Below are 72,089 nucleotides of genomic sequence, written 5' to 3' on the forward strand. Positions count from 1 at the left end.
GTTACTGTTTAACATGCTTATTTTTCCCCATTTTTTGAGCCATTAAAATGTGATTTGGGTAGTGGAAGTCATCTCACATTAGAAGAACCTCTTCAGCAAAGATTTCAACCACCCAATTCCATCTCAGACTAGTGTAAGAGAAACAATAAAATCTAATACAAAAATATACCTAAGGAAGTAGGTATATAGACAGAAAGGTGGTGTATAAATTGAATTAATATATAAAAGATATGTTAATATAATATAGATAGTGCCTTCTTGATATAAATAGTGCCACACAAAAATCACAATACCAGAAATAATAAGTCTTCCTATGTTGATTGGTTGTTATGTGTCATAATAAGAATTCAGTTAGAAACAATAGTGCTTGTATTCATTTCACATTCATATCCTATACTCTCTGGAAAGCAATTTAAAATATATGTGTTGTTTGTATGTATGTATATGTGTGTATACATAGTAATAAACAATTTTTGTGTCTTTTAGTGCTCTTCCTGTTATATTGATTTCAATCATTTTTCCCTGTTAACTACATTTAGCTTCAATAAATGATTGCAAAGTTTTTGCACTTGCCCAACTATTTAATAAACAGCGAACCATCCTTGTTTTTATTGTTATGAATCCATGTCTTCTTATTTTTTTGGTATTGACATTTTGCTTTTTTTAAAACAAAAGTTCTCAGAAAAATTTCAGGCAAAATTTAACAGAGGTTCTTCACAGAGGAAATCTACCTATAGTGAACTGAATACTTACAAACTACCAAGAGACAGACAGGCTGCCTCACATGAGAACAAAGGGAAGTTTGCCCTGTTGCTATGATTACTGTCAAAATAGTTAAATGTTGGAAATATGCGGTGGCTCAGTAGGTTAGGACGCTGAGCTTGTCGATCAGAAGGTTGGCAGTTTGGCGGGTCGAATCCTGAGTGCTGCGTAACAGAGTGAGCGCCTGTTACTCATCCCAGCTTCTGCCAACCTAGCAGTTCGAAAGCACGTGAAAAATGCAAGTAGAAAAATAGGGACCACTACGGTGGGAAGGTAACAGCGTTCCGTGCGCCTTTGGCGTCTAGTCATGCCGGCCACATGACCACGGAGACGTCCCCGGACAAGCGCTGGCTCTTCGGCTTTGAAACGGAGATGAGCACCGGCCCCTAGAGTCGGAAACGACTAGCACGCACGTGCGGGGGAACTTTTACCTTTACCTTTAACAACCTATACATATCACCAGATATAGGAACTCAGAGCAGGTATACTAATGCTGTACTTCTGGAACATCTCTAACCTTAAGTCAAGCAAACTAAGCTTTTTGTATCTCTTTTAGCTGCAGCCATGAGCAGGGATTCAGAGATGGATGTTTTTGGGGTGGCTGCCCCTTTCCTACGTAAATCTGAAAAGGAGCGAATAGAGGCCCAGAACCAGCCCTTTGATGCCAAAACTTTCTGCTATGTGGCTGAGCCTAAGGAGGAATATGCCAAAGGGAAAATCAAGAGCTCTGAAGGTGGGAAGACTACTGTAGAGACTTCAGATGGCCGGGTGAGCATCTTCCGTGATTTGGGTGAGGAGGGGGTGGGAAACACTGTTTAATTTTAATTTAAATAACTATTTTAAGAAAATATTTTTTTTTCTGGTACAGTGTGAGATTTCTGAAACTAGAGTCAATCCATAGCTATGTCACATACTGTATATATTGGTGCAAAACACCATCCCATAAATTCCTCCCTCAGTTATTCTAAGGATAAGCGGGGCACGATTGTATGTTTTATTGGGATAAGTTATTGTAAGTACTTCTAGCACGAAGGGGCAAAAGCTATAGTTTTTTCCTCTTTGAAATTTCCTTTGGGTCCCAAAGACAAGCAGACTGTGAAGTGTAATTTGCTGGGCCATTCATTCTTTTGACTATTGTCGCATCTGAAGACTAAGTTAAAGTTTTAAAACCACCTCGAGCTCCAATGCAAGATAACATTCCCTGAAGGCCAGTTTTAAGTGGGAAATGACTGTAATGTTATCAATAGCTTCTCAATAATAACAGAATGATATGCTTGTTCAAAGTATTTAGTCGGGACTGAGTCTTTAATTCTGCCCTACCCTGAGCTATTTCTGGAGCCTTTTCCTCTTGTCCTTTCAGACAATAATTGCCAAGACAGAGGATTTGTATGCAATGAACCCACCAAAGTTTGACAAAATTGAAGACATGGCAATGCTGACGCATTTACATGAGCCAGCCGTTCTGTATAACCTCAAAGAGCGCTACAGCTCTTGGATGATCTACGTAAGTTTTATCCTTACCTGTTACCAGCACTGAAGAGTATCAAATGGGGCAGATTTTTAATCACTATTCTTGGTTTCCATGCAGACCTATTCAGGCCTCTTCTGTGTCACGGTTAATCCATACAAATGGTTGCCTGTGTACAATCCAGAGGTGGTATCTGGTTATCGGGGGAAAAAGCGTACTGAGGTTCCTCCCCACATCTTCTCCATCTCTGACAATGCATATCAGTTCATGCTAACTGGTAAGTCTGCTTCAAAACCTGTAAAGGAATAGGGTTGAATAAAGAAGAGTTCTGGGGTGGCAATGGCATAGGTCTTCACCACCTCTCCCAAATATATCTACTTACATGAAATTAAGTAGAGGTGCCACTTAGCATGACTTGGTATCGCTCTCTGCAGTTTGTAAGCATATTTTTTCGCTTCTTTCTTTGGCAGATCGTGAAAACCAGTCTATTTTGATCACGTAAGTAGACATTTCAGATTTGTCCTGCTTCTTGATTACTTTAGTAACATAGTTCTGATACAGATAATCTTTCTTTACCTGATGATTGATTTTTATTTTTATTTTTTGCTAGCGGAGAATCTGGTGCTGGAAAGACTGTCAACACCAAGCGGGTCATTCAGTATTTTGCAACAATTGCAGCTGGAGAAGGCTCCAAGAAGAAAGAAGAGCCAAAATCAAGCATGAAGGTATGAAAAATACATCTCATTCTAGATGTGCAAATGATGGTTGGCTGATGCCTGAAAATGAAACCCCCCCCCAAACTTTAAGCAAAGGGAGTCTGACTGTTTATATTCTTTCTGTCTGAAATTCCACAGAGGTTGCTTAGGTGGAATTCTTTTCATCAATAACAGTTAAAACCAAAATAACACTGTAACAAAGTGACTATGTATTAAGATTTGTTCAGAAAGGTCTATACTGCCTGGCTCTGTAAACAGTTTTAGTCTATTTTCTTTTAAATGAAAGAAAATTGAATTGTAACAAATAATCATTATACTTAACAGTCCTGAATGATTTTTTCATACCTTCATAATACTTACTTCCAAAAGCAAAAACCTTTGACCTAGGTTCTAGGACATAAACTACAATGATTTGGAGTTATGATTTCAGTTATTTCATCCCAAATGCTGACAGTGTAGAAATGGTTGAAGGGTAGATTATATTAAATCTTAAAAAAAATAGGTGACTGAATCATGAAATCTATATACGAAAGAAAGTGCTTTATAAGTTCTCCAGGAAATGAAGCTCCCTTTCCATTGCCAGTAGCAATTCTAGTTTGCAGAAGCAGATTTTATCATAACATTCTAGGTAAGACTTGTGGAAAATGTATTGTCTTCTCCCCGCCCCCGCCCCCTTTATCCTTTTAATTCACTTCTTCTAGTCTTTCCCTCCATTCTAACAGGTCCTTTTAGGAACCATTTCTGGGGGGGGGAGTGTGAAAGGAGCAAAATGCATTTCCTGCTTTTAGAATCAGTTTCTGATTTTTTTTCTTGAGGAAAATAACTAATTTCTAGTAATGCTGTGCAAAATGTCTTGAATTCTAAGCATTTCAAGTCTGAAAGAACCATTTTGATTTGGGTGAAAATGTTCTGAGCTTTCTGTGCTATTGGTAAAGTTAAAACTCAAAACATTTTGCATATTTCTGAATCTGAGTACGAATAAAAAATGACTTAGATCTTAAGAGGAAAGATTGATGTGTGTTTGGTGCAAAAAAAAAAAAACCAACAACCCAAAACCCTAGTGTATGGAAAGCAAGGACATGTCAGAACTAATTGAAATTCAGTGAAAGTACTCTGGTAATTTAATTCCACGTTTTTCATTCCTTAGGCCTTTGGAAAAAACATTTAAATCCATTCTAAATCCATTCATTGGAAAATCAGTCACATTTACTTTAATTAAGCTCACTTCTGTTCAAGATTCTGCAGTGCTTTTTTTTCCTTGCTTGCTTTTCATCATATATATTCCAATACTTCTGCAGGGGACACTTGAAGATCAAATCATCAGTGCCAACCCTTTATTGGAGGCCTTTGGGAATGCCAAGACTGTGAGGAATGACAACTCCTCCCGTTTTGTAAGTGATGAATCCTTGGCAGGAGATACATTTACTTGCAGCCTCTCCAGACAACCTGTCCTGCTTCTTCTCTTATTCCCCATAGAGCAATTCAAGCTGGCATAAAAAAGTTGCATCTTCAATGGAAGGCTTTTTAAAAACATAATTCAAAACCTAATACAAAGAGGTAATTGGTATGTCGGTATTTCAGCTTGGGTATAAATGTATAACTTCCCTCCCTGCCCAAAATGATTATCTCCAACTGGGCTAGTAGGTTTATTTGGCTCAAACTTCATGCTGTGATATTTTCACAGGTACTGCCCATTCTTATACGGGGGAGTATATTCAAAAATAAAGTAATGAGAAAGAAGCTTTAATCCTCCTACTCTCACATGCCATATCCAGTGGTAACAAAATGGGTTAGTTGCATGTTCTTATATATGGTATGGTAATACATCATTAGATCCTGGACATGACTGTAAGTTATTGTGGGTGCCTGTTATATGTGAATCAGGGGTTATGGGCCCTTCAGATATATAATACCAAAAAATATGTCCTTACAGGAAGTGGTCCTCCAACTAAAGAGAAGGATTGTTTGCTTATTCACTTTCCATCTTCCCAAAGCTTTTTATTTTTTTACCCAATAATCACTATTCATAATATAACATAGCTTCCATTCTTGGAACAATTCTGATATATTGAGAAAATCCTCACTGAACTGGTACAGGAGAGCCATGTTAGTCAATGTTGGCCAAAAATCAAAAGGAATCTGGTGGCACCTTTTCCAATAATAAATTTATTGAAAGGTATATTTATTTGAGCTGCCACTCACTTCATTTTATGTGTGGAGTTGGGCAGTTCAACAGAGAATGGATGATTTACATGTTAGTTTTATATTGCATATTTTAAGGTTTCTGGAATGTTTTGGAACATTAGCTTAATCTTGGCTTCAGTAGCCATCTTCTTCCTTTTAAAATCACTTGTAGGAAGGAGAGGAAGGGATGTGAAAATATACCCCAAAATGGAGTATTTGTGTTAATCCTGCCTATGTAGTAAAACATTCTATACTTATTAAGAAATCCTTGAAAGAAAAAGGTTTCAGCTGAAATAAGGTTTAAAACACACACAACACAAGAACATTTGTTAAAACATGGTGACTTACCTATTTACTCTTCAGCAACAAACAGTTTTTAAAAAAACATTACCACCTTCAAGAGATAAAATGAAACAAAAACCATAACAAAATATTCAGTTGCAAAAATAGCTCTAATCCATATATTAAACATTTCTAGATTTCTAGATTTTTGAAATAACTGTCCTATCTTTCTACCCTGTAGGGAAAATTCATTAGGATTCATTTTGGTGCCACCGGAAAACTGGCTTCGGCAGATATTGAGACCTGTAAGTAGCTGAATTGGAGAATAGTCTACATAATGTCTACAAAATTGGACTCAGAAACATTAATTGGACCTTCTGTTGTAGATCTTCTGGAAAAGTCAAGAGTGACCTTTCAGCTAAAGGCTGAGAGGAGTTACCACATCTTCTACCAGATTCTCTCCAATAAGAAGCCAGAACTAATTGGTAAATAGGATTCCATTTTACCTTTCTGAACCTTTCATCTTACTGATAATGCATGTGATATATATGGTGTGACTTGTCTTTTCCCCTCCACTCTGATGACTCTTTCCTGCATCGGAAAGCTCATATATATTAAGCCCTAGAATTTCAGAAAGGCATCCCCTGTGTCTTTCAGAAATGCTTCTCATTACAACAAATCCTTATGACTATCCGTTCATAAGCCAAGGCGAAATTGCAGTCCAGAGCATTGATGACCAAGAGGAGCTTATAGCTACAGATGTGAGTGAAAATATGATTATGCTGTAGAACAAAGAATGTCATTCCTGTCTGAAAACATAACTATGGCACTTTCCCCCCATTAGACAGCCATAGACATCCTGGGCTTTACCTCTGAGGAGAAAGTTGGCATTTATAAATTGACAGGAGCAGTGATGCATTATGGCAACATGAAATTTAAACAGAAACCCCGAGAAGAGCAGGCAGAACCAGATGGCACAGAAGGTAACAAACTCCATAAGTTAGCCTTCAAACCTTACAGATCAAATGATTCAACTGCATGATTTACAAAAATCCTCTGGAAAAAGCATATTAACATTAGGAAGAAGAATGATAAAGGGCATCTTCTCAGCTTTCAGCAATGAAACATGAGTTTTCTCTCACATTCTTTGAGATTTTTTTATCATACATACCAGCATTAAACTGATTACTTTTGCTTTGGGTGCCTTATTGACTGAGAGGTAGGAATATGAGTGAAAAAAAGAAAGAGTTTTGAAAGAGAGAACGTTTGAAGCTGAGATACTCCTTCTATGGAAGATTTCAAATGGAACACAACTAACTTTTTAAATGTGTTCTGGTTTTTGAGCAATAAAGATTAAATGAGAGTAAGGATTGATTCTTGACAAAGGCTGATTTTCACAACTGTGCTCTGTCCAGAAATGCCAGTATTGCTTTCCTGCTTCCAAGTCAAGCTGCCAATTCACTGGTTGTATTTTGCACAACCCTGATTATTCTACTAAAGTTTCACAAAGACTTGTTTCTTGTGGGTTCTTTACAGAGGCTGACAAGACTGCTTATCTGATGGGCCTAAATTCTTCCGATTTGCTGAAAGCCCTGTGCTTTCCTCGTGTGAAAGTGGGAAATGAGTATGTGACCAAAGGTCAAACTGTAGATCAGGTAAGTACAGGTGACAAATCAAAACCATCTAGTAGTCTATATGTCAAATATATACTTCTTCCTTTCAGGGTGTTCATTAATTTCCTTCGAAGGAAATTTTGTGCCATTCATCCTATTTAGATTGTATCCCTGGAATACCATTTAGTGTGTCTGTGGGGGGGGGGAAAGTTCCACTAACAGGAACTGTAAGGAATATGTAGTGAATTTCAACCAGAAGACATTTCGGTTAGGAACAATTCCAAATGGAAGCAAATGGAATCTGCTTGTCTGCAGCACTGAAGCTGGTTTTTCCTGCTGCCAACTTTAAAAAATTCAATTCAAGATTGCAATGGTCTAGCAGGGAACCAACAGCATTTGCAGGCTCTGATTGGTCACTGTTCTGCTTGCCTTTCCCATCCACATAGACCATGCTGGCTGGCTGGCTGGCCCCTCTGAGGGGCCAATCTATCAATACCTGCTTTCCCTTTGAAGATTGTTCTGTCCCCATTAGCTCCTCTCTTTTTTCACTGTTGGAAAAGATGCTTTTATATCCACTTCCCACATTCTGTCCTTTGATGCTAAACAGATTTTCTCCCCAGCCTGTTATTTTACCTTTATTACTCTGTTGCTACAAAGGGAACAAGTTGGGGTTTTTTTACAAAAAATTCCCACATTTCACTGTAGGGTTTAGGCTGGAAAAGTTCAGTTTTGAAAAAGAGGCATGGGTATGTTTGCAATGGGCTGGAAGTTGGTGGATGGCAACTTTATCTATTCCTGTACTCAAGAAGTGGCAGATGTCCCATATTGGCAATTGGGCAAACAGAACATGAGGATCTGTTTGGAGAGATAATAACAAACATATAATGCCAATTACCATTTCTCAGGGAGAGATATGAAGATCTCTAAAATAGATTACAGTCTAACTTAAGTACATTTTAGAGATCCATACTGTACAAATGCTTTCTAAAATTCTCTACCACTGATTTTTCCAATTCCCTCCTTTAAGAAACAACTGCTCAAAGACAGAAATATCCCTTAGCTGACAGAATAACACAGATGATAGGAGGGATGATTTCTCTTGGTTTTAACTGAAGCCTGGGAAACCAGAAGGCTGCAGACTGCTGGACAGTTCTAAGAGAGGACATTCAAGCTTACCCCTTCATTATTTCATAGCCAAATAAATGCAGCAATGCCAAACTTCATCCAGGAGAAATCCTCTTCCCTTTTGAAATATAGAGTAATTGCTGGCTAATTGAATTGAATGAGATCAGGTAGAAAGAAATGCAGGAAAATATAATTGGCCTGGCACTAATATGTGCATAGAGAGGCAGTATGTTCTAGTGGTGAAGGCATCAGCCTAGAAAGCAAGAGATAATGAGTTCAGGTCCTGCCTTAGTCATAAAAGTAAGCTGGGTGATGCTGGGCCAATCACTCTCTCCCAGCCCAGCTCTCACCTCACAGGGTTGTTGTAATGGGGAAAATAGGATGAAAAAGGAACATTAGATATATTCACCGCCTTGAGTTTTATTTGTAAAAGTAATAAAGCTGGGATATAAATAAATAAATGAATAAACAGTGCTAGTGTTCTGTTTTCCTATCATTAATGTTAACTCTTCATTTGTCCCTAATTGATTATGATTATAGGTGCATCATGCTGTCAATGCACTTTGTAAGTCTGTCTATGAAAAACTCTTCTTCTGGATGGTAGCTCGTATTAATCAACAGCTGGACACCAGGTTGCCCAGACAACATTTCATTGGAGTCTTGGATATTGCAGGTTTTGAAATCTTTGAGGTATGCAGATCTATTACAAACTCTTGTTTCTCTGCCTCCTAAGCTTCATACCAACCCATGGTTGGAACAAGTGCCATCTAGTGTTGAGGATAAGAATAACAACCTAATGTTGTCTAGCAGAAAAGCAGAAAGTTTGAAATTATCCTTTCATTATTAGTATCTTTTGCCCCAAATCCCTGATGAACTAAATTTTCATTTAGCAGAGAATCTATGAGGTCTAAGGAATATCATTAATTGAATATATTTTGTTGTTAGTTTAACAGCTTGGAACAGTTGTGCATCAACTTCACCAATGAGAAACTGCAACAATTTTTCAACCACCACATGTTTGTACTAGAACAAGAAGAATACAAGAAAGAGGGAATTGAGTGGACTTTCATAGATTTTGGAATGGATTTGGCTGCTTGCATTGAGCTTATTGAGAAGGTAAATTGGAATATTATCTTCTAAGTCACCATTCTCTATGGCTTTCCACACCAGTTGGTAAAAAGACACAACTAAAATAAAACTATGGTGTGTTTTTTTTAACATAGCCAATGGGCATATTTTCCATCTTGGAAGAAGAATGTATGTTCCCCAAGGCAACTGATCAGTCTTTCAAGAACAAACTTTATGACCAGCATCTCGGCAAATCAGCCAACTTCCAAAAGCCGAAGCCTGTCAAAGGCAAGCCTGAGGCCCATTTCTCTCTTGTGCACTATGCTGGGATTGTGGACTACAATATTGGTGGCTGGTTAGAGAAGAACAAAGATCCCTTAAATGAAACAGTTGTGGCATTGTATCAGAAATCATCCATTAAGATTTTAGTAAATCTGTATGCAACCTTTGCTGCCCTAGATGAGGGTAAGTTTCAAGAGCCTTTTCCTTTCTCTCTTGATTCGATAATCAAAACTGTCTTGAAACTTTGTCCTATGTTGTATCACAAAAAGGTTGGGTAGAAATGATGTTAACAAGAGAACTAATTACATTTATATCCTGCTTTCTAACAGAAGGTACTACTAAAAAGAAAGGTGCCAAGAAGAAGGGGTCATCTTTCCAAACTGTTTCTGCACTTTTCAGGGTATGTAACTTTGATTTGACTGGGTTGTAAGAAATATTGTGCTTTTTTATACAGTTGTATACAAAAAATGCACAACTCTATTTGTATCTTTTTATAATGATAGTTTGGAACTAATGAGTGTTGGTTCAATTGACAAGAAATCTTAAGAGGCTGCAGGTCATGTTAACTCACACTTCCTATTTTTCTTCTTCCTCCAAAATGTTTAAAATAAAATTGAAAAATTAATAGAATGGCTCTGAGTTTAAAAGGTTCTATGCTTTAATAGCTTTAATATACAATACTTGAATATCTCAAGTTTTTAAAAATTATTTTAAGAAGTACTGATAATATTTTACAATCGTTCTATTCAAAATCACAGGAAAATCTTAACAAATTGATGTCCAATTTGAGAACAACTCATCCACATTTTGTGCGCTGCATTATCCCCAATGAAACTAAAACTCCAGGTAACTTACAGGAATCTCTTGTCTGGATTTCCAGAAAAGCTTCAGGAGAAAGTGAGAAAAAAGCTGCCATTTTTCTTTGCTTTGGTCTTGCACAGGTGCGATGGATCACAAGCTTGTCCTACATCAACTGAGATGCAATGGAGTGCTTGAAGGAATTCGAATCTGCAGGAAGGGATTTCCAAACAGAATCTTATATGGAGATTTTAAGCAAAGGTCTGTCAAATCAAATTCTTGTAAAGATGCCTGTTTGCATACTAGACTCTTCTTAGGTGAATATTATCTGAAAGCAGTAGTGATGCTCTATCCCTCATGCTATATATCAGTGATGGCGAACCTTTTAGAGACCCGAGTGCCCAAACTGCAACCCAAAACCCACTTATTTATCGCTGGGTGCCAGGTGGGCGTGGCCTACTGGGTGGGTGTGGCTGTGGTTGTCATGGAAGATTGGGTGAATGTGGCCAAGGTGGGTGTGGTCACCTCAATGTCACTCGTGGGGAGGGACACCTGTGGGGAGCAGCTGGTTGAAGAGGGACAGTTGCCACCTCTGAGGCATGGCGCAGGTGCCCATAGGAAGGGCTCTGAGTGCTGCCTCTGGCACCCGTGGCATAGGTTCGCCACCACTGCTATATATTATAATTTTGATGCAAATGTATGCAAAGAAAAATATACATTTTTGTGCTGCATTACGTAGCTACTTTTGCCTGTAGAAATTTTCCTAGGGTGAATTTTGCTATCAAAAAAAAAACCACAAACAGAAATCAACAAAAACACACTTCTGTAAAGTAAATTAATTATATCCTGCCACATTTATAGTGCTAAGACAAAATCAGCTTTGATTATTTTTTTTCCTTTTTTCAATGGACAAGGATGTTTGTAAATCATAGTTTCATGCTTGCACATCATGCTCCATGACAAACCAGCTTTATTACTGCTCAATTTTATGTTTGTACCAACTTTCATGAGCAGTTTTCTGAACCATGAGAAGATATTTAAAGATTGCCAGTGATTCAGAGCTTTCCTTTCGCCACCAATTCCAACACTTAAAATGATGCATATCTTTTTATGTTTAATCGGGCAGATATCGTGTCCTGAATGCTAGTGCCATCCCAGAAGGCCAGTTTATGGACAGTAAGAAAGCCTGTGAGAAACTGCTGGGCTCCATCAATATCGATCACACTCAGTACAAATTTGGGCACACCAAAGTAAGCACTTTTATGAGCTGAGGACTTGGGGGACAAACTCTACATACACAAGACAGCTCACCTATTTTTTGCATATATATATTTTTCCCAGGTGTTTTTCAAGGCTGGTTTGCTGGGCCTTCTGGAAGAGATGAGAGATGACCGCCTCGCTTTGCTCATCACCCGCACACAGGCTGTGTGTAGGGGGTATCTCATGAGAGTGGAGTACCAAAAAATGGTTGCAAGAAGGTAGAGTACATTTCTCTTCCACAGGTCTTGTTAATGTAGGCCGAGGCTTTCAGGATACAGGCAGTCCCCAACTTACAACTATTTTTTTGGCGACCATTCAAAGTTACAAGAGGACTGAAAAAAGTTACTGTTTTTTTTCACAGTTACGACCATTGTAGCATCCCCATGGTCACATGATCAAAATTCAGATGCTTGGCAACTGGTTCATATTTATGATGGTGGCAGTGTCCCGGAGTCAGGTGACACCCCCCCTTTTGCTATCTTTTGATAAACAAAGCAATGGAGAATCCAGATTGATTTAACAATTGTGTTACTAACCTAACAACTGCAGTGATTCACTTAATAACTGTGGCAAGAAAGGTTTGTAAAATGGGGCAAAATTCATTTAACAATATTCTCACTTCGTAATGGAAATTTTGGGCTCAATTGTGGTCGTAAGTAGAGGACTGCCTGTAATTAGATACTCATCCATATTTTTGCCAAAGGACCTAAAAAGCTTCTCCAACCCTCTTAGGCCATAGTTTACTCCACATGTCACATCATATAATTGTTAACTATGGTTTCTGTATAAGCCATGATGTCTCAAGTTTACCTAACAAGTAAACCACAGAGCAATATCTGAGGGAGCGGATGTGGAACCATCAAATATATAGCACCAGAAGTTATGTTCTTATAGAAGGTGGCCCCCCAACTTAAAAGAAGGATTTTTTTGTTTATTTAATGTTATATTTTATCCAGTAATAACTATATTATAATATAATATCTACCTGTTACATTCTTGGAACAATTGAGATATACTTGGAAAAGCTTCACTGAATAACACCTATAGTCATCTGTTAATACTAGTCTATGGTGTTAGTCTATGATGCCAAAAATCAAAAGGTATCTAGTGGCACCTTTTCCAATAGTAAATTTTATTAAGAGGCATATTTTTGAGCTGCTACTCACTTTATCAGATGCTTGGAGTCTGACTGAAACTTGACAACTTTATAGTCAGGCAACCTAAAAAGTAATGATTTACATATTAGTTTTACATATTAGTTTTGTACCACAGATTTTATAGCTTTCTGGAGTGTTCTGGAATGTTAGTTTCTTTTAACTTTTAATTTTATCTTTTTTTAAAAAAAATTTTAATCCAGTTTACAATCTTGGGCTTTCCTGATAGTTTTCTATCATGTAATAGCCAGGCTAAATTTCTTTAGCTTTGTAGGCCAGATAAGATTCTCAAGTAAAATTTTTCATCTCTTTCCTGCCTCAACTGCCATTTTCAGGATTTATATTATCGATTTTAGCAATATAGTTAACGATGGGATTGGGAAATCAATGTTGGTGTCATAATGTAACTCCACAGCCTTGTTTAGTAGAACCTATTTTTATTAATCTACAATAAGTAACTTTCTGGAATGGTTTCATTACAGGGAAGCAATTTTCATGATTCAGTACAACATTCGCTCATTCATGAATGTCAAACATTGGCCTTGGATGAAGCTGTTCTTCAAAATTAAGCCACTGTTAAAGAGTGCAGAGGCAGAGAAAGAAATGGCCACCATGAAAGAAGAGTTTCAGAAAACTAAAGAAGAACTTGCTAAATCAGAAGCCAAAAGGAAAGAACTGGAAGAAAAAATGGTGTCTTTGTTGCAAGAGAAAAATGATCTGCAGCTTCAAGTACAATCTGTAAGATTAGCTTGCTATTTTTTTTCATGATTGGCTTTAGGAAATGTATTGTCCTAATTACAGGCAAATTACAGATAATTACAGGCAAAGGCCTATTTGAATTGTTGTTTTTTTTTAAAAAATGTGTTTGTCAGATGGCCAAAAGTCAACCATAATGTTGACAACCCTATTATTTTGTAAGCAGTGTATTTCACAGCATGGACAAAGACATTAAGGAAGCCTGATCTCTGATCACGAACACTTCTCTACCCATCTTGGATAGATAGAAAATTGGGCCTTCCTTTCTAACTGTAGGTAGAGGAATCTCTCCCCCCCCCCGCCCCGTCTCTTACACACACACACACACACACACACACACACACACACACACCTCTTGTTATCTACTGATTATATTCTGGGTCCACACCACTTAGGGCTTTAATTCTTTGAGTTAAAAGAAGTTTCTAGAAGCAAAGGATGCAGGAAAGTGTAATAAAATTGTACTACTGGACACGTGCCCACTAGTTTTTCACTGCAATGTAAATCAACTGCAGCTTCTGCAACTTTTTCAAAAAAATAATCTCAAATTGAGCATCTTCATCAATCTAATTCTGATGGGGTATTCTGAGATACAGTTCATAATTAGTTCTTCTTAAATTAATATTTCAATTACAGCAAACGTATTATGTCTCCTCTTGAATGGCCTTCCTTTCTCTGTAGCTGAGGCTTGTGAGCACCAGAAGCAACATCATTCTTGCTACATGCAAAAGAGAAAACCATTCCAACACCTGCTTGGGAGAATCTCTCTCTACAACAATTTAATTAATTTTATCTTGTATTCACCTAGGGCAGGGGTCGGCAACCTCGGCTCTTTTATGACTCGTGGACTTCAACTCCCAGAATTCCACGAGTCATAAAAGAGCCGAGGTTGCCGACCCCTGACCTAGGGCAATGATTTAGCTAAAAGCAACCCAAATTTAAAATAAATAAATAAATAAAAATGAAATATTTTCATTTCCCCTGATCCCAAATACTTCTTTGTAAATCAAAGAACAAGAAGGATTCAATAGCATACCACTGTAGAAGCCATAGTTATATTGTCCAAGTGTCTCCATTTGCTTCCCACTGCTTTTCTGCTCCATTATTTTCCAGTTTCCATTTATTTTTGTTATTTAATTGCAGCACGGTTTATTCAGTTTGAAACAATGTTCTTGTGCATTTGTTAATGAAAAAAAAAGTGTAGAATTTTGAATGCACGGAGAAAAAATATGTAGTTGTGGTGAACAGCTGGACCAGTGTAATGTGAAGATGAGAACTGGGTTTCAGTATTAAATCTTTGGGATTTACTTCAGAAATGGCAAAAGGCTAAGTATGATGCACTGCTGGGATGTATATGCAGCTGATGGGAGTTGAAGTCCACAAGTCATAAAAGGGCCAAGTTTGAAGATCCCTGTTCTAAGCAATAGTTAATAGTTAATAATGATATATTTTCTTTAATAAGGAAAGTGAAAGTCTGGCAGATGCTGAAGAAAGATGTGACCAATTGATCAAGACTAAAATCCAGCTGGAGGCTAAAATCAAGGAACTGACTGAAAGGGCAGAAGACGAAGAGGAGCTGAACGCAGAACTGACTGCCAAGAAAAGGAAACTGGAGGACGAATGCTCTGAATTGAAAAAGGACATTGATGACCTTGAGCTCACCTTAGCCAAGGTTGAAAAAGAGAAGCATGCCACCGAAAACAAGGTAATGTCATTTAATCTGAATGTCTGTCCATAGTTGTTGGTGAAAACCTGCAGGTGTTTGGGTCAGTACTGTAGTGTATGCCTCTCAGCATACACAATGAACAGCACAGCAGGAGGCTGATGGAGCAGATCAGCAGGGGGGTTGGACAGCTCCAGGCGATAACCGCTCACGCGGGATAAGCCTAATGAGTTAAGCTGTTGACAGCCCCAGGCATGGTCAGCCTGGCGGGAAGCCAGGATTTAAACCCATTGGTCACCTGCACTGGCGGGAAGCCCAGGTTTGAACTGATTGGATGTCATCCACCTGGGCAGGTACAAATAGACACCAGGTTTCCCCTTTTCCCCAGTTCGTTCTGTTCTGAATAAACTCATCGTTACCCAGCTCTGTGTCCGTCTCTCTGTGAAGCACGCGACTTTACAAGTACAGTGGTGAATACTTCCTGCAGTGAAGAGAGGGTATGGTCCTCCTTGAAGGAGATAAAGATAAGATCCCTATATCAGTCAACCCAACAATATTGAGCAATGATCAACAGTCTCCAGTCTCTTGTTTGGAGGGAAGATTGTAGAGAAAAAAGATGGGTTGAAAGTGCATAGAAATTTGGAAGAGTGTGATCTTTTTGAAACAGATTTTAGGTATAATACTGAGATTGCAACAGTGGTGCTTGTGAATGGCTTTTAGTGAAACTGGAGTAAGGAGTGTGATCTTTGTGGTGTTCAGTGTCTCAGCATTAACTCTGAGCATTGGGGAGAGGGAAGCGCCCTGTTGTACTGGAGCGCCTCTTTTCTGGTTCTGATCAGTGTAGTGTTGAGAGAGACAGAGTTCAAAATGCCTCAAGAATTGAATACCAATAAAGATTTTGCAATTTGCTACGAGGTGTAAATGCTTTGAACGCTGCATTTTGTCTGCCAGTTGGCTTCTAGGTGCAATTCAAAATTCTCACTGTCAATTTAATGCCCCGTGTGACTCAAGATCTGAATATCTCAGGCTCTTTTCTCTCCCAATTGTTTTTGAATAGAAGGAACTATTCATCTTACTTCCTCACCAATTTCCACCTTCAGAGGTAGACTTTTTCAACTAGCTTTGAAACAGCCTCTCCTAGGAGATCCAGATAGCTCCTACACTGTTTTAGAATGATAATCGAAAGCTGGCTTTTTCAGCAAGTCTTAGGACTAGAAGAGACGCGGTGGCTCAGTGGGTTAGGACGCTGAGCTTGTCGATCAGAAGGTTGGCAGTTTGGTGGGTCGAATCCTGAGTGCCGCGTAACAGAGTGAGTGCCTGTTATTCGTCCCAGCTTCTGCCAACCTAGCAGTTCGAAAGCACGTAAAAATGCAAGTAGAAAAATAGGGACCACTACGGTGGGAAGGTAACAGCATTCTGTGCGCCTTTGGCATCTAGTCATGCCGGCCACATGACCACGGAGACGTCCTTGGACAAGCGCTGGCTCTTCGGCTTTGAAACGGAGATGAGCACCGGCCTCTAGAGTTGGAAATGACTAGCACGCATGTGTGTGGGAACCTTTACCTTTACCTTTACTTAGGAGTAGAATTTTTGGGAATTGTTCCTTCTTGTAGTGTTGGAGTTTATGAAATGGAATTATTTTGTTTATCTCCTGGGCTCCCCCATATTTTTCATTATATTGTGTTGTTATTAATATTGAATTTTAACCTTATTTATGAAAATGTAAATCAACAGAGCTGGTCCTGATTGAAGCAGTATATGATGCCAGTAAATGAATAGATATTGATTGAAAAGGTAGTTAATGGCTTTATATTGTTGATGAATGAAAGGAATTAGATTTATTGGAAAACCCACAATTCTAGATTAATTAATTTATTGCATATGCAATCATTATCAGGTTTTCATGTGGTTTTCAAGTCACGAACTATGTTTTGCTGTTTTCTGTAGGTAAAGAATCTAACAGAAGAAATGGCAGTTTTGGATGAAACCATTGTGAAACTAACCAAAGAGAAGAAAGCCCTCCAAGAGGCTCATCAGCAAGCTCTTGATGATCTACAGGCTGAGGAAGACAAAGTCAACACCCTCACAAAAGCCAAAGCAAAACTGGAACAACAAGTTGATGATGTGAGAAATTGTTCTTTATTTTTCACTGTGGGTTATCCCAATATAATTAAACATTGAGCCAATGTAATCAAACATTAAGCTTATGCCTCTTGTGGTGTCACACATTCTTCTTCTTCTTCTTTTTTTTTAATTTAGGGAATAAACTCATGTTCAGAATGTTTCATGTTCAGAATAGAATAGAATATTAAAACCTTAAAAAGTCTGACTTACCATGAAATCTAATCATCTGCACAACAATGAGGAGACTCCTTCATATTTCCATGGACTATGTAAGAACAGAGAAGAAGGGTCCTTTTTCTTTACAACCCAATATACAGTGAATATACACTGGGGATATACATTAGGCGGGAGAATACAATAATGAAAACATCCATATCTCTGCTAAAAAAAATGTCCATTCTTTGTAGGGGAGTGCATATCACACAGCATATCACAAGGAAAACATACTGTATAAATTGTCCATATGAGAGTCCAAAACTAACATTAAACTTCTGTTGCAGCTGGAAGGCTCTTTGGAGCAAGAAAAGAAAATCCGCATGGATCTTGAAAGAGCCAAGAGAAAATTAGAAGGGGACTTGAAACTAGCTCAAGAATCTATTATGGATCTAGAAAATGATAAACTGCAGTTAGAAGAAAAACTGAAAAAGTATGTCATGCATACACTGTAGCTAAGCATTAAACTATAATTACAAGATTATTTTAACTGATTTCTCTCTTTGGTACACTTACAGGAAAGACTTTGAATACAGTCAGCTACAAAGCAAAACTGAGGATGAACAAACTATGAGTATACAGCTGCAAAAGAAAATCAAGGAACTACAGGCATGAATTGTTTCCATCATATTTAAATTTTTGTTCCAGGTTATTGCGATTTAGTAACCACAATACACAGAATGTTTGGTTATATTCCATCTTTCTTTAGAAGTGGGGATAATAATAATTACAAGGTTCTTGGGGAGAAATTGATATGTGGGTAAAAGTGCCAGTCCAGTCTAAATATCTGGCTGACTGTGAAACCATAATAATAATAAGAATCAGCAAAAGTCAATTGCAAATGTCAGTTTTACTTAGAACATCTTATACATCCTGTGACAATACGTTTAACAACACCAAACAACATCTACCTAGTGCTCTTCTTTGGAAGTGATAAAAATGCCAAATCCAGTCTAAACATCTGACTGACTGGGTGACAAACCATAATAGTAATTGTCTTCCTTATTTTACTGTAAAACTGAAATTTTACTGAATGAAGGCTTAATACTAAAGTTAAGGAGACTTGTTTGTTCCAGAGGTATATCTTTTCAGCAGACAGCTAATGCTAAAATTAATGCAATACAATCACTTTTAAATAGAAAAAAATTGCAATTACATTGGGTGGACGGCAAAACGACTGAGGACTAGGGTGCATGAACACAAACTCGCTATTAGAAGACAAGAGCAACATTCACAGGTGTGGGCACACATGGCTACACACAACCATGTCTTTTATCTAACAGGGACCAAGGCAATTGCCAGTGACAACTCTAAAGGTGGCCGCTTGTTTAAGGAAGCTTGGTTTTCAAACCACTCCTCTATCAACCGGCACATAGCCCCCCCCCCTGCATACCAGGCACTAAGGAATTGGGAAGAGGAACGATGTGCGCGATATGAAGGCAAACAGCGCAAGCATTCACAGAGCGCCTCATTGTATCAAAATCAAGATTGCACAAACACACAACCACCCTGCATTGTAGAACACAGGGAAGAAGAGCAACAACTATCTAGAACCTCTGGTATAAGAACACGGGCAATGACTAGAGCTATGGCTACAACACATGGAACTATCAGCAATCCACTTTTGACAACAGACACTCAGAGACAACTACATCCCCCCAAAACAGATGCGCAACAACTCAAAGAAATACAGCCAGCCTCAACAAACAGATCGGTGACATGCTCCATGAGCAGAGTGCAGACACCAACAGTATAAATGCGATCTCCCCACCCCAGCGTTTCCATCCTGATGACGTTGGCAGTTAGCCAATGAAAGCTTGATCTTTTAGCAATAAAAACTGTTTTAGTTTTTCTTATTTCATCCCAGTGTTCGCTTAGTTTGCTAATTTTAATATGCCTGGGATTCGCATTTTTAATCTTATCAAGGTATACATACATATATATATATATACACACACACACACCCCATTAAATGTTCTTTCCATGTTTTCCATTATATCATTCACCTTCTGATGTCAAACAGCCAACCGTTTTTCCCCACAATTATAGATGTTACCTTTACTTTTCTCATTCCAATTCTTTTACCGCAAGGCAGGATGTCTGAAAAAAACCACTGAGACATATCTTGACTTCTGGTGTCAAATACCTCTGACTTTCTTCAAAAAGTCTTAGTTGAACTGTTTAATTAAGTATTAATTAATTTAGGTTGGGAGCTGCTTAATGTCACTGCCCTTTTTGCTTATAAAACTCTTGAATAGTTTTCTTCATTGATGATTCTGCACTGACTTACCAGCACCACCACCCCTCCCCCAGTTGCTACTCTTAACTAGCAGAACCTTTCTCTCCACAGGCTCGTATTGAGGAACTGGAAGAAGAGATTGAGTCTGAAAGAGCAACTCGAGCAAAGGCAGAGAAGCAGAGGGCTGATATGTCACGCGAACTGGAGGAAATCAGTGAGAGGCTTGAAGAAGCCGGAGGGGCCACCTTTGCCCAGATTGAACTCAATAAAAAACGGGAAGCGGAGTTCCAAAAAATGAGGCGGGATCTGGAGGAATCTGCCCTGCAGCATGAAGCCACTGTTGCAGCTCTTCGCAAAAAGCATGCAGACAGCACAGCTGAGCTTGGGGAACAAATTGATAATCTTCAACGTGTCAAGCAAAAGTTGGAGAAGGAGAAGAGTGAGCTTAAAATGGAAATTGATGACCTGGCCAGTAACCTGGAGTCCGTTTCCAAGTCTAAGGTATTTAAAAATAAAATCAATTAGTAATCCCAGAATGCAGATTCTTGGTTATACCCAGCTGTGTAAACACAAAGACATATATGTATAAGAAATCATCTTAATTCTGTCTATTACAGGCAAATCTAGAGAAAATGTGCCGCACATTAGAGGACCAGCTTAGTGAATTAAAAGTCAAATCTGAGGAAAACCAGAGATCAGTCAATGATCTGACCACACAAAAAGCCCGTCTGCAGACTGAATCAGGTAAGGAAAACATTGAAAATGGGCCAAAATGCAAATAAAGGCTATTCCAAACCTTTTTTTCATCATCAATTGATAATAAGTGGGAGGCATTAAATCTACATGTTCCCACCTCATTTTATCTACAGTTTATTTTCATACCAAGGCCTAAAACTGTAGAGATACTAATTCATGCAGCTGCACTAATTCATATTCAAGTACTTCATTTCATTCATGACAATAAAATATTTTTGATGAAGAAGTAGTCCTTAAAGTTCTTTGGAAAATTGTTGATAGCCTTATCATAGTCTGAGACTGAAGTAACAGAAGATGGGAAATGGTAAACTATCATGTCAGCTTATATAAGAATGAAATAAGAAAATGTGATTCTGATTTACACATTCAAAGCTTTATTTGTGTTAGAAGAAACTCCACAGTTTATACTGAATGCCCTGCTAAGCTTTGAAATGTGCAATTTGATAATAAGTAGTACATGCATTTTGCGCAAGAAAGAAGAACAGTGTGTCTGATTTATTTCATATATCTGATATAACTTGTATATGACAATATATTTCACACCAGTGAGGTGGGAGATATGTGGGAAGTACTCTCATAAATCAAAACAATTATATCAAGTGGCAGGATCTGGTTTCTGTTGTCTGGTCTCAGAAGCTAAATTGTTTGGGCTTGGTTAAGTGTTGGGAGATCACTAGGAAAATCTTTCCTAGTCCTGGAAGAAGCCAGTGACAAACAATCTTCATGATTTTACAAACTCTTCATGGAGATTTATTGAGTCAAAAGAAGTTGGATTTGACACAAAGGAGATTTTAATTGGTATTGCTTCCAGGGATCTATATTTATATTAAATATGTATTCTTCTTGCTTAAAGAATAAAATTATTTTAAAATCTTCAAAGGTGAATTGTCACGTCAACTTGAGGAGAAGGAGAGCATAATATCACAACTTTCCAGAAGCAAGCAAGCATTTACTCAGCAAATAGAAGAGCTGAAGAGGCAGCTAGAGGAAGAGACCAAGGTATTCACTCATAAGCAGAAAATGCTGTGCAATATTTTTTATAGGTTATTAAACACAATGGCACTGTCATTTTCAACACTTGAGCCATGTTTGGCAACAAGCACTCTGTCTTCCAATGTGCAATTTTTGTCATGATGACTTATTGATAAGAGTTTATTTAACAGAATTGAGGTGACCCCTTAATGAGCAGAAATCTTGTCATGCATCATAACTGAATCAAATGCTTGACATGTTTAAGCTCAGACTCAGTTCCTCACATGCTTATCTACATAAAGTCTCATAGAAATCAGTGGGAATTATTTTTCAGTAGACAATCATAGGATTTACTGTCGATGCATTTCAATTTTAAACTCCCCCTTAACCTGTCAAGTATGAATTCAGTACTTGAGAATACCAAGAACCTTTTTGATTTAATCTGTCCAATTATACATAAATTGCTGAGTTAAAATATTAACTCAAGCTCACCATGATAATACTTTGCATTGCTAATAGATATTTTCTACAATAGAGAGCCCACATTTTCAAGAAAGGAAGCTAATTTTCTTGTAAACTACATGATTATAAGAAATTCCAAAGTGTTGGAATACATTCTTGGACGTTCATGGAGAAAGCTTGAGTAGTGTGGATAAACTATCTGCCTTGCATTTCTCATGACAATTTGAGACTAAGTTCTTTGCACAAAGAATACAAAATATAAGCATTAATGCTTGCGTATGAAGTTTGTACCATGCCTACAGTGAATACATGTTATAATCTGAATTCAGGAATGTCATGGTGTACTGTTAATTCTTAGGCAAAGAATGCATTGGCACATGCTTTACAATCTGCTCGGCATGACTGTGACTTGCTCCGAGAACAATATGAAGAAGAACAAGAAGCCAAGAGTGAGCTCCAGCGTGCCCTGTCCAAAGCCAATGGAGAAGTTGCTCAGTGGAGAACCAAATATGAAACAGATGCTATCCAACGCACAGAAGAGCTAGAAGAGGCGAAGTAAGTGAGGAGTGAGGAAAAGTGACAAACTAATACCATTTTTACATGCTAGCTTTCCAACTTTTATGCAATCAAATTATCCATTTGTGTGAACATTCCAAAAAATAAAATATAAGCTGCAATGCCTGGTTGACACCAGGCTATTACCATGGTTTACAAACTGTTGGTTATTTTCCACTAAATTAGAACCATACAAACTGTTAGCTTAATGTAATGTGTGACTCTGGCTACTGTATTTAACTTTGCTATTAGAGAGATTTACTAAACATAAAAGTCTCCAAGCACACAGTTACTGTATATGTTAAGTGATACTCTACTGAACAAAACTGATTTGTAGAGAACCTAAATACCTGATGGAACATCATTATTTCAATCTGACTTCTTTAAGGAAAAAACTTGCTCAACGACTTCAAGAAGCAGAAGAGCAAGTTGAAGCTGTGAACTCCAAATGTGCTTCTTTGGAGAAAACAAAGCAGAGACTGCATTGTGAAGTGGAAGACCTAATGGTGGATGTCGAAAGGGCAAATGCACAGGCAGCTGCTCTAGACAAAAAACAGAGAAATTTTGACAAGGTATATTTTGGTGTATTACAATTTTTAAAAGTCTATTGCCAACAGGGGTATGACTAGATTTGAGGAATGGAGGCATAGCATGTAAATATAGAATGTGGATTTTGTAAGCCTGGATTTAGGATTTAGATTATACAGTAGTGTAAACTTAGTTAATATTCTCAGATCTTCTCTCTGTGTAGTAACCTGTATATAAGCAAGCCTGGGTTATTATTTAACCATCAATGATTTGTGTTAGTTTCACCTGCACCGTCTTAGCTTAATTGAGATATCATTAGCTGCTGTGTTCAGACCATACTATGGGATACGCAAGTCATATCTTGACTTGTTTAGGATTAAAGGGTATTACCTGACACTGTAATATCAGCGGGGTTTAAGAAAGTGATGTGTAGGTAGAAATGCTACTGAAATGCGAGACAGATTTAGCAAAGGAAAAAAGCAGACAAAATCAACACAATAGTAACTGACTCAAAGATATCGGATATTAAGATTTTGGCAGAATGGAAGACCAAGTACGAGGAGAGCCAGTCAGAACTGGAAAGTTCCTTAAAGGAAGCTCGCTCTTTGAGTACTGAACTTTTCAAAATGAAAAATGCCTATGAAGAAACATTAGATCAGCTGGAGACAATCAAGAGAGAAAACAAGAATTTGCAGCGTAAGTACCATATCTTGGCGTTTTGTTGGCATTTTAACTCTAACCAGTGCAGACAGGCTGTATAGGTAGTCTTCAACATACAACCACAATTGGGACTGGAGGTTTCACCACTACATGAGGCAGTGAGTCTCACACCCAATTTTACAACCTTTCTTGCTGTAGTTTTCTAAAGCATTGCAATTGTTAAGCGAATCTGGCTTCCACCATTGATTTTGCTTGTGAGAAGCTGGATAGGAAAGTTGCAAATGGTGATCACATGACCCTGGGACACTGCAAGTGTCATAAATACATGCCAGTTGCCAAGCACCTGGATTTTGATCACATAACCATGGGGACACTACGACAGCCGAAAGTGCGAGGACCAGTATTAAGTCCACTTTTTTAGTGCCTTTGTAACTTTGGTCACTAAACAAATGATTGCAAATCATTGACTACCTGCCTTATTCAAAGACAGAATTTTTCCATTGTGAAACCTTTATGATGTGAAAAATTATTACTGCAATAACTGCCAAGTTGGGTTTGACTTTGTGTATGAAAGCTTGAAAGATTATTTAGGCAGAAGTTAATGAAGACAAAAGACCATCCAGCACTATAGTCTGCATTGAAAATTGCCAAATTTCACCATGTTCTCAATTTCATACCAGGAGTAATCTAGGCTAAAATAAGGTGCCCTTGCCTAATAGTTCTGCTTTCAGCAATGATGACTTCTTTCAGAGATGCAATAATGAATTGAATTAATTTTGCATAATCTATCTGAACAGTTCAACCTTTTCCATGATTATTGTCCCATGAATAGTTTTTTTTGGTATATTTGGAACCGATGATGAAAATGCAGACCCTTTTGGGGTGACAGAAAAAGGCATCAGTCTCAGCTCTGCTTAAGCCTGTTTACTCTATGGTCACAGGCAGATTGCTCTTCTTTTATTTATTTAATCAACTATTTGTGTGCTTTAATATTTTGTAGAAGAAATTGCTGATCTCACAGAACAAATTGCTCAAAATGGCAAATTTATCCATGAACTTGAGAAAGCCAAGAAACAGGTAGAGGTAGAGAAATCTGAGATGCAGATGGCTTTGGAGGAAGCAGAGGTAAGAAGTTAAAGATGGATTTTTTTAAACAAAGTTTGTTAAGTACACTTTTATAAGTGCCTTTTTGAGGGGGAACTGAAAATGCTAATTCACAGCAGTTATTTAATTCTGTGTTGTATATCCATTTATTTATAAAAGAAACCTTCCATTTTAACGCTAGCTCATTTTACAGTGTTCTTCTCAAAGGAGTCTCAAAGTTTCTCAAACCCAGTCTCCATATGCGTTTATTTTCCAATAGGCAGCTCTTGAACATGAGGAGGCCAAAATTCTCCGCATTCAGCTTGAGTTGACCCAGGTTAAATCTGAGATTGATAGGAAGATTGCGGAGAAAGATGAAGAAATTGATCAGATGAAGAGGAACCACCAAAGGATCGTGGAAACCATGCAAAGTGCCTTGGATGCAGAAATCCGGAGTAGGAATGAGGCTGTAAGGATTAAGAAGAAGATGGAAGGTGATCTAAATGAAATGGAAATCCAGCTGAGCCACGCCAATCGCCTTGCGGCTGAGACACAGAAACATCTGCGGAATGTTCAAGGACAGCTCAAAGTACTTTCCATCAATTAATGTTTTATATGAATAATCAAAATTATTGGCCCAAGGATCAACCCTGATAAATAATATTCTTGTTTGAAATTAGGACACACAGCTACATCTGGATGATGCTCTCCGAGGCCAAGAAGATCTAAAAGAGCAATTGGCCATGCTTGAACGCAGAGCTAATCTGATGCAGGCTGAGATTGAGGAACTCCGAGCAGCTCTGGAACAGACAGAGAGAGGAAGAAAGATGGCTGAACAGGAGCTTCTTGATGCTACTGAGCGGGTGCAGCTTTTGCATACTCAGGTATGGATGGTGTCATGATAGCATTATAAGAACTGTCTTGCAAAACCTTGTCTATCATGGAGCGTCCAACATTGGCCTACAAGATGCTCAAAAGTATAGTATGATGGATATAGCTATTCTGTTGTTTATTGTAACTTTTCACAGCAAGAATACTGAGTCTGTTTGGAAGGTATAACCCTAATAATTACTAGGAATTATTGCAAAAATATTCAGATACATTTTTCTCTCTCTTCTTTAGAACACTAGTCTCATTAACACAAGGAAGAAGCTAGAAGTTGATATTTCTCAGCTTCAAGGTGAAGTGGAAGATGCTATCAAAGAGGCCACAAATGCAGAGGAAAAGGCAAAGAAAGCCATCACAGATGTAAGTCTCATTTTTACCATATGCAAAACAATCTTCTCAAATCAGACATCCTGCTTTTCAAAACTTATTCTGGGGGAAAAATGAGACTTTTGCAGATGGTTTAGGCATTCATTATTAATGTAAGTAATCTTGTACAGAAATCTAGTGGGAAATCCAAACTGTGTAGCTCACTTTGTTTGCTTGTTTGTTTACAAAATTTATAGGCCACTCCAATTGAATTATTAGTGCCCAAATCCATAACTTGGGTAAAACCAGAAAAAGATGACAAAATCAAGTTAATATTTACAATTACATAAATCAAGACTAAATACCATAATACAGCTGTATATCAACTGTAAATTTAGACATTCAAAGCCAAGGTTAAACCCCTTAAATTCACTGAGAAAAGGGATAATTTATCAAGCTGTTTATGGGATGCTTATTCCTGATTCCCAAGTTGACCTTCTCATCTTTATTTTACATGGATTGACTTTGGCAATTTGTTGATCTACTGCTTATGTTTCAAGGCGGCCATGATGGCAGAGGAGCTGAAGAAAGAGCAAGACACCAGTGCCCACCTGGAAAGAATGAAGAAGAACCTGGATCAGACAGTAAAGGATCTCCAGCTTCGTCTGGATGAGGCAGAACAACTTGCCCTGAAAGGGGGAAAGAAACAGATTCAGAAGATGGAGGCCAGGGTAAACACTGGGGTTCAGAGCTGTGGCACATATAGCTAATAACTTCTGGCAGCACATATCTCTTCAGAGACTCTGCTATTATATGTTCAAGATCAAATTGTATCATTTCAACTCTAGATCCGAGAGCTAGAGTCTGAACTTGAGGGAGAGCAGAAGCGAGCTACGGAAGCCATCAAAGGTATTCGCAAATATGAGCGGCGAGTCAAAGAATTAACTTTCCAGGTAAGAGGAAAGGAAGTAGTTCGTTCACAGAAATTCCTTCCTTTGTATATGCTAACGTTTTGTCACATTTCTAGGGTGAGGAGGACAGGAAGAATGTGATGAGACTACAAGATTTAGTGGATAAACTTCAGTTGAAAGTGAAATCCTACAAGAGACAAGCAGAGGAGGCTGTGAGTTATTTATACTTTTTTGGCACTTAAAAACACCAACAACAGGGTCTCAAAATAGAAATGAGAACCAAATTCATACATTGCTCTTTCAGGCTAACGTGTTTGTGTGTGTTTGTGTGATTCTTGTTTGATTATAGGATGAACAGGCCAATGTTCACCTCTCCAAATTCAGGAAAACACAACATGAGCTGGAAGAGGCTGAGGAAAGGGCTGATATTGCTGAATCTCAGGTCAATAAGCTCCGAGCAAAATCCAGAGAAGTTTCTACCACAAAGGTAAAATGCCTCTTTTGTCTAGTGCTCAACCATTTTTTCTACACAAAGGATGGAATGGCATTACAGCAAGGAATGAAAGGAATCTGACTTCTTAGGAAAATTCTGGAGCTTTTTCATTAGAAATCTATATATAACTAAAACTCTGTCATGAAATGGTGAAATGATGCATCATAGGGCAATCATTTTTTAACAAGGTAATTCAAATAGGCTAACTTACAGAATATGACCAAAACCTGGGACCTATGACCTAGAGGGCATGAAATTTGAGAAAGTTTTGTTTGCTTCAGTGCTACTGGCTGTTGCTGGGCTGATGTTGCAGTTACATGATTTTCATTTTCAACATTCCATGACAGTTTCTCAGCCAATTTAGCAATCCCTTACTCCCTCCCTCACCCAGCAACCGCCACTTACCAGCCATTTCTCTGTCCTACATAGAAAAGATACACTAGGAGGAAAAATATCCTTTATACAAATCATCCTTAGAGAAATAGGGGAATAAATGTCAATCTTCCTGAAAGTTAGCAGAATTTAACTTAATTTCAGCTAATAATATCTGCCAGCATATTTTCATCTGTGCCTCAATAGAGCAGATCCAAGCAATCTCCAGGCATAAAAGAACATTAGATGCACCCTGGGAGACATGCAGCACTGCTCTTATAGATTGAATTTGAGTTGCTTCAAGAGCAAGTAGATTTTTATAATATGCAAAACCTCACACTATAAAGGAAAAGGTTCAATACCTCAGCCTGAAGAATTTGACTCCAGCAGAGAGGTAATTATTGCCTCTGTGGTATGCAATTTGTATGATTGCATTGGTTTAGGCAGCCATGTCGGGCAGTCATGGTTTTGCTTGCTTCTTCCTTAGGGTAGAAAATTGAATGATGATTCAAAGTTATTTGAAGTCCTTAACTTATTCAGTAAAGGCATTGGTTAGCTTCCCGTAGTGAATGCTGTTACCGCACCTTTTCCCAAACAAAATGTTCTAACTCTGGATATACTGAGAATATTAAAGGCTTACCAGGGCAAGCAGTTAGAAATGCTCCCCTGATTTATTTTAGCTCTTTGCTGGATAGCTAGGCTTGTGAAGCCACAACTATAACAGCCATTCATTCGTACAAATATACTCAGGGGAGAAGTAGTATGATAATGCCAGCCTATTCAAAATACATGCACACAAGCTTGTTCCACATTATCTCTCAGTATCAAAGGCTGCAAAGGCTGGATCAAGCTTATGCATGTAGAACTCTACGTTTGGGCTGTATTGAGTACCACCTGCAGGATGTGCAGATAAGATAATCCCAATATGTAGATGTAAGTCTTACTTCAGACCATATGCTGACTTTGGACCCAAGCATGCTGAAAGCCAGCTGAAATCCCCAGGAAGGTGGAACTGAAGCCAGGTTGCCAGTCTTGAGTGTGTGGCCTCTCCGCATAGGACAGTGATATTTTACATAAACGTGGCTTACAGAAAAGATACAGGTCAGACTATGCCACTTTTCATTCTTTAATATTTTCAGCTCTCATGCAAGAGGGCAAGTGAAGCAAAGTTACATGTCTTGTTTATGTCTCTTTTTACTAAGATCAAATGGCACCAACTATATCCTTCCTTTACTTGAAATGTTGCAATACATCTGTCTTGGGGTAAGGGAATGAAGCTGCAGCACCCCTTTGTCTGCAGATTTGAAGGCACACAACCTTGCTTATTTACATTGAGAAAACCTTGTATGAGGATAGATTTGACTTACTGTTATCTAAACAAAAATGTAGCTGTAGTGATATTTTAATCCTTAAAGTATGTATGCATATAAAGTATGTGTGTGTGTGTACACACACACACACACACACACACCAACTTTATTTTTGATTGTTTGTTTCTGGCAGGTTGTAATAGAAAGTGAAGAATGAATCCATTGCTGGACTGAAGATGGGAATATATGTAAAATGCATATGTCTTCCTGATCTTTCTTGAAAACTGTAGTAATCTTTCCTTAGTCTGACCAGTAGAAAATAAATTGTGCTTTACTTAATAACTAAGTGATTTTTGTTTTCTGTCTGAATATGGTGCGGTTTCTATTTGCTAATGTTTGATATGTTCCTTTGCATGACATATCAAGAGTTACACTCCAAATATCAGTGGAGACAATTTATTTTTCACATATTGTATATGTATTTTATTTTCGCTTTCTCTCATGTAACTGTTTATCTTCCCCCAATATATATGCAGAGTCTGCCTAATTATACCTCTCCAGCAAAATCCTCCTCCACCACCACCTCAATCTCACACTGCAGTTTATTTGTTTACCTGTAGATGGAGCTATAGTCACCAGTGACACCAGTCTCAATGCTGACAAACTGATTTTAGTCCGAGGCGGATGAAAAGAAGCACTGTAAAGGCAAGAAATTAACACAAGTGGATTAGCAGCACAGAAGGAAAGGAGGAGTGGGATGAACACAGATGCTGCACTTTTTGTTCAGAACAAATGGAAGAAAGAACTTTTCTTTCATTTCCCAAGGGGGAAAAAAAAGCACAGCTTTCTTTGTTTACAGAGAGGCCTATCCATGTCATAATAGTCTCCTCTACGATTATATATATAAAAAGAGTTAAAATCCACCCCCCCACACACACACACACCCCTTTGGAATAAAGAAGAATGAAAGGAGGGAGTGGCAGAAAGAGAAGTGGTTGAGGAAATGAAAAGACAACAGTCCACGGTACGTGGGCACAAATACTGGGAGTGAAGAGGGTGAAGGAGACGGGCTTTCCTGAGCAGCCCCAAGGTTCCCCTCCTTTCCCCCCCTCCCACTTCATTCACATTTCCTGCAGCTCTCTCTGAAATACCAAAGTAAATTATGCCTCAGCTTTGTGTCCTGCTCTCTTAAGAGTCACAAACAACTTTTAGAACTCTGATTATATATACACTGCATGACTGAACCCACATATCAGCAAAGAGATCCAGTATAACTATTGATGTATGTGTGTCACTTGTCTCCCTCACAATTTAGCCACTGCAAGAGGCAATGGGAACAATGAGTTTTTCTTTCACTTCCCCTTTCTGCCTAGATTGTTGATTTTAGGTTACTTACTTTTACCTTTGTTACCAAACTCTGAACGCTGAATTGTTGCTGCCTGAGTCTCCTCTTGATAGGATGAAGTTACCTAGATGCTATGCCAAATCCAGGTTTAAATATAAACTGAAAAGGTCCTCATTTTTATCTAAGTTCTTCTGTAGCCTCATGAACATTACTTTCTCCATTAGCTTAGCTATGTATGTAGTATTAAAAAGAAGCCAGTTAGGTGTACCAGTTAAAAGACACTAGGCTAGAAACTAGGACACTGTCAATTCTAATCTTGCCTTAAGTACAATGCTACTTGGGTATCTCGGCCTCCCTCTCCCTCCCTCTCTCTCTCTCTCTCTCTCTCTCTCTCTCTCTCTCTCTGTGTGTGTGTGTGTGTGTGTGTGCGTGCGCGTGTGTGTGAGCGACAGAAAGCAAGCAAATCACTTCTGAAAATATTGCCAGGAAAAATGCAGGGATTTGTCCAGGCTGTTTCCAAGAGCCAAAGTTGACTTGAAGGTAGCAAAACAAACAAACAAAAAGCAAAATGTTGATTAAAATCAGCTAAGTTTGAAGATGGCTTAAGTAAGAGGCTCAGTAATAACATTTCATCTGTTAAATTTTATGCTATCATACTTTTCAGCTTCTCCATTGTAACAATCATTGACAATCTTACTCCTAACCTACATTCTTAAGTCCACTGATAAATCTATATAAGACATGGTGAAACGCTTACATTAGGGGCAAAAATATCTATCTACGTAAAATTATTCCACATTTACAGTAAAGAACCCATTTGTAGACGTTCTCCTATAATAAATCAGGATATTTTACAAATGGATATTATTTGTGGCAATTGATAAGTTTATATGGTTGCTTAGATAAATAGGGTCTGTCTTTTTAAAATGGTGTTATCAATAGTATTATGACATCATGGTCCATTTTAACATGCAGCAGGCAGCCTCCTGTGGAATGTCTTGCATGTCTATTAAGGGTTACATTAATTATATCAAGAAGCCTCTAAGACTGCCTATAGTTAGCCTATTGGCTCAGGCATATATCCTTTCTATGTAAGGCAATATAACCGTGTCAAGTTTCACTCTCCCTCTCAGCAGCTACAGTACTTGTTGTCTCGTAGGCTCCTATACTAGGAACCAAAACTGCAATGAGGCACATCTTGAGGAAAATGTTTTCTTGTAATGCAGTCACACTTCCACAATAACTGAGCAGGGCTCTCACAGTGATTCCTAACGAGGTAATTCCACAGATGAAGCGATGTGCTATCTTTTTCAACAGATTTGCTAGTGGAAGAGTGGGAAGTACTACAAAAGGATTTGAGATGTTAGAAGCAAATTTTAATTCATGGTCTAAAACAGTTGCCAGTGCAAGGCTATATGGTATCTCTAGGCTACATTGAGTGATAGCGCCACCTCTTGATGATGCAAAGATTGCTACTGTTAGAATGATTTGGACCCATAGCAATGTTGCCATCTCCTAAGCTTTGGCACCCTAGTGTGCTCCATCTTAGTCTAAAACATATATTACATTGTTGCCATCTCTCCATTCCATATTCTAAGCAGCTTTTTTATGATAATGTAGAGTGTGGATCCACCCTGTGGGGTGGGAATGAGAGATAGGAACAGTGTGCATGAAAATATGAGTTCCTGAGAAATGTAATCTAATCTGAGCAATAACTAACAATACATGGTTTTATGATGAGAGCAGAAAGGAGACTGATTTAAAAGAAATACACAATAGGGACAAGCAAAGCCTAGGGATTGGCCTGGGGGCTCTGATAATTGTACTATGCTGGGAGAAGGAGAGTCATTCTGTTAATACTCCTGGATCTCTTGATGTCTTTTAATATTCTTGCGAATGAAGGCCAATATACACACCCCAGGATAATGTTGCAGGATCTAGTCTGAGGCGGTTACCGGAACCAAAAGTTTATTCTTCCAAGCTTCGGGCTCATGCTTGGCCCAAAGGAAACTTCTGTCTCTCCAGAATCTTTTGATATTCTTATTTATACTGCTTCATTCCCTCTTATAGATCTGTTTGCAGTCTAGCACTGATGCTGGACGGACAAGTATTATTGGTGGGAAAAATGGCTTTTCATAAGATTTGTTTAGTAATCCAATTGCATGGCCATCTACAGGGCAGAGACCTGGCCTCTATGACTTATGTGCTGGTACTGTAAATCTAAAAGGTGGCTTATCATAATGTGCAAAATGCACTTTTTGTAGAGCAGCCAATAAAGATGGCCTAGAAATTAGAATGTCCCAGAATTTGGCAGCAAACATAGTGAGCAATGCCTCCTGAAGGTCTCATATGGCTCTCACGTTTAAAGAGCTTCACTGGTGGCTGGTTGTCTTCCAAATCTGATTTAAGATGGTTGGGGGCAATCCTCTTTTTCCAACTATCTCTAATCAGGCTGATTGTTATAAAACAGAGCAGAGTATTTCTCTTTGACATTCCTCTCTGGTTTATTCCTCTGTTTCGCGCAATGTCTTTTGCAGTGCAAGAATTGTTCTGATTTATTCCTGACTTTGTGTAAATGACTCCAGAAGCTTTGTCTGAAGCATGGGTGTCAAACTTGATCGTGTCACATGACGTATCGTGATTTTTTTGCCTTTGCGGAGGCAGGGTGGGCGTGGCCTGTGCAGTGATGCATCCGGCCCACGGGCTGTCAAGTTTGACACCCCTGGTCTGAAGAATGGAGTAAATTATTTTAAATATTAAATATTAAAAATAAATTTGAATATATAAATATTTAAGTATTAATTAATGGTAAGTGTGTGTGTGCGTGTGTGTGTCTCTGTGTGTGTGTGTGTGTGTGTCACAATGATTATCAGATGACTCGATGAAAACTTGTCAAAAAAAAAATTAAAAAGCCTAGAGTTATTTTGGATAGTGAGATGGGTGGAATATAAATTTAATAAACAAATAAACAAACAAACAATAAAAGAAAATAAAAATAAAAAAGTAGAGATAAAAATGAAACCCTAGTTAGCTACCTCAGTACTTTTGTTCAAATAGGAAAGGTTGCCGTGTTTAAAGACCTTGACACAGAGAGAAAATTCCTAGAGATAATTGATCCTCTTATTTGAAAATCATATCCTCCCTGGATATGATGAAACTGTTCCCAGCTTTTACAGCTTATGCTGCCACTGCAGCCGATCAATCTGAGTTCGGAATACAGCAATATGAACTAAATGTTTCATTTTTTTTAAAAAAAGGCTACCTCAGTTGTATTTCTTAATTTTTTGTATCTTTACTTCAGTGCCATTTATTTTTGTTGATGGAAACACAATGAATCATTTCAGGTTCATACATGAATGTGTTAGAGAGGAACTAGAGAGGGAATTGTGTTCAGTCTTATCTTTCATCCAAAGTGCTGATGGTGAATCTAGAATAACCATAGAGGGAAAAGGTGGTAACAAGAGAAACAGCCCAACAGCATGTACTCAATCTGTGGACAATACTCTAAGAGGGAATTGAGTCAAATCACATAGTTACTGTAAATAAAAGCAAGCAGGATTGGGTTGTGCAATCTTGAAATGCAAGTGCAGCTGTTAGCTGCCTGCTGGTGAAGCTACTTCTGAATAAAATTTGCTCCATGAAGTAATAAAGTAACTGCTGATGTTCTCCCCAGTTTTTCCCCCCAATCAGCTTCTTTTTTATTTTTTTATCTTCCTTCCAGTGTTCTTAGGATTCTCTTTCCATTTCTTTAGGAAAAACTACTCAATTCTCAACTGAAGTTGTAAGTGTCAAAACAAGCTGTGCTCCAAAGATTTTGCAGGTAACTTCTGGACAGAATTTCCAACAAAATAGATATTTCTTTTTTATGAATAACTTACCACAGCTAACTGATGTATATGTATGTATATAAAGAAGATTCTGAAGGAAGTAAATTATGAAGTCACACACTTTCTATGGACTTCCTCTGCTATGAAACTTACAAAGCACTTCCACTGAAGTTGCATAAGAAACAATAAGTAAATCATTCTTTATTTCAGTGAAATGAAAAATATTGCACCTATTACTTATCCCAATTTGGATTCAAGAATTCAGGGAAGAAATATTTACTGCTTTTCATGATTGACTCAAGTTCCTAAGGACAGAGGAAATCATTGACAACAGGGAGCTATAGAAAGAACAGAACATTACAATTCCCGAGGGTGAGAACAATTAACCAGTGGAATGACTTGCCTCCAGAAGAGGTGAATGCTCCAAAACCAGAAGTTTTTAAGAAGAGACAGGACAGCCATTTGTCTGTAATGGTGCAGAGTCTCCTGCTTGACCAGGGGGTTGGACTAGAAGACCTCCAAGGTCCCTTCCAACTCTGTATTCTGTTATTCCCTTACTGTGTCTGCTTCTCCTGTTTTCAGAGTATAGTAGTTGCCATTGTGCTTAAATAATGTGTATTAACATGTCTAAACACTGGGTGGTGTGCAAGAATCTTAAATGGTGAAAGCATAAACAATAACATTAAAATAAGTTTATTTATTTATTTTATTTATTAATGGGACTTATATCCCGCCCTATCTCCTGAGGGATTCAGGGCGGCTAACAACAACAAAACTTATAGGTCTCTGTACAGTAAATTAAAAATAAAAATTTGAAATAAATTAAAATAAATTAAAGAGTAGAGTTAGAATTGTAAACATAATTAAAATCCCTGTCAGTCTAGGTCAGCCCGGTGGAAAAGGAGTGTTTTGAGGCTGCGTTGAAAGGACTGGAGATCTTGGGCCATCCGAAGCTCAGGGGGGAGCTGGTTCCAGAGGGCTGGCACTCCCACAGAGAAGGCTCTTCCCCTGGGGGTCGCAAGCTGACATTGTCTAGCCGACGGTACCCTGAGGAGGCCTTCTCTGTGTGAGCGTACTGGGCGATGGGAATTCATTCCCAGCAGCAGATGGTCCTGCAAGTATCCTGGGCCTAAGCCATGTAGGGCTTTAAAGGTAAGTACCAGCACCTTAAATCTCACCTGGAGGGCAACCGGTAGCCAATGCAGCTCACGCAGGAGGGGTGTAATATGGGAGTATTGGGGTGCTCCCATCACTACCTGTGCAGCTGCACTCTGCACCAGTTGAAGCCTCCGGGTGGTCTTCAAGGGCAGCTCCATGTAGAGAGCATTACAGTAGTCTATACGGGAGGTAACGAGTGCGTGGGTGACTGTACGTAGGGCATCTCGGTCCAGAAAGGGGCGCAACTGGTGTACCAGGCGAATCTGGGCAAATGCCCCCCTAGCCACGACTCCAATATGATCTTCAAAACTGAGTCGTGAATCCAGGAGGACGCCCAGGTTGCATGCTCTATCAACGGGAGGTAATATCTCTCCTCCTATAATCAAATATGGAACCTCTTGGACTAAATGAGATGTCGGTACGTAAAGCCACTCAGTTTTGGCCGGGTTGAGCCGGAGCCTGTTCTTTCCCATCCAAATCTGTACCGCTTCCAGGCAACGGGACATCACATCAAGGGCATCACTGGGTTGGTTTGGGGTGGAGATGAACAACTGGGTATCATCCGCATATTGGTGATACCTCACCCCCAAACCACGAATGATTTCACCCAGCGGCTTCATATTGATTATTGTTATTATTATTATAAGTTATTGTTTATACTTTCACCATTTCATATTCTTGCACGCCACCCAGCATCTAGAAATGTTAATATAATATTCACATGTTATATGGACCTGAATTGTACTATCTTTTTCTGTAATGAAAAGATGCTTTCATTTGATGCGCAATAAATAGTGTGAGAAAAATCAAACCCAACAACCTATAGTCATAGTCCATCCAGCCTGAATCTCCTGAAGGCAGTTGACCAATTTTAGCCAATCATTCACAGCAATGTTTCCCATTTTAGGACTGCCTGCCTAATAGACAAACTTGCTTTCAGTTTCTTTAAGATGGTTTTGTATCACAACGGGCATTTTGGGCCTGAGATCCACAATGTAGAATCTGGAGGTAATGATGTGAACACCTCTCTTTGGCTTCTGATTTTCTTATGTTAAATTTTTATTTTAACTAAAAAAAAAGCTGCCATACTGCAAAGCAATAGGGTAGATAAGCAATATACCGTAGTCATTATGACCATCGTGAGATTTTTCTGTACATAATTCAAGGTTTCATACAATAATGCTGTGCTTTTAATTGAGGACAATCTTGACATACTTAATAAAAAAGGGAAGCATCATAGGAATTTTCTGAAATACCACACACTTACCCACCCACCCCTACACAAACACACTCTCACAGTAGTGGGATTGCGATATTCTAGTCCAGAAGCTTTCAAGATCCAAATGGACGAATGTCTACTTATCTGCCTTTGAACAGGGAGCAAAGATAGACTACCAAGCAAACCTGCTAGAATGAATTACAGTAGACATAACTTGGAACTTGAATGGCAATGGCTAAGTTCTAACATGCAGTGAACCTGCAATTTGATGGATGTTGGTTTAGCAGTTTGGGTATTTAATGGACAGGATCTGCTGACTGAGAGGTTTCCTGCCACATCCCTGGCCTGCTTTTCAATTCTACTGTACGCGTTGCTACTTCTAGAAAGTGTTCTGTTTCTTAGATCAACCAAGTGAATCGAAGAGCCAGTGTTTCTGGCTCTTGTGCTCCCAAACATGCTCCTCAACCTCCATTTGGCTTCTTGTATGTGATGATTCATTTTGCCTGAATGGTCACAGCTCATGCTGCTTTGTGATCTTTGGCTGAGACCTGAATGCCTTTTTCACACTTTTGATACAATTATTTCCGGGCTTGAAAAATCCTGTTTCTCAATAAATGGAGTCTTGGCTTTAACAGGCCTTTCTTCCGCCCATTAGTTCCCATGGGTCCATTAAACTGAAGGCTCACTGTACTCTAATTGACAGGTCTGATCCTTCAGAGAAAGTGAGATTATTCTTGGCTCCTTTTGCACTATTACTTCACTGCCTGCTTCTTAGACTGTGATCAGCTGTGATCGGCTTTCTTTTATCCTGGGATTTTTCCCACTGGTGATTTATAGACTCTTGAAGTGTCATCTTGCTATTTCTATGCAATATAAGGCAGCCTTTGTGAATTATTATCATACTGATTGATGGCTGGGTGGCAGTATAAGATGACGTATATCATCAGTAAGGAACTCTTCATAATATTATGCTTTTCAGCTTTTTTGTTTGCTTGCATAAACAGGCATGTAGAACATCCTTAAGTGTTTTATTGTGGATGAAAGCACCATATATCTCCACATCACTGAGGGGGGTAATGAGAGGATGTGTCCCATTTGCCTTGTCATTTCTCTACCTTTTCCCACTCCCTGATCCTTTATTCATTTCGCTTAATACAGTGACAGCTGTGAGCATCCAAGTAAGTATTAGAAAACACTGTCCAAACTGGAGCAAAAGTGATGGAGCTAAGAGGGCTGACTGAAAGAAGCCAAGCCATGCATGTAAGGGATTAGAATCTGCCCTTGCACCAATCCAGGCCCAAATGGTTCTGTTGCAATAGCTACCCAGCGGCAAAGTCTTTGCATTCCTCTTGATCAATATATAATCTTATCTGCACATCTGCCCTACCAAGAAACCAGTGATCCTGTTTCCTGAAGAGTGCAGGAGTTTCAAATTGGAAGAAAATTATAGCTAATTCCAAAAAGATGAAAGCACTATTAACAAGCAAGCACAAAAGCCAAGTGGATCTCTATTGGAAAGAGATGTGTATTGGGTGTGCGCTAAAATTGTGTCTCTTTGTGTGTGTGTCTGTTAAAATTGTTTCCAAAGTGGTCAGAATGGATAAGCATCCTTCGAAAAATTGCCTGCCCCTTGCAGCCTTCTCTCCATTAACAAAGAATGGAGACAACACAAGGTGTTTTAGATTTTAGTCCTTTAGAAGTTTCTTGGATTTTCAGGGAATTCTATTCATTTCAATGACCCTGTGTCCTATGCTTGTACCAACTTAACTACAAGGAAAAATTATGGGCTGAAACAGTGGGTGATATCAGATAGTGTGTTACTTTAGTCCATCTTATTGTGACTATAATGCATGAAGGCTGGAAGGACATAATTATCAGAACTCCTCCATTTCCAAGGACCATTGGCCCATGCAGAATAGATTATTTGTCTGGGTTATGTTAGTAATTGTGTCATCTCAGTAGACCAGACCAGGAAATTAGCTCCATTTAATGATCAACTCAGTAGACCAGACCAGGAAATTGGTTATGTTCATATGGATTATAATAACAGAACCTTGCAAGTGTGATTGGGCCATACCTTCTCCTTCTTACAGTTCAGTGAATTATGCAGGTATCTGCCTGAGTCACGTCTGGACATTCTAGTCTTAAAAATGCTTCAGCTCTTTTTGCCTAGGTAACCGCTCTTATATATCTCCATCAAAATAATCTTCCTTACTCTATGCGAATAAAGATATTTAGCAGGGCCTGGGTATACTGTATACCCATAAACCTCTCCTTGAAAGTAGGTATTACTGAAATAATACCTGAACAATAATGCCCATTCAGTTTACCTACTGTCCTTTACCAATCAAGAGCAAAACCACATAAAGTTGACAACGACAATGACTTTAGCTTGTCACTTGATTATTTTTCTATTCTTACATTTTATTAAAAATTGACACACACTGTTGGAGAGAAACTGTCCGAGCCAAGGGGAGGAGTAAAATGGGAAATTAGTCTGGAATCCCTACATGAGCACAACAGGGCAAAGTCTGACACCTCCCCTCCCCAATGCTGTTGAACCTTATCTAGTCTTGCCCAAGTGCAAACCAACAGAATGAGAAAATTATAGGCTTGAGCAATAAAATAGCTAATTGAACTTTTCACATGTAGATCTAGTTGTTCGTGCCTGACACAAACATACCCTTTAATACAGCAGTCTCCAGCCTTTCTGGCTTGGTGGACTGGTGGAGGCAGTACGGGGTGGTCGGGGGGAAAGAGGGAATGGTTTCGCACATGTGCCACTTTCACAAATGCAGCTTCATGTGCACATTCGCCCACCACTTCCATGGCCCAGTCCCCAAAGGGCTCTGGACAGGCCGCAGACTGGGAATTGGGGAGTTGGGAGTGGAGCATGGAGAAAAGGGAACTTCATATGGTATCTTAACTACATGGGGTACTGTCCCCCATTCACAAACATACTAAAACCTAAGAAGGTTAGACTAGGGGTCTTCAAACTTGGCCCTTTTATGACTTGTGGACTTCACTGGCTGAGGAATTCTGGGAGTTGAACTCCACAAGTCATAAAAGGGCTAGGTTTTAAGATCCCTGTGTTAGACTATCAAGACCATCCTAAGTTGATTTGCTTTCATTCTGAAGAATTGGTTTTTTAAAAAAATATAAATAATTACCAGAGAAGCCAAAGCCAATGGAAAGAGAATAAATGATCCATCGAAATAATTTCTATGCACATTAGTATACTATATTAATAAATACACATTTATTTAAATCATAGAGTTGTTGTTGTTAGTTGCGAAGTCGTGTCCGACCCATCGCGACCCTATGGACAATGTTCCTCCAGGCCTTCCTGTCCTCTACCATCTTCTGGAGTCCATTTAAGCTCACGCCTACTGCTTCAGTGACTCCATCCAGCCACCTCATTCTCTGTCGTCCCCTTCTTCTATTGCCCTCAATCTTTCCCAGCATTAGGCTCTTCTCCAGTGAGTCCTTCCTTCTCATTAGGTGGCCAAAGTATTTGAGTTTTAGCTTCAGGATCTGGCCTTCTAAAGAGCAGTCAGGGTTGATCTCCTCTAGGACTGACCGGTTTGATCGCCTTGTAGTCCAAGGGACTCGCACGAGTCTTCTCCAGCACCATAGTTCAAAGGCTTCAATTCTTTGGTGCTCAGCCTTTCTTATGGTCCAGCTTTCACTGCCATACATTGCAACTGGGAAGACCATAGCCTTGACTATACGCACTTTTGTTGACAGGGTGATGTCTCTGCTTTTTAGTGTGCTGTTTAGATTTGCCATGGCTTTCCTCCCCAGGAGCAAGCGTCTTTTAATTTCTTGGCTACAGTCCCCATCTGCAGTGATCTTGGAGCCCAGGAAAATAAAATCTGTCACTACCTCCATTTCCTCCCCATCTATTTGCCAGGAATTGAGAGGGCCAGATGCCATGATCTTGGTTTTCTTAAAGTTTAGTTTCAACCCAAGTTTTGCACTCTCCTTCTTCACTTGCAACAAGAGGCTCTTTAGTTCCTCTTCACTTTCTGCCATTAGAGTGGTATCATCTGCGTATCTTAGGTTGTTGATGTTTCTTCCGGCAATCTTAATTCCAACTTTTGATTCATCTAGCCCTGCCTTTCTCATGATGTGCTCTGCATATAAGTCAAATAGGCAAGGCCACAGTATACAGCCTTGCCGGACTCCTTTCCCAATTTTGAACCAATCAGTGGTTCCGTGTCCAGTTCTCACTGTTGCTTCTTGGCCCACATATAGGTTTCTCAAGAGACAAATAAGATGGTCTGGTATGCCCATCTCTTTAAGGACTTGCCACAGAGAGCTACCTGCTTTTTACCACTAGAGGGACATCCAGTCCATGAGATGTCTATTTTTTTTTTCTGTGACAGTCTTTGTCAGTCCTCTCATCATCATCTTTTTTCAACCCCTGAACCTTAAATTCTTGCTTTTTCAACATAAAAACAAAACATTCTAAAAGTTTAGAGATTAGCCAGATTTATTCCAATTTTTATAGTTAGCAATAACCCATTGCTTTGCATTAAAAACTTATATGACTTCAATTTCTTGGCATTTTCTCAATGTTGAATTATATATATGTGTGTATTTATTTTGCCCTAGTTTTACAAATAACGCAACTTCCTTCTCTTATTTTCTCCACAACCACAACCCTGTGACGTGGGTTGGGCTGAGAGTGAGTTTTGGCCAAAGTCACCCACCTGGCATTCATGGCTAATATAGGCTTTGAACTCACAGACTCCGGCTTTCTAGCCTGGTGCCTCAGCCACTACAGTAGACCAAACTGGCTCTCATATTATTTATTTGTTAATAGTATTTTAACTATTATTTCACTGTTATTTTTATTTTTATTTATTATTATTATTTATTATGGTTGGTCACACAGTCAGCCAGATGTTATTTATCATTATTTATCAACTATTTATTCTAGTATTATTTATTTGTTTTGAACAACAGCAAGTATTTATATAAGCATCCACAAACATATCTATCCTGCATTTTTCTTTTACTGACCTGCTAAGAAGGCGAGTAATAGTTTGTATTTCAATAGTAATCTCAGAACAATAAAATATTTCTCCTCAGTAACTATGGAAATGCAGGACAGTATCCCATTAGATTAGTACATTGCTTTCAATGGTGGAAAAAAAAAACCCAAGTCTTGTTCCTATTCCTTCTCTTTTGGGGCCTACTGCCCCATTTAGCTTTAGATTCTTTCTAACCTATGGCTAACCACTGGGGTTCAACTGATCTCATCAATATGAGGTGTGGCGAGGAGCCTAAGCTATGCCTGTTATCTCCTGTGCTGATATTCCCCTCAGGCTGAAATATCACTTGCCAGATATAATATGTGTTGAAGTGGTCATCTGACAAAAACAGCCTGTGATGAGGCAATATGAGCTAGATTTATTTATTTATTTATTTATTTAAAAATTGCTATGGTTTCTTTCAGGATAAATCTCTTTTTATAACATTTTATTGAAGAAATTGTTAACAAACTAAAAACCGTAAACAATAATAAAAGTGCATTTCTTCTTTATTTTTTTTAATATAAATATTTGCAGTGGCAGTGGCAGCAATAAAAACAAATGATACGTTTATTTTATTAAACATTAAGAAACAATGCCAAAATGGACAATGGCAATGGCCCAAAACAGACTGAGTTCCAACAACCTGATTTGTCAAGATAATCTATTAGATTCCTACGACAATGGTCAGCCTTTGTGGAAAGAACATTCCACTGATGGACAATACAGACATATGTTGAAACATCTACCGTGTTTCCCTGAAAATAAGTCCCAATTGGAAAATAAGCCCTAGCATGAATTTTCAGGATGCTCGTAATATAAGCCCACCCCCAAAATAAGCCCCAGTTAAGATCGTCAGCCAGTTGAATGCATTTAGTACCATATTTCCATGAAAATAAGGCCTAACTAGAAAATAAGCCCTAATGTGTCTTTGGGAGCAAAAATTAATGTAAGACCCGATCTTATTTTCGAGGAACCATAGTAGACAATTAGTTGAGTAGGTATAAATCCACCCTTACATCAATTCTATTCAGGATCAGATGTTGATGTAATTGTATTATGTCTGTATTTATTCATGAAATGTTCCAAGTGCCCCTCTCTTAAAAGACTTTAGGTGCACAAGGAGCAAAAGCAAAAAGTTGGTGCAAACAATACATACACAAATACAAACATAAAATCCCAATGTTATATTATATTTGACAGTTACAGATTAGGTTCCACTAGTTCCCTACCAGTCGGGTTCCAGAGAGAATCTGGAACAGTCAAGTTTTTACAAGCTTCTAGAAGGCCACAGAAGCAGGAACTACTATTGCCTTGTGGAACAAGCTTTTCCAAAGCAGAACTCCCAGAAACAAACTGGTCTCTTTGGGTTTCCCATGCCCTGTTCTCCTGTACATAGGAACCATCACCAGGCATTCCCCATTTGGATGGCTAGAGTCTGTTTATGTTAGGAAATCTTGTAGGTGATCAGATCCTGAGCCACGTACAACTTTATATATAACTACTAGCATTTTGAATTGCAGTGGAAACAAACTGGTAGCCAGTGCTGCTCCTGCATGGCAGTAAAGAGGCTAACTCATAAGTCATAGTGTCTACTGCATTTTGTACCACTTGAAGTTTCCTGATGGTCTTCAAGAGTGGGACCATGTACAATAAAGCAAATAACGGTACTTGATACAAGAAATGAGAATGATGTAAGTGACTGTATTTGCTGTCCCCTGCTCTAGGTAAAGCATATTCCTTTGCCTTTAATAGGAACAAATGAAAAAACCCTTCTATTATTTATTTATTTATTTATTTATTTATTTATTTATTTATTATTAATTAATTAATTAAATTCATAGACTGCCCATCTTACCTCAGGGTAAAGCTGGGCAGTTTACAGACATAAAAAATAAAAACTATATAAAATAAAAGTATAACATAAGTTAATACTTATTTATATTTTTAGTTCAAAAAAATCCAAACACTACGGCCTGATTAAAAGATTCTACACACTGTCAAATAATATTTTACTGAATATGGTGATCCTGTATGCTGTTTAGTTAAACAGGTGGTTAAATGGTGCTGTTTAGAGTGCTCAATTCAGGCAGAGGAAATTCGGATTCACCTTCTCACTCAACCATGAAGTTCTCAGGGTGATCTAGGGACAACTGCCCTTTCAGCCAGTCAGCTTCCAAAATGTAGCTGAATGATGTCTGCCTTAAGATCCTTGAAGGAAGAATGAACTACTAAACTACTGTAATGATATACTCATATACTACAGATGGTTAAAAGGATACTTTTGCTCTATTTATTACTATGAACACGAGAGAAAAGGAAAATGTCTTAACTGGTTAAGCAACAGTGACGGTCATGAAATGGCAGAAAAAAATAATAATACTGTATATGCTTCAAACTAAAGGGAGTCTGTAAATACTGAATCGTGTTACAACAGCTATCTGGGAGGAAGAAGTGATAGATATATGATCTTTGGGGATGCTGTGATAATTTTAATCTCTAAAATTCCTTGGCATGTAATTCTACTTTGGATAGAAACATTGTGAACAGAAAATGTGGTTGTTTCATAGCTGAAAGTTTATTTCCATTGGACAGTCATTGTGGTGAACTCAAATTGTTGTCCCTGGGTTGCAATGGATTAACAGAGTCAAATAGAACTTTAATGAGAGTAGATGGAAAATAAATTTCATTGCCATACATGGGGGATAGGAGCCAGTTGGCATTGACACCCTATTTCTGTACTCAGCCTGTCTGCCAGCTGGTAAGTGCTGATGCAAAGGTAACTGATCTCCCAAAAAACATGGGTCCCTAAAGTAATGTCCATAAAGGAACATTACTGGGTGAAGGCTTAAAAATAGATGTAGTCAGTGTGATGCACCCAAAATTGTCCTGAAGCTAGGTCTACTCTTGTAACTGCAAAAGGAAGTGTTGAAAGAAATGTGTAATCTGAGTTTTAGTTTCCCGTGCAAGAACTACTCTCCTTCAGATTACCTTATGGAGCAAGTGGAAGTAGCAAGCTGTTTCTTAAGCTGGTATACTGTACAGTATACCTTATATAGGTTTGGATACTCTTTTATATTTTAAAAAGCCAAAAAAAAAAAAAAGACCAGCCACTTCAGGAAGGACTGCAGTTTCCATCATAGAACTATCCATTTATTTTAGAGATCCTTTCTGGGGAAAAACGCTGTATACAATTCACAGCACACTTTCTTTGACCTTCCTTTTCACTATGAAATAAAAGCAAACAAATTTGTAAACTAAACTAAACTAAACAATTAAATTAAATGAAACCAAACTCTAAAACTTTGTATGCCAACAAGCTACTCTGCAAAATGAGAACTGTGGAAGAAAAGATTGATATTTAAATAATGTTGACTCTAGGGAGAATCTTCAAGAGTCAGGAAAAGGCCTACATAATTGTTCACTAAAAATTATTTACAGTGATTTTCAGTTATTTCCTGAATATTCAGGAAATAACTGAAAATCACTGTAAATAATTCTCATCATTATGTTGAGAATAGTGATGTATTTTCATAACCCAGAAACATAGAAAGCACAGAATATTTTGAAGAGTAAAAATATGTTCATGGGACAGAAAACATAAAAATACTGAAAAAATCAAAACATGACAAGAATCACACTTTATCCATTTTCATGTGCTCCTTCTTGGATTGGATGCCTTGCTACCTGAGTAAAATATAGTGCGCACCTTTACTCTCCCACCTTTACTCTCTCAACCTATTCTCCAAAGCACCTGTGAGCAGGACAAGATGTATGGGTGGAAGATCATAAAAAAGAGATTCAACCTAGAATTAAGGAGAAATATCCTGACAATGAGAACAATGAATTAGTGGAACAGCTTTTATTTTTTTTATTTTATTTTAATTCCATTTATATCCCGCCCTTCTCCGAAGACTCAGGGCGGCTTACAAGCTTAGCAGTAGCCTTCATTCTATGTATATGCCTGCTTATTAGGGCTTTCACACACACCCCAAACGGCATTATTACAAAGTCAGCTTAATTGCCCCCAACAATCTGGGTCCTCATTTTACCTACCTGGGAAGGATGGAAGGCTGAGTCAACCTTGAGCCTGGTGGGATGCGAACCTGTACTAATTGCAGGCAGCTGGTGTTACTTCAGGAGGCATTAGCCCACTGCTCCACCAAGGCTCTTGCCTCGGGAAGCTGTGGGTGCACTATTACTGAAGGTTTTCAAGAAGACACTGGACAGTCATTTGTCCAGAATGATATAGGGTTTTCTGCTTGAGCAGGTGGTTGAAGTAGAAGACATCCTACCCAGGAATAGGATTCAAGTATGTGAACAACCAGTTCTCTTAGTGGATGCCGCTTCTGGAAGTCCGTTCTGGGCCTGGACAACAAAGAATTAGCTACTGGTTTCTGCCAAAGTGGTGCAAACCAGCTGAATCCCACCACTGAACCTACCTTATTATCATATGTTCTATGCTGGTGACTGAATTTATTTAAGAGCTAGAACTCAGACATGCATTTATATATTTTTCTTCTCCATAACTCTCCACTGCCCCCAATATCCACAACCTGCTACATTTTTCCTTCTTTCATAATGAAGATGACATATTCTTTTTGACTGGAAAGAATCCAGATTTAAGCAGTATTAATATCTAATCTAATCATATAAAATCCATAAATCACAAATGGGAACCTGACAAATAATTACAATCTTCACTTGAAGTACTAAAACTCAAATGGGTTATTGTACTGATTCCCCACCATGAATTATCATTTATCATGAAGACGTATATAATGTTTAGACTTTGCTAAATTGAGATAAACTATGCAGGTTATTCATTTTTGCATATCTAATTGTGCTGTAAATATATCTGAGAGTACTCATAGAAAAATTCAATCCAGTACAAAAAAATTATATATTTAGCACAACTTTTAAATCTCACTCCTAAGTGCACTAGAGAATGCATGAGACTTAATAAAAACATTTGAAAATTATTATTATGCATGCTTGGGACAAATGAAGTAGTTCAAAATGAAGATATGAAAGGGCTGGAAATACTTTGCAGGATATATCATGTTAGTACATGGAAAAATAGGGATGAACAACTGCAGGTTAAGTGTGATTACGAACATGAAAGTGCTTTGGGCCTTTGAGGATAATTATGAGCAGCTGTTAGATCTTAGAAGTCAACATGGCCTGTGCTGCAGGAAGCCTACCAAGAAATTGGAAGCCCTCAAGGGATGATATCAACATAGTGAAAAATGGGAAAGAGGTCATTAAGGTCTATATCTGACTGGTAGAACAGTGACTGTTACATTTTCATGGTGTAGAAGTTAAGTGTTTAGATTTCCACCACAGGATCTTGGGTTTGCTATCATCAACAGTGAACACTTAAAGCAAAAACCCATTTGAATGTACTGCTTAAATTAAAGAATCATAGTTACCCAGGGTCCCTAGCCCCATTAATTAAAGCATATAAATCTAAGGTTACCCCTGAGCAGAAGTTTGGGGTCTACATTCTACTACAGTATTAGAGCAAACACAGTCATACCTGAGATGTATTTTGGGTGTAGATCTAAGGTCATCTACTGCAGGAGTTAGAGTTGAATTGGGAATTTATACAATTCATGCACTGCTAAAATCAGAGCATATACCGTAACTACTGGTACAAAATCAATGAAATGGAGACTGATAGACTCCCTAAGGCCTAAGCCATGTTTATTAGACCAGATAAAATCATAATTACAAACCTCTTGGATTACTAAACTGACAAATTTTGTAAGAAGCTGTGGCCTTTCTGTCTCTTGTGCAACAGGAGAAAAGTTAAAAAAAAAAAGAGCTCCTCAAAGAATAATGGGCATCGAAGCACAAAATGATATAGCTACTCTTAGGAAGGCTGGGAACTTGAAATGGCTGAGTAAATTATAAACATACTTTTCAAATGGACAACTATTTAATGTTACAATTGACAAAACATCTTAGGTAGATATTTACGTGAGCAAAATTTGAACCGCTTGATACAAGGGTGAGATACGGGAGATTCCATTCTATACTATATGATGGACATATCTGTATTTGCAGAGCAGTAGAGGTAGAAGACTTGGCTCACATACTATTTGATTGTTGTTTGTATAAGAGGGTGAGAGACAGGTACCTTGGTTTATATATTAAATGAGGGGTCCCCAACCCCCGATCCATGGACCGGCAGTGGTCCGCAGCACGCCAGCAACTGGGCCGCACAAACAAGCAAAGGCCCATCCACTGGATGCAGGCAGTAGGCAAAACCATGCACCTTCCGGTCTGTGGAAAAACCTTTGTCCATTGGCACTGGTCCCCGGTGTCCAAAATGTTGGGGACCTCTTTATTAAACACATGACCAATTGGGAACCCCATATTAAAACAACATACCTTATATGCAGCCAGAATCTGAAAGCAACATTTACACAGCACGGTACTTGAGTAAAATAGTTCGGCTGAGATCAGCATATGTGGGGCTGATTGGAGTAGATTGTAGGGTTGATACTGAAATATAATTTTATGTTATGTTGCTTATCTATATATTAAGTTATTGAATTTTACTCCAATTTCATTTTGAATTGTTTTTGTAGGATTTTATTAATAATTTATATTTGGAATTCTGTATTTTGATATGCCTTATGGGCTAATCCAGTGGTCTGCAACCTTGACAGCTTTATTTATTTATTTATTTATTTATTTATCACCACCCTGAGTCCTTCGGGAGAAGGGCGGTATACAAATTAAATAAATAAATAAATAAATACTAAACTAAACTAAAGTGTTTAGAGTCAACTAAAATTAAAGTTAAAGGTACCTTCCTGGATTACCAGTAGTTGTTTGGAAGAAACAGAAGCCCTATTCAAGCATCAGGAGGTTTGGAGTGCTCTGAATAGATCTCTACTAGAGCCACTTAAATGATATCTGCAGGGGAAGAAAGGCAACCATTTGTATTTATCAGAGGCCTGTCTCATGTGGAAACCACAGTTCTAGGGGCAAAACGTTTTCTTGTGAAAGCTTACAGGAGAAAAAAAAAATCACTTGAGAAATGTCATGCAGTAAGTACCGAAGGCTAGTGTGCTTTCAATTCACGTTAAATCTAATTCTGGTACAGGAACTACATTAGTCCTCTTGATGAATGACCTTGGTCAGGAAAGAGATAGGATGAAAGCAATTTTGTTCAGTGGTGGGATTCAGCCAGTTCGCACCACTTCGGCAGAACCGGTAGCTAATTTTTTGTTGCCCAGATCCAGAATGGACTTCCGGAAGTGGCATCCACACAGAGAACCAGTTGTTCACATATTTGAATCCCAGCAGTGATCTTTTTGATTTTCCTTGAACTTCCATCAGCTCTTGCTAAACTAGCCCTGCCAATTGGGTATAAGAGGTATACAGTGCATCCACATTTAAGTGCTTGACTATAGAATAGAATACAATTCTTTATTGGCCAAGTGTGGTGGGACACACAAGGAATTTGTCTCCAGTGCATAAGCTCTCAGGGTACATACAAGTAATAGTGATAAATCATGATCATAAACAACGTAAAAATACATTCATCTTAAATCATAAGATGCAACACTTAGTGATAGTCATAGGATACTACTAAACAAACAACATAAATCATACTAGGATATTAAATAAAACAATATAAATTGTAAGGCACAAGCAACAAAGTTATAGTCATAAGAAGATAAGGATAGGTAACAGGAAAGATGAGGAGAATAATAGTAATACAGCTTTAATAAGTAGTTTGATGGTGTAGGAATTAGTTGTTAAGCAGAGTCATGGCGTCTGGGGAAAAAACTCTCCTTATATCTAATTGTTCTGGTGTGCAATGCCCTATAGTGTTGTCTTGATAAAAGAAATTGAAATAGTTTATGTCCAGGATGTGAGGGGTAGGTATGTAGCATATATGCTGTGGCATCCTTCATATCATCACCCATGCTTTTCAACATCAATATTAAATTGCCGGGTGAAGTCACTGGAGAATCTGAAGTGAGGTGCTATCAATACGCTGATTGCGCCCTGTGTTATTTCCTCACATCATCTAAATCAAGTGGGACTTTGTTTATGAGTCTGTGTCTGTTTCTGAACTCCTTAATGGGTTGGATTAAAGCCAGTGATTTGAATTGGAATCCTGGTAAACTGGTCCTTTGTCCAATAATTCAGCCTGCACTTATTTTTGTATAAACAATTTCATACATTGGGAATACTTTTTAATCCCTGACCTCAGATGCTTGAGATGCCTTTTACCAGTTTTGACTGATGGAAAGCTAGGCCTATTTCTTACTGTCAGACAGAGTTGTTTTTGCCCATTGTGATTCATCTTCCAGTAGCATCTGAACTGGACTAGCATAACGTGTTGTGTGTCCAGTAGTTCTTGGATATGATTTGGAAGTTTTAGTTAATACAAAATAAGGTGCTAAAATACTGATGGATGCACCTAGATGTCCTTCAATAGTACTGACTCTAAGAAGCTGCAATGTTGGTTATTTCCTGTTGGTCTCTGTTCAAAATGCTGCTACTAGCCTATCTTTAAATCCCTAAATGGCTACAATCTAAAATATCAATGTTTCTAACTTTACTATGCCTTAAGACAGGGTTCTTCAAACTTGGCCCTTTTATGACTTGTGGACTTCAATTCCCAGAATTCCTTAGCCACTGTGACTGGCTGAGGAATTCTGGGAGTTGAAGTCCACAAGACATAAAAGGGCCAAGTTTGAAGACCCCTGCCTTAAGATTTGAAGGGGAAATCTTGCTATTATTTAAATTGGATAGTCTATCTTCTATGTATGTTTGTAGCCTTAACTGCTGCTCCTTATTGTTTTGTTTTTAGAAGATTTTCTGGGATTCTATAATGATTTGTAGCGATATGGTTTATTTCCTGACATCTATTTTTTTGAACACTGATGTAATTATTTTTATCACTACATCAAATAATCAACTCTGTTTTTGGCTTAAAAAAATCCGGTAGATGCCCTAGAAAAAGGCCATTGAAAAATGATCTTAACCCTGCAGATGAAATTTGGAAAAAAAAGTCATATAGGTATTTGAATCTTGTAGCCTGCTATTACTGTTTTTATTTATTGGTCCCTAAAATTTATCACTCCTGGCTATCATATCTTTTATTCCAAATTAACACAAGTGGGAAATAATACACAAGTGCAGTTTTGTAAAACAGCAAAATTGTACTGTAGATTTTGAATGTTGAGTTGATATTTTAAATTGTACAAGCTTGGGAACTGGACTTCTGAAGTTAAAAGAAGCCTTTTAGATCACCTGCTGTAATTCGGTCCATCCTGTATTAATAACAACAATAAAAGATGCTTCTCCATATCACATCATTTATTTGGCTACCTGTAATTACATTGGTGTGTTTTTTTCAAAGGAGATAAGAAAAAAATATTAATGGGAAAAGGAAACAGCTAGCATTCTCCTCAAGAGAATATACTCAAGAAGCTGAAAATAACTGCTGGTTGTGATATATAATCAATTTGAATAGAAGTATCTAGATATTGTAAAGAAATATATCTAGAGATTTGGGCTCTATGCTGCCCAGAGTCATTTGGATTCAGGCACTTTCCAGGAATGAAGGAAGGAGGGAAGGAAGGAAGGAAGGAAGGAAGGAAGGAAGGAAGGAAGGAAGGAAGGAAGGAAGGAAGGAAGGAAGGAAGGAAGAGATATTTAAAGGAAATAGTGTTAAAAAACAAATCAATCTACTTAGATGATGACATGTATTTTCCCCCAAAGTATGTGTAATAAATAGGGAAGAAGTAGAGTTGTCCAAAAGATGGGCAGCTATATAAATGTTTTAAACAAATAAGGCAAAAAAAAAACCTTATTAGATTAGTATATTTTGTATATTTGTGTTTAAATCCCTGCACGTCTTTTTGCTCTGCTTTAAACTCCTTTCTCCTCTCCCTCTTCTGTTCTGAACTTTTCAGCCTTGTCATATTACTCATCATCTGTGTAACAGAAACCCTTCAGCTGTTTTGACGCATGAGGGGTAAGCATACCTAAGTTTCATCCTGTCCTTTGGAAACCTTGTGCCCAAACACTGGACCTCAGGAAGACAGATCCCAGGCTGGTGTAGTGGTTAATAGGTTGGATTAAGATTGGGAAGACCCAGATTCAAGTCTATTCTCAGACATGGAAAATTCCTGGGTGACTTTGGGCCTTTCACTCTACTTAACAGGATTGCTTATGGGAGAAAAACATTGGAGCTCCTGAAGGAAGTATGCGATACACATCTAAATAAATAAATAATTCCATTAACCATTTAAGTTGTGATGAGCTATCTGGGAAAAACACTTGTATAGTTCCTTTTTTCAGACTTTCCCTTTGACTTCACAAGGTCCAAATTACTATTGCTGCTTTTAAATCAATTTCCTTCAGTAATCAATATCATAGGTGGCAAATGGGAGATGGTTTGAAAGCCCAAAGCTACTGTCATGATACACATTTCCTGCTGTAATTAATTTATATCCAGACTCCTGGATGTACTCATAATAGGCAATAATTATTATACTCAAGGTTCGCTTCTATAACAACTGATTAAGCCCATTTAATCCTCTTTGTATCAGCCGTGCTGCTGAAAATGTCCTCTCAGAGACCACCTGAATTAACCAACCCAATTTTGTGACCTTCTTACCATCTTCTGGCCTTTTTTAAGACTTTAATTTAACTCAGCACCACTATCATAGCAGGTGAAAGATATAGGTAAGAACAAAAAAAAAATCTAACTTACCATTTTCGTGGTGCAGAGTCTGGAAGAATTGTAATAGAAGTGTGTAGGGATGGGACATTTAGCTTTGGCGGGTACGGCTCCAGGATTACTTTTTTTTCTTACCCAATGCCAAGATTCCTGGTCATTCTCTTGTTACAGGAAGACCGGCTCAAGGCCAAGGCTGCACATTCCATTTCACACGTGCTGTTGGGAAAGGATGATCCCTCCAGGCATATCTACTAATTCTGAAAACATGGTTGAGCACAGCTCTGGAAAGCTGCAAATCCCACTGGGAATGTTTTTAGAAACACATTAATATCTCCACTCAGTCAGACCAGGTTAAGGTCTCTGGTTGCTCTTCACAATTTTGGAGTTGTACAATGAAAAAAGAGGGTGGTTTTTTTTCTTTTCCTGTGATGCTATCCTATCAAGCTGTCAAGTTTCCGACATATGGGCTTTTCAAGTGACTCTGAGGCATTTTGTGAGAGACTTCTGAATTGTCTCAGAACTTAAACCAAATCAAAACAAAGAGATCCTTCTAGTTTTCTAAATGATTTCCTGAATTTCTGGAGGAACATTTCATCAGAAATATTTGTGAGAAATAAATACAGTCTCTGCTCCTTTAATGTCAGTGGAAATAAATCCTTAAAGAGAAAGGCTCCTGACTTCGTCACCTGAAGCTGGCGGCTTCAGCTTTCATTATTTCTCTGTCCTGATTTGTTCTACTTCTAGCATACATAATTTCATCTTCACTGACAAACTCAAAAAGAGTTTCTCCCTATTTGAAGATAATCATACAGTAATCTCATAATTTGGCTTAAAATAAAGCAAACATTAGAGTTTGTACAGTGGCTATTCCAAACAGAATTAAAGAATTCAGATTTTCAAATAATAAGAAACAAGAACTTGTTAGTTTAGGATTTGCTATGGATGGCTATTAAAAAAAGATCTTCAGGAAAACTTGAATATGTTTCAGGAACACATATAAGGATATTTAACTTAGGATGAATGTCCATTCTATTACATTAATTCTGTACTTACAATTTTTGAAAATTGCTGATAACCAGAAACAAGAATATGGTTATATATCAATATAGTTCCAGGTCCCATCTTGTGTCCATCAAGTTATGTAAAAGACTACAAAGTGGATTTCTTCCCATTAAATGTATTCCAGGGGTGCCTGAAATGTACACATATTTTTCAGATTTTCTGCACAATTGTTTCTTTCAAATTGCAGATCATGGATTATTCAGTAAGTATCGGCAAGCATATTGCAGAATTGCCATTAGCGCCTTTTTGTGCACTGCTTCTGTAGGGTGGGGATAGAAAATTCAATATGGCAGCCATGATCATGTAATTGGAACCCTACTCCTTTGATCCCAGAATTGCTGCTGTCATTTTGACTTTCTGGACAGATGTCCCAGTATCTTTGGAGAACTGAATTTCTGGAAGCTTGGGTAAAGCAGCTGCCCTTTACACTTATGACACGGTTGTGAAGATAAAATGGGGGTTAGGATGCCAGATATGTTACTCTGAGATTCTTTAAAGTGTAGTCAAATTGAGGTTTTAGGTGACTTTGTGAATAATAACTCCTTTGCAGTTATATGGAAATGGAAATGGTTTACTGATGTCTTTTGTTTTAGATCTCAATCTAAGCCACAGCCCTGGCATTTCCTGGTAGTCTTAATTGGTCTGCTTCATTTTTTTGAGATGAGCCAAGGTCATCTGGATGTGGAGGAAAGGATGAATAAATTCAAAATATTAAACCATATAAATAGCTTTAAATCTCCTCATTTAAATCAAATCCAGACTTTGGGAACTCAACTTGCTGCTGAAAAATGAAAGCTAAATGTTAAAATCTCTCTGCACCGAAGCCTTCATACTTTATAGTTTAAAAACATGCATTTTAAAAAATGCCTTGATATGCTTGATTCAAAAGTCTAGCCTTAAAACACCATGAAAAGAAAGTTATAAATGTTTTGATGTGAAGCTCATAATAGAAAACAGCTCAACAACAACAACAACATGCTGCTACCCTCTTAAGAATTCTATAGCTATGCTTCATTCACAAGAGATGGTAAATAATAATAGCTGGACTTTGTTGACACTGGGTAGGAAGTGTGTACATAGCTTGGTTGGACTTTGCCCATGTTGTAGAGAAAATCATCTAGATGCTTTGCATTATGTTGCAAGCCAAACACTGGAGTGCTAAATGTCCTTGTTATGTGAATACCCCTCTCTTTAATTGAGATGGAGGCATTAGAAATATCCTAAAACAATCCTGGTGGTCTTCTGTCTGGACTTGGCCTTTTGTCTGTGTACAGAAGCTGTTCCAAAAGGGATGCCTTTGGCTGATTCACAACACAGATAGAGCCAGAATATGCAGACTTTTATCCTTGTTGGCCTTACAACAATGAACAAAAGCATAAACACTGATGTGCTAATCAAGGATAGCAGCCAATGCATTTAGAGGTTACTCTATCTACTAAAGCCTAAAATGCCTGACAAGACATAGCCATTTTCTTTCATAGGCATTTATTTTCAACCATGTTGAGCATATGCCATTTTCCTATGGTATTAGAAAATTGGTTTTCTATCTTTATGTTTAAGGCACTGAAGGAAAAGCTTTCCTATTAAGAAATTATGAAAGTAGACTGTTGGGTATACAGATGGAAGGAGCAGGTAAGGAAGGGGGTCTGTGAAGAGAATCTTATTACATTTTTTTTTAAAAAAAATCAATTGGAATAGAGCTGGAAGGGACCTTGGAGGTTTTTTAGTCCAATGCCCTGCTCAAGTGGGAGACCCTATACATTTCAGATTGGTGGCTGTCCAGTCTTTTCTTAAAATCCTCCAGTGATGAATCACCTACAACTTCCGAAGGTAAGCTGTTCCACTGGTTACTTGTCCTCACTGTTAATTCCATGTTGCTTCTCTCTTTGATTAGTTTCCATCTATTGTTTCTTGTCTTGCCTTCTGGTGCTTTGAAAAATAAGTTGACCCCCTCTTCTTTGTGGCAGCTCCTGAAATACTGCTATCATGTCACCCTAATCCTTCTTTTCTCTAGATTGGCCATACCCAATTTGTGCAACATTTCTTTATATTTTTTTGTCTCAAGGCTCTTAATTATATTAGGGTTTTTTTCTTTGCAATTTTTCCAAAGTCTCAACATCTTTTATGTAATGGATGCTGTATTCCAGGTATGATTTTACTATGGAGTTATAAAGCAATACTAATACTTCATGTGGTTTTGATTCTATGTCTCTATATATGCAACTAAGGACTGGCTCATATTTAAATTATCATGCACTAGGACTCCAAGGTCCCTCTCTTACTGTTTTTGAGCCAGGTTTCAGCTCATCTGTATTTGTACTGTACCTTTGGTTTTTCCTGCCTAGGTGTAATGTGCTTTTCTCCACATTAAATTTCATATTATTGGACAGGGACTATTGTTCAAGTATGTCAAGGTCCTTTTGGATCCCAAGCTTGTCTTCTGGGTTGTTGGCTATTCCTGTCAGCTTAGTGTCAGGAATAGCCAACACAACAACAAATATTAAGGAAGAAACATTTTTTTTAAAAAGTCTAAAAAGTTATAACAGTAGTATGTGGGAATGGCCTTGGGAGATAAGGGAAAGAGATACAACCAAGGGAATGGTCAGATAAGAGGCAGCTTAGCCTCCAGCAGGAATGTGGGCAGGGCAAGTGGCTGAGAAGGGACCCTCCCTAATTTTGTGGGCTGTAAAATGGACATGGGGAGAAATATACTTTCAGACTTTCAAGATTTTGATAATGTAACCTTACAATAAAGTAGAATTAGCTCATTCAGGTGTGTTTCCTCTCTGGTCAAACTTGCAAGGCTGACAGAACCCAACATGGAGTTGTTCTCTTAATATCTAAGCATTAAAATAAACAACTCTAAACAAGATAAGATCATTTTAATTTAGCAACAATTTTTAAAGTTTACTCTGTTGCAGGCTAGTAACCCATCTATAATCCTTTTTTCCAATGTAATACTTGAGGTTAATGGAAATCAGCTAATTTTGCTTGGATTTAGCAATGGACTTTATATTTGTATGTGATTTTTGTACCAAAAAATCCCAAGGTAGTTGGGGCACTCTGTGTACATTTAGTGTACTTTCCAGCATTGAAGTGAAGAGACAAAGATCATGCTTGGAAGGTTTATAGAAACAATGCTAAAGCATTTACACAGATGGGCTTCCCAGTATGCCTACTCCTAGAGTCTTGTGAAAAGAAAATATGAGTGGATTTAAATAGCTAAAACTTTGCTATCTAAGGCAAAGGAAGAATGAAGATTTTGCTATGATAACAAAACCTGTTTCCCCTCTCCCTGCTTGGCTACACAACATACATTACTTTATGATTTATGACATCTTTCAACCACTAAAAATGAACAAGTAGACAACATAGATTATGTCTCTCTGCCCAGTTTTCATAGATCTCCTCCTTAGCTCCCTGGGGGAATTTCTTTTGCATCTGTCAAAATACTGAACAAGCCCAAAGAAGCTAAACAATTGGTATGTGCCAATAAGCATGATTTTTAATAGAAATCATACTTTTTCCCTTTGGTTGCTTAGTTCAGTCATCACCTGGATATAGTAGGACCCAAGGACACAAGTCTAAATGGGCAGGAGTATTGATACAAGTAGAAAACTTTTCATCTATGCTAGAACTCTTATAGTTTCCAAATTGAGGTAAGGATGGACACTTACTCCCGTTTTCATCCTGATACAAATTGGGAGAGACTTGCTCAAGATTTCATCAGCCATGGAGCTTATCCATGTGCTAAGGATGTGAGCAGCACTATTGAACCCAAATTGGAGAAGCCATAGGCCTGATCCTATTAATCTGAAATTCAATTGGTGTGAACAATAATTCCTTGATCGTAAAGAAAGAAGGGCAAATTCAGATTCAAGTAATGGTCTAAACCAGTCGATTCTCAACATTTTTTTAACCATGGACTCCCTTTTAATACCTTTTGTGGCCACAAACCATGGCCACAGACCACCAAGTCTTAACTCAAGATTTAAATCATAATACAACAGGTGATCTTCAGGCTATGTTCCAAAGGCTCCTGGTCACCAAAGATGGTGAAGTTCCTGACATGGAATGTTAATGGCTTAAATTCACCACAGAAAAGAAAGAAAGTATTTTATTATTTGAAACAACATAAAAATGACGTTGTTTGCTTACAAGAGACACATATTGCATTAAAAGACCAAACGTATCTGGCTAATTCCCAATTGGGAACACATTTTGCATCTTTTGCTCTGGACAAGAAGGCTGGAGTGGTCATTTATTTAAGAAAAGATTTTTTGGCTAGATTAATTGAATCAGACAAACAAGGGAGATATGTTTGTATTGAATTAATGCTACAAGGAAAGAAAGCTCTTCTTGTTGGATTATATGCTCCAAATCAACAACAGCAAAAATTCTTTAAACTTTTATATCAGAGACTAATTGAATTGGATTACAAATCTATTATTATGATGGGGGATTGGAATGGAGTTTTGGACCCATCTGAAGATAAGAAGGGATCCTTCAAAAACTTTTCTAATTCAAAATTGCCTAAAGCTTTTTTTTATTTGAAGGAGGATCTGGAATTAAGAGACATATGGCAGGAAAGGAATATGAAAGACAGAGATTTTACTTTTTTTTTCTTTCTCTAGGATTGACTTTACTTTACTTTACTTTACTTTACTTTACTTTAATTACTACTGATCTTATCTCTAGGGTTAAGAACGTTAAGATTTTTCCTAAGACATTGTCGGATCACAGTCCTGTTTGGTTGGAATTTTTTTGCTGAAGTGAATGAAAATTTATTTACAAATGAGGTGTTCTTGCAGAAATGTAGAGAACATGTGAAAGAATTTTTTGTTATGAATATGCATAAAGGTACATTGATGGGAATGGTTTGGGATGCCAGTAAAGCTTATATGAGAGGGGTCTTGATTTATATGAATAATGCTTATAGGCGTAAGCAAATGCAAAAACGTATAGATCTTGAGGAAGAGATTAAATCTAAAGAGAAAGATTTTATTTTGAATCCATTGGATAATAATTTAAGGATTTCGATACATTTATTGAAAGAACAATTTAGTATGCTATTGGCTGACCAAGTAGCAACTAATTTGTGTTATGCTAGACATAACACTTTTTGTAATGCTAATAAGCCTGGTAGGTGGTTGGCTTACCAATTAAGGAAAAAAACAGAAGTCACGTACTATAGATAGAATACAATATAATGGAAAACAAGTCTATCAACAAAAGCTGACTAAGAGGAGTTTTTTTAGATTTTTATTCGAAATTATATTCTAGAGAAAATATACAAGTTTTAGATATAAATAAGTATTTACAGGAAGCTCATTTTCCAAGACTTTCAAAAGAACAACAACTTGAGATGAATCGCTTAATAACATCAGAGGAAATTACTTTAGCTATTAAACAGTTGAAAGTGGGCAAGGCCCCGGGAACAGATGGATTAACAGCAATTTATTATAAAAGATTGTTGGTTGAAATGATTGAAACTTTAAAGATCTTGTTTAATGAAATTCAGACTGGAGGAGCAGTTCCTCCATCTTGGAGGACAGCTTTTGTATCATTGATTCCAAAGGAGGATCAAGACCTTACTCAACCTAAAAATTATAGACCTATATCGCTTTTGAATACAGATTATAAGATTTTTGCTAAAGTATTGGCTAATAGATTAATGCAAGTTTTGAAACAATTGATTCATAGTGATCAATCGGGATTCATATCAGGAAATATATATGAAATATAATGTAAGACAAATTGTAAATTTGCTTGAATATTTGGATAAGAACAACCAAGTCCCTGCAGCATTGATATTTTTGGATGCAGAGAAAGCTTTTGATCAATTGAATTGGCAATTCTTATTGAGAGTTGTTGAGGAGATGAATTTTGGAGAAGGATTGAGAGCTTTTGCTGATGACTTGGTTGTGACAGTATCTCAACCGTTACAGTCGGTTATAGACTTGATGGAAATTATAACTCAGTATGGTAAGGTTTCTGGGTTTAAGGTGAATAGTAATAAGACTAAGATATTATCTAAGAATATATCTATGGGTGAAAGGGAAATGTTAATTAAACTAACAGGTTTTGAAATAGTAAAAAAGGTTAAGTATTTAGGAGTGTATATTGCAGCTTCAAATGTAAAATTATATAAGAATAATTATGAAACATTATGGTTGAAGGTACAAAGGGATTTAAATAATTGGAAAAAATTGCAATTATCTTTATTGGGAAGAATCACAGTTGTTAAAATGAATGTTCTGCCAAAGTTTCTCTTTTTGTTTGAAATGATACCTATATTGAAAAAGGATGCCAACCTTGATGAATGGCAGAAGGGTATTAATAAATTTATTTGGGCAGGGAAAAAACCAAGAGTTAAATTTAAGATTTTACAAGATGCTAGGGAAAGAGGGGGACTCAAGGCACCAAATTTGAAACTGTATTATGATGCGGTGGCCTTGACATGGGTTAGCGATTGGCTTAACTTAACTAATAAGAGAATACTTCACCTTGAGGGTTGGGATTTGGTATATGGGTGGCATGCATATTTGCTTTATGATAAGAAGGTGGATAGGACTTTTAAATCTCATATTCTTAGAAGTGCCTTGTTGCGTGTCTGGAAAAAGTATTATTATAAGTTAAATTATAAAATACCGATTTGGGGAATTCCTGGACACGCGATAGAAGGTGTATCTATGGGAGTGAGTTTGGATATGTTTTCCTATAAGGAATTACTTAGATTGGAAGGGAATGATTGGCAATTTAAATCATTAGAGGAGTTAAGACAAGAAAATATAAGTTACTCTTGGTTTCAATATACTCAATTGAAAGCTAGGTGGAAGTTGGATCAGAAGGTTGGCATCACAATTACAGATGAAAATTTAGTAAAACAAATTAGAGATTTAAATCATGCACATATAAAGAGGATATATAATGTTTTAATCGAACTGGACTTGGAAACGGAATTAGTTAAAGATTGTATGATAAAGTGGGCACAAAATATTCAGGAACCAATTTCGCTGGATACTTGGGAGGTAATTTGGGTTAGAAATGTTAAATTTACTCAGGCTCAAAATTTAAGAGAAAATTTTTATAAAAAGTTTTATAGGTGGCATCTGGATCCCAAAAAGTTGTCTAACATGTATCCTAACTTACAGTCTAAATGCTGGAGATGTGGTAGTTTAGAAGCCACCTATTTTCATATGTGGTGCACTTGCAGAAATATAAAAGCTTTTTGGGTTAAAATTTGGTGGAACATTCAAAAGATTTTTAGGAGAAAGATAAAGTTCTCTCTGCAATTGTTTCTATTGGGTATTTTTGTAGATTGTGATGTTAAAGAAACCAATTTGATGCTGAATTTGATAACAGCAGCACGGTTACTGGTGGGACAATACTGGAAGAAGGATAGTTTGCCTACCATAGAAGAATGGGTGTTTAAAGTTTCAAATCTTGCAGAAATGTCTAAGATTTCTGCTTATTTGAAGGATCATTCACAAGAAAGATATATTTCAGTTTGGAGGAGATGGATAGATTATATTCAGAATAAATACGGGACTAAAAAGTTCCATTTAGCTTATGAGTAGATTTTAGAGGGATATTGTTATTAATTTTAGTGTTAGTACTTTGTATGTATTTATGTTAAAGGGGAGTTAAAGCACATTATGAATTTGGTTAATTTTATATTATGGATAATCTTTAGCTAGAATATGATTATTATAACTATACCCTGTATTTAGCTCTGGGAAGTGGGGGGGAAGGGGGGTGGTTTGGGGTGGGGGGGATTTTGGGATGTATTGTAAAATCTTGTTTTTGTAAAACTCTTTAATAATAAAAAAAAGATTTAAATCATAATATTTCTTCAAGTCTTTACAGACCCTGGTGAAATTACAGCCTTCCAAGAGTCCATGGACCACAGTTGAGAACCCACCAGTCTAAATCAGTTTTTATGAATCTCCACAATTTAAAGATGTATGGACCTAAATTCCTAGTGAGCATGCCCAGCCAGCATACTGGCTAGGGGATTTTGGGGAATTGAAAATTGAGAAACATTGGACTAAACTATGCAGTGTTTGCATAATGCATTGAACCACAAGTTAGCCAACCACATTTTAGTTCAGTGCATTGTGCCAACTCAGTGCTCAAGATAATGGTTTGCAGTGGTATGGGAAAAATGAGTTACTAAATGTTAATTATGGGAAACCTGGTCATGGAAACACAGCAGAATATGGATGGGTAGAGGTAAGAAAAGCCATCACATTGTAATTATGGAGTGGAAAGTGATTGTAATCTTTCCTACATTGTATCAAGTACCTTCTAAATTATGATCAAAGATATTATCTACCATAGTAATATTATATTTAGCAAATAATAATCTAGTTTCAAAAGGGATGTGGGGGCTCAGTGGGTTAGGACGCTGAGCTTGTCAATCTGAAGGTCGGCAGTTTGGCGGGTCGAATCCCGAGTGCCGTGTAACGGAGTGAGCTCTTGTTACTTGTCCCAGTTTCTGCCAACCTAGCAGTTTGAAAGCACGTAAAAATGCAAGTAGAAAAATAGGGACCACTACGGTGGGAAGGTAACAGCGTTCCGTGCGCCTTTGGCATCTAGTAATGCCGGCCACGTGACCACGGAGACGTCCTCGGACAAGTGCTGGCTCTTCAGCTTTGAAACGGAGATGAGCACCGGCCCCTAGAGTTGGAAACGACTAGCACACATGTGCGGGGGAACCTCTACTTTGCCTAATCTAGTTTCCCATTTATCACCAAGTATGAAATATGTGTGTACTCTCAAAGAAATCAAATCTGTTTGGCATTTAAGAACTAAAGGCCACCCCGTCTTTCTAAGCAACATACTTCCTAGATATTAATTTTGACTTTTTATAGGCACGGAGGTTTGACAAGAAGTCCTTTTAAAGTCCCATCGGTGGATATATTCTTGCATGTGAAGATAAGCCTGAAAGAAGTCTTCTTATCTGTTTTCATTCAGTTTTCCGTACTCTTTATTATTACATAAGTAGGAATCAAGCCATCATTCATCTAACATGTATTAGATGTTGTGTGACCAAAGAAGGCTCTGGGCATTATAGCACAGCAGCAAGATCTATTCAAAGGAGATCTATTCTGCAAGCACTGGAGATGAGCTATATAAGAGTATCGTTGCTTTAAATGAACCTGTAAGGTATAAAACCAATGGCTAAATCCCAGAGTTCTTATATTTGGCCCAGATCATATTCCTCCTGCAGCTGGCAGACATATGCTGTGTTCACTCACTCTCTTAAGAAGCCCGACATCCATCAGAGGTAATAACAAGTCAGCGAAATAGAAGCTGCTTAGGCCGAAACCTTACCCTGGGGAACAGTGACAATTGCACATGTAAAAATAGCTTAACTGAACTCCTAGTTCCTTCAAGACATGCTTGGGAAGGAATTGATGGTCCCAGGATAGGACCACATACTTAGATACCAAATGAAGTTCCTCTGCTAAGGATACTGTATCTTTTAGCTGGGGATCTCTTGAACATGGGTGCAGAGGTTCTTAAAGCCATAGCTCAGCATGAGACAAGGATCACCTCTTCCTCATCTTGCCCCAGTTTGTTGATTAGGTTGAAAATGCAAAGAGGTACAAATATATACTACTGATTTCACAGGACAACACTGTTAAGACCAGAAGGTGCGGCTTGTTTGTATCATCCTGAATGGATTTAGTCAGCATTCAATTTCCAAAATAGCAATGCCTAATATATACATAGGGACGTGGTGGCTGAGTGGGTTAGGACGCTGAGCTTGTCGATCAGAAGGTTGGCAGTTTGGCAGGTCGAATCCTGAGTGCTGCGTAAGAGAGTGAGCGCCTGTTACTCGTCCCAGTTTCTGCCAACCTAGCACTTCGAAAGTACGTAAAAATGCAAGTAGAAAAATAGGGACCACTACGGTGGGAAGGTAACAGCATTCCGTGCGCCTTTGGCGTCTAGTCATGCCAGCCACATGACCACGGAGACGTCCTCGAACAAGCGCTGGCTCTTCAGCTTTGAAACGGAGATGAGCACCGGCCCCTAGAGTCGGAAACGACTAGCACGCGTGTGCGGGGGAACCTTTACTTTTAATATATACATAAAAAAGAAAACATGGCACAGTTTTCCTCATATTTGGCTATAACTTGATTATATACAATATACACAGGCTTTTTAATAAGCCACAAATAATTAGTGCTGGTAAAAAAAAGTCCGTATTATTTAGTGGAATATAGTCAAGAGTTGCTGGAGGGAGGGGCTCATTTCCAGAGGACAGACATACCCTCCCTTCTGCAAGTCTTGACTACATTCCACCACATATTAGCAGCTTTCCCTTGTATGCATGTGTCGTAAGTATATGTTGTGATCATTACTTCTAACGTTGTTTTTGGGATGCTTGTTGTTACACTTAAAGACAGAAAGTACAGATCTGTATTGAAGTCTCTAGACAGACCACACATATGAAGGCATAACAAATAATGTTAGCTCAATGATTGGTCTGAGCATATGAAAAATTGAATGTTAAATCGGTATGGTCTTTATCTGAAAAGGATGGCACAACATTAAGTCATCCTGAAATTTCTGACAAGAAAAATAGGATTGAAGTATAAAATATTACTATTGCTTAATTTCTCTATACCATAACCTTAAGATTACCAACGATACAAGAAAGAGGAGATTAAAAATCAATTTGCAAAGACAGGGGTTTGTCTAGAAAGGGACTAAGTTTTGTTTTGTTTTGCATGTGTTTGGCAACAGTGAAAATGTCCTTTACACTCATATACCCTCTCTCTTTCTCTATAGTGGTTTATATATGTTAGAGACAGAGAGAGAGAGAGGAAGCTGCCCTGTATATGGCTATGTCTCTGGTCCATCTGCTTGTCTGTCAGAGCTGTGTGTGTTCAGAAACGGTGCAGAAGAACCTCACGCTACACGTTGCTGCTGTTCACTGAAGCAGTCTGTCTTTTTCTGGCTTTTGGACAAGACTGAGAAACATGAGAAATCTATATTATCAGTTTTATTAAAAACCTTAAAAAGACACCACCTTTTTCAGGGTTGTGCAGAAGTTGGGGACAGATGTGGCCACCTGAATTTTCGAATAGTAAGAACAGGGAAATGCCTACATTTGGTCTAAAATTAATGAAGAGCAAATGTTTGTCTTAAGATGTTTTCACTAGCAATAATGCTGAAAGCCCTTCTAGTTTTGATCTAAATGTCTAAACTGAAGTTGAGCTTTTTGGAAAATGTTAATGCCTGACCAGCATAGTACACTGAGGTAAAATAGAGATAATGGCTACCCTGTATCAGGTTCCTGGATCACTTGCTCTTTATATTTGTGCAGCAAGGTCCAAGAAGGGCAAGGAAGGACAAAATTAACACTCTAATCCTCCTAGAGAAGCTGGCTTTATCTCTTATTACAAAATGGCTTATAAGCTTCAAACCCCACAACTAAATAATAGGCTGTAGTCCTTGGACATGCACATAAGACTAACCAAACAAGTGACTTTCATTTCTTCTTTTAAAGAGGTATATTGAGATTTGGATTTTCATTAAATTAGACCAGTATATAAAAGCCTGGTCCTGTTTGGGAATGGAAAAGTTGGGCAGTTCTTCAAAGGTTATGTCCTTGCCACCTGTGCAACTGTTGCATCCCCTCAGGTCTCACCCTGGCCTGGCCATCTTTTGTCTCATGATATTGTAACTTCAAAGCATGTCAACTCAGGTGAGTGTTTATCTTCATCAGGGTTAAAACATTGACCAGTTACACCATCTGCTAGAAAAAGGTTAAAAATAGACATACTGAAAGAAAGTTAGAGTGTGCAGAGATAAAATATTTTGTTGGGCAAATGAAAATCAGCTATTCCTCCTAGAAGGATCTGCCTTTCGAGTGTAGCTGAGACAACCTTTGAGATGCTTTTTACTGCTCATCACAGCTGGATACATTGGCACAGCATCTGTATTTCGTGCAATAAATACATGAAGTGTGAGGGAAAACATGTTCCATTAAACACTTGTGAATAAGTGTCAGGGATTGCATCCTGTCATTGGCCATAATTTCCTGGCACATGACCAAGGTGTGTAGGAACATGTTGCTTCATGAAGTATGAAGTGGTTCTAAGCTGCTAGACAAAACTCTTCCAAGCTGCAGACCTAGATTTTAGTTTATTTATTTACCATGTTCTAATTACACCATTCCAATCAAAAAAGGCCAAGTGGGTTACAAAATCCCATAATAGGATTAAAAGCAATAAGAATTAGGAACAATTAACATCCCTAACTATCCTTAACAACAGTGTCCCTACAATTCAGAGAAATGCAATCTTCCATCTTGATCCCAGTTACCCTCCAGAAGAGCCAGATTTTTAGTCTTGTTCTTCAAAAGCATAATGGAAAAAAAAACAGTCCAAGTATACAAGGAAAAGTTATTCCAAAGAAGGAAACTTTCACAAAGAAGGCTCAGAACAGAGTCCCTAAAAATGCCATCCTTGTTAATAATTAATTAGTATTAGACAGTGCTTTTTTTGTAAAAGAAAAAGGTGCCGGAACTCACACACATCATATAACCCACCTTGCCTACCCTACAAGGTTCCATCCAAAAAAGGTGCCGGAACTCCGTTCTGAGCATTCTATGAGAAAAAAAGCCCTGGTATTAGATAATACTAATTAATAATGCTTCTTTCCATGATTTCACTGAATAAACAGTCTTGGAGATGCTTGGGCCTTAAAAGCCTTTATTAACTGAAAGATAACTCACAACTACTGCAGCTCCTGGAGAAGACCTATGTACATCCTATGCAGGCTGTTCCATCCTAAACTAGCTGAAATTTCTGAATGATCTTCAAGGGCAACTCCATATACAGTGAGTTGCAATAGGCCAGATAAGAAGTGACATAGACATGATTGATCACGTGATGGAATTTGTACATGGAGAATCAGTGAATAAGAGTTTTGGCAACATAGAGGTTTCCCAGACAGAGGCCTCGATTCTGTGCAGTCCAGAGTGGATGGGAGAGGGGAAGAAGTTCAAGGTTACCACATATTAGAATCTCTCAGTATATATCTAGTAAGTTAGATGATGGTAATTCTAATTTGGCAAGATTCTGTCCATTAGGTAAAAGCAAATTAAGAATTGAACTTGATTGGTTTTCTTTGAGCATGGGCCTGACAGATCATCAGCAAAGGCAAAGTTCTACAAAATGTTATTTTAAGAAGTATCATATGAAGGCCCTCTTCCATTTTTCTGGAATTTAATCTAGACCCGTATTTCTCCACCTGGACCCTAACTGCCACCAGTAACCAAGAAAGGATTGTATCTCTTGCCCAGCCCATGGTAAGATATGTAACTATTATTTGTGTAGTGATAATTCCATTGGTGACTGACACATAACTTCTCCCATTTGCTTTATGTAGATGTTAAACAGTAAAGGGGAAGGGGTGAATCACACATCACCCCCAAGCATGCAATGTCCCTCCTACAGTGACTGAAGTGGCTGCCAGGAAATAGGAGAAGCACTGAAGCATAGTGACTTCCAATCTGATGGAATGTCTAACAGACTCTGGGAAAGTGGAAAGAAGAAAGAAGACCATTGCAAATGAGATGGCTCAGTGGGGAGAAGGGGGGAGCATAAGAAAGAGGCTCAGAACAATTCCACTTTAATTATACCAGGTATAAATTGAATGGGAGAATTGCCTTGACAGTCTTTCAAGATTATGCTTCATCCAATTAGAAATAAAGATCTTTTCAGAAATCCAAGTGCTTTGTTTCCTGAATTTGTCAACTTCCTAGAGTATGACACCCATCCAAACCATTGCAACTGACTCTAAAGTCCTTAATAAGAACAACCAGTACAATTTCTATCCCATAGCCAGCCTAAAACCCAATGGAAAATAGTCGAGATATGTCTCTCCATCCAGGGCTATCTGGAGCTGCAGGTCTGCTATTACTACCACCTAATAAAGGTGGCTCAGTGGGTTAGGATGCTGAGCTTGTCGATCAGAAGGTTGGCAGTTTGGTGGGTCGAATCCCGAGTGCCGCGTAACAGAGTGAGTGCCTGTTACTGGTCCCAGCTTCTGCCAACCTAGCAGTTCGAAAGCACGTAAAAATGCAAGTAGAAAAATAGGGACCACTACGGTGGGAAGGTAACAGCGTTCTGTGCGCCTTTGGCATCTAGTCATGCCGGCCACATGACCACGGAGATGTCCTCGTACAAGTGCTGGCTCTTCGGCTTTGAAACGGAGATGAGCACCAGCCCCTAGAGTCGGAAACGACTAGCACGCATGTGCGGGGGAACCTTTACCTTTACCTTAATAAAGGAAGACTAGGCTGTGCTGATAGTGGCAACAAAAAAAAAAGCAGTTCAGAGGCAAACAAACTGGTCAGGTCTATAATTACCTAAAAACAAGTCCATGGTTAACATGGTGACAATGAACTTGCAAGAAGCTCCTCATTCTTTCCCAGAAAAGGCCAAGGCCTAAACATGAGGCTGGGTCCATGCAGTGATAACTGCTTCATTGAAGGAGGGTAGTTTTCCCGCCGCCTTGAAGGAAGCGGTGGTGAGACCCCTCCTTAAAAAGCCTGTCCTGGATCCAGCTATATTAAACAACTTTCGTCAGGTCTCCAACCTTCGCTTCCTTGCGAAGGTTGTTGAGAGCGTGGTGGCGCATCAGCTCCCTTTGTTCCTGGAGGATGCTGATTATCTGGACCCATACCAATCGGGTTTCAGGCCCGGACACAGCACGTAGACGGCATTGGTCGCTCTGATGAATGATCTCTGGCGAACTCGGGACAGGGGTTGTTCCTCTGTCCTAGTCCTATTAGACCTCTCAGCAGCTTTTGATACCATCGACCATGGTATCTTACTGCAGCGTCTCAGGAGGCTGGGAGTGGGAGGCACTGTTTTTCAGTGGTTCTCCTCCTACCTTCTGGAACGTTCGCAGTCGGTGTTGGCGGGTGGGCAGAGATCGACCCCGAGGCCTCTCATTTATGGAGTTTCTCAGGGGTCGGTCCTCTCACCTCTCCTGTTCAACATCTATATAAAGCCGCTAGGTGAGATCATCCGTGATTTTGGAGTGGGGTATCATCAGTATGCTGATGATACCCAGCTTTTCATCTCGACCCCAAACCACCCCAGTGATGCCCTCAATGTGATGTCCCATTGCCTGGAAGCAGTCCGGGTCTGGATGGGGAGTAACAGGCTTCAGCTCAACCCTGACAAGACTGAGTGGCTGTATGTGCCGGCATCTCAGGAAATTCAGATTATTCCATCTCTTACTATGGGGAGTGAGTTATTACCCCCTGTAGATAAGGTTCGCAACTTGGGTGTCCTCTTAGATTCACAGATCTCCTTAGAAGATCATATAGGAGCTGTGACTAGAGGGGCCTTCGCCCAGGTTCGTCTGGTGCGCCAGTTGCGACCCTATCTGGACCTAGATGCCTTGCGTACAGTCACTCATGCACTTGTGACCTCTCGTTTAGACTACTGCAATGCTCTCTACATGGGGCTGCCCTTGAGGACCACTCAGAAGCTTCAGCCGGTACAGAGTGCAGCCGCGCGCGTTCTGTTGGGGGTCTCCCAATACTCCCATGTTACACCTCTGCTCTGTGAGCTGCATTGGCTTCCAGTTGCCTTCCGGGTGAGATTCAAGGTGCTGGTGATGACATATAAAGCCCTACATGGCATGGGTCCAGATTACCTACGGGAGCACCTGCTGCCGGCGTCAACTTCCCTCCGTCCAGTGTGCTCCCACAGGGAGGGCCTCCTCAGGGTACCACCAGTCAGAGAATGTTGACTGGTGACCCCCAGGGGGAGGGCGTTCTCTGGTGGGCGCACCAGTCCTTTGGAACCGCTTACCGGCTGAACTCCGGATGGCCCCCGACCTTCGCTCCTTCCGGTGTGATCTAAAAACTTATCTATTCGAACAAGCCAGCCTGGTCTGATGGGTTTGGGGTTTTAACACCATTTTTAACTAATTTACTGCATCGGGCACAATCATTTAATTTTAAATCTTATATTCTGTATTCTTATTTTTATTGCCCTGTACACCGCCCTGAGTCCTTCGGGAGAAGGGCGGTATATAAATCAATCAAATAAATAAATAAATAAATAAATAAACAAACAAACAAACAAACAAACAAACAAACATTAATCATTTCAAAATCTCACAGGATCTCATCTTTCATTCATCATTTCATGTCATATTGCATTCTATATTTCTACCTCACCATTCTTTAACCTTTTTTATTTTATTTATTTATTTTATTTATTTATTTATTTTAGTATTCTCCACATCAATGTAGAATTATTCTTTTACGAGTATTTTCTTCAGTAATTGACTTGCATCCTGATAAAATGCTTAAACACTGCATGCATTGCACAGATATTGAGTTGCAAAGTTGGTTTTTCACGTCCCCTAAAGTTTCCAGCCTCTTGTTCAGAAAACACTACATTAGATTATACTGAATTCATGCTGAAATAATGGGACAAAAACAATGGAGGTGGGCTATATTAATGAAATCTGTGTTTTAACTTAGCCAAATCATGTATTTCCACTCTGTAATCTTATAAGCCACGCTAAGAGTATGTTGTCAAACACTGAAGGGTTCAGGTCTCTTCCTTATTGCATTTTGAACATTGAACTGAATTCCAGAATCCATTGTTGCCACAACATTCACAGAAATTCACCATATGTGTAGAGAAGGCTTAGGGCTTGTGATTGCAGCAGCATAGTATTGCTGATCTCCATCTCAGCCTCCTTAACCCTGTAGCACACAGCACTGAATTGTAGAAACAGCTTCATAGGGCTGGAAGGGACCTTGGAGGTTTTCTAGTCAACCTGTTTAAGACAGGAACCTTATATCACTCTGGACAAGTGGAGGTCCAATCTTTTCTTGAAAACCTCCAGCAATGGAGCACCCACAACTCCAGAGGGCAAGCTGTTCCATGACTAATTATTCTCACTGTCAGGAAATTTCTCCTTAATTCCAGGCTGGATGTCATCTTAATAAAATTCCACCCATTCCTTCTTATCCTACCCTCAGGTACTTTGGACAATAAGTCAACCTCCTCTTTTCTATGACTGCTGCTCAAGTACTTGAAGTCAAGTATCATGTCACCCCTAATTATTTTCTCTGTTGCATTCAAGATTTGCATTCAAACACTCTTTACTCAACCATCTCTCTGATACGTCTCTTCCATAGCATATAAATATTGAATCTTTCAGAGGTATCAATAGCAGGAGGGAATATGGGATGAGAAATAGAAGGATAGAAATCTGTCTCATAATACAAGTCTACTCTTCTGAGCTGTGACTGATACAGATACCAAAACGATCTTAAGGAGACCCTTCTTTCATGATTATCTATTATTGCTCAGTATGCCAACTGGAAATTTGATCTGCATAATCCTCTACTCTGTTAGGAACATAAGCTAGAGTAGACAAGTCTGTTTAGCAACTTGAATCATGTCAGGCACAAACTTGGCACATGACAGCCAATAAAGATCCTGGACTATCCTAAGAGATGACAAGTCTGAGGTGACTTCTTGGAGAAGGCTGATGTGCCAGTGTTACTCATTCAGAGACAATGCACCTTTCTGGCAAATTTGATCGACCTGTAACTTGTCCCTTGAAAAACCGTAGGGCCTTCTGTTGCTTTGTACAAGAGAATGATTTCCTCAGCGCATTCTTGTGGGAATTTCAGTACCATGAAAGCAGGCAAAAACTCATTCATTTCCTTCAACAGTTTGGAGGGAAAAAATCACATCTCAGCTGGATATCAGTTTATTTGACACTAAGTTAAGGCTAGGAAAGGCCCCCTTGTTATCAGCCCCAAATGACGACTTTCACAGTAATCTAAGATTTGATGTGTCTCTAAGGTGAAAAGGTGAGAGAAAGCAATACCACTACTTATGTAAACTTCTATATCACAGCTCTCTCCATGTCCTGTTGCCCAGTCCTTTCACCCAACTGCAAAGGCTGTCAAGAAAGAAGCTACCAAATGGGAGGAACTGTGTGGAATGCCTACAACAGGAAACTGTATTTCTAACAATCATTGGGGTTTTAATTAGCCTTTGTGTGGCTAATTAAATGAATAATAAGACATTAAACGATAATTTTATGGTTCATCCTATGGAGGTGAGATCTTTGTAAAAAGATCTGTTACACTAATAGATTTTGAAATGCTTGGGAATGAAAGTTGATAGCTTTATAAAAGGTCAGCTACAGAACTGGATATAACAGTAAGAATTTCTCTGTATCGCTTCAAATCACTTTTTTTCAACAACAACAAAAAATCAACAAAAGAAATGCAAAGCTTCTCTTATTACCCAGGGTAAGTACTTTGAAATATGGTAAGCAAGCAGAGCATCAAATGCAAAAAACTAGTTAGGGCAGCGGCTGGACTTCTATGTATGAAAGCAGATTATGAAGAAACCAAGTCCGTTGTTTGTATTTATCTTCGTCTGCAATGCTGAAGGAGATGCCTGCACTGAGATCTCCGTTTCCTGGAAGTGCAGTTGTAGATCTAATTGAAATAGAAGTGACAAGAGATCATTTCTAGGAGTAAATGAAAATATTAATATTAAAGATCCTCATTGATAAAATTTAGGGATTAGAAATTTAATTTGCATTAGTGAATAAGATACTCAGACAACACGTTTTTGTTGAATGATTACTATTGAATTCTGTTAAAAAAAATCAATAAAACTTTATAAAAAATATTA

The 72,089-nt window shown here is 38.4% G+C and overlaps 1 protein-coding gene across 1 annotated transcript; it reads left to right on the forward strand.

The window, feature by feature from the left end:
* Positions 1-1,326: 1,326 nt before the first annotated feature.
* On the forward strand, positions 1,327-29,313 carry LOC310635449 (myosin-3-like; the record flags this gene model as incomplete). The annotated part of the gene is made up of 39 exons (XM_083354404.1): positions 1,327-1,530; positions 2,123-2,266; positions 2,351-2,507; positions 2,701-2,728; positions 2,841-2,955; positions 4,245-4,337; positions 5,654-5,717; positions 5,799-5,897; positions 6,070-6,173; positions 6,257-6,395; positions 6,949-7,067; positions 8,691-8,840; positions 9,096-9,266; positions 9,374-9,683; positions 9,830-9,900; positions 10,259-10,346; positions 10,442-10,559; positions 11,425-11,548; positions 11,640-11,776; positions 13,195-13,450; positions 14,931-15,173; positions 17,079-17,255; positions 17,756-17,901; positions 17,987-18,077; positions 19,819-20,208; positions 20,325-20,451; positions 21,344-21,462; positions 22,256-22,452; positions 22,841-23,024; positions 23,511-23,676; positions 24,641-24,765; positions 25,004-25,312; positions 25,404-25,607; positions 25,846-25,971; positions 26,478-26,648; positions 26,766-26,870; positions 26,945-27,040; positions 27,178-27,315; positions 29,197-29,313. The coding sequence occupies 39 exons, from the start codon at positions 1,327-1,329 to the stop codon at positions 29,218-29,220; spliced, it is 5,829 nt and encodes a 1,942-aa protein (XP_083210530.1). The 3' UTR covers positions 29,221-29,313.
* Positions 29,314-72,089: the final 42,776 nt, after the last annotated feature.

This window comes from Vipera ursinii (genome assembly GCF_947247035.1).
Source record: "Vipera ursinii genome assembly, chromosome: 2".
Classification (NCBI taxonomy): Eukaryota; Metazoa; Chordata; class Lepidosauria; order Squamata; family Viperidae; genus Vipera; species Vipera ursinii.